At 46.9% G+C, this 71697-nt stretch overlaps 1 protein-coding gene across 1 annotated transcript; it reads left to right on the forward strand.

Annotated features, from left to right (window-relative positions):
• Positions 1-1566: 1566 nt before the first annotated feature.
• Positions 1567-49237, forward strand: KCNS3 (potassium voltage-gated channel modifier subfamily S member 3). Its single transcript, XM_072644558.1, has 3 exons — positions 1567-1780; positions 36076-36267; positions 47000-49237. The coding sequence occupies exon 3, from the start codon at positions 47059-47061 to the stop codon at positions 48532-48534; it is 1476 nt and encodes a 491-aa protein (XP_072500659.1). The 5' UTR covers positions 1567-1780; positions 36076-36267; positions 47000-47058; the 3' UTR covers positions 48535-49237.
• Positions 49238-71697: the final 22460 nt, after the last annotated feature.

Consider the following 71697-nt stretch of genomic DNA (forward strand, 5'->3'; position numbering starts at 1 on the left):
CTGAGTCCCAGGGACAGACTGCACTGCGCTAGGGGGTAGGGGCTGGGACCCGCATCCCGAACCTTGGCACACGCACACCTAAGAATGGCCAGAGTTTCAGGGGTGGAGGGGTGAGTGCCTACACCGATTGTGGGGTGCATCCTCCCTGGCCTGGAGCCAGGGCAGTGGGGGTGCGGTGGGGTACGGGTGGTGCTTTGGGAAGGAGTTCAGGATCTGGAACAGCAGGAAGAGACCCTAGGGAGCATCTAGTTCGAGAACCTGATTTGACAAAGGAGGAAACTGAAGCACAAGAAGTTAGGGAACTTGGACTTGCCCAAGTGGCACAGTCCGTTAGAGGGAGCAGTGGATAAAGAGAAAAGGTCCTGGAATTAAGAAAATCTGAGTTCAAATTCGACCTCAAATAAGTCACTGACCCCAGGGAAGGCATTTAATCCTGTCCGCCTCAGTTTCCTCGTCTGTAAAATGAGCTGGAGAAGGAAATGGCAAGCCACTTCAGTATCTCTGCCAAGAAAATCCCAAATAGGGTCACGAAGAAGATCCGAGACACGGTTGGGGTTTCTGGCCCCAAGTCATAGTTTCAGAAACGAGAATCTTCGCTTTTAGCATCAACCCAACCCCCTCATTTGACAGAGGAGGAAACTGAGACCCAGAAAGGGGAAGGGACTGACTCCCGGTCTCGCAATCAGAGTCAGGCTTGAGGCTGAAGTCCCACCAGATCTCCCAATGCCCGCAGGGTTTTCCCGCAGTGCCGAGGTGCCTCCCTCTCCCTGTTCCCCTCGCTTGTGTGACGGACATCCGTGGATGTCCGCCCGCACCGTGGACAGGCACCCCCAGGCACGCAGCTACAGCTCCACGGACGAGCACGTACACGCGCGCGCGAGCACACACACACACACACACACACACACACACACACCCTACCCGCAGACACTTTCACTGACACTTTCACACGCACGCACACCCTCTTGGCCACATCCAGATACACGCTCGCGCACACACAGACACAGTGACACTCCTCCACCCAGCTCACAAGCATACTCACATGCGTGCACACTCACGCTCACACAAACTGTCTCATATACACGCAGAGACACACAGACACCCCCAAACAATCCATCCACCCAAGCCAGACATGCTCTCTCTCTCTCTCCCTCCCTCTCTCCCTCCCTCCTTCATACACACATACTCTGATACACATACACATGCCCACGCCCACTACATACCCCCCCATACCAAATCAACCTATCCATCCAACATCCACATCCACCCCCCCACACACTGGCTCCAGGCCCCTTATCCCCGGTAGCGGGGCTCAGAGTTCAGAGCCACCCCCTGCTCCCCTTCTGCACCCCCCACTTCCCCATTCCGGGACCATTCGGAGGGGCGGGGCGGGGCTGGGAGGGGCTGGGGGGGAGATCCCGGGCCAGCCGGGAGGGGAGGGGCTGGAACTGCGGGGGCCAGAGGGCGGGGCCGGGGCGGACCTCGGCCGTCCGGGCCAATGGGAGGGTGGCTGGGCCCGACCCCGCCCCTCCCACCTCCTCCTGCGCAGCCCCCCCCCCCCCCCCTCCCCGTGCTGCCCCCCGAGACGGGCGCACGGACAGGCTGCTGGGCAGACTGACGGACTGGCGGCGGGCCGGCTGCGCTGCGCGGGGCTGGGCTCGGCCACGGCCGCCGCCGCATAGGGGAGAGGAACTTGCCGCGGGGCGGGTGGAGGGGCCGGGCTTCCCGCAGCCCCAGCCTAGCCCGGACACGTAGGGCGAGGACCCTCTCTCTGCACCAGGTATGTGTCTCCTCCTTCCAGGTATGTGTCCCTGCTGCCGCCAGACCCTCCTCTTCCCCTTTCCCTACTCCCTTCGCCCCCCCTCCCCTCTGCGCGACCCTCCAACTTTCCCCTCCTTTCCCGTGGCTGAGTTCGGAGCCAGAGCTTCCCATCCCAGGTCTCAGGAGGGACCCCCGCCCCAGTCGGGAGGTGGGCCGGCGGGCAGGCAGACTGGGCGCAGTCCCATTTGGCAGGTGAGCAAACTGAGCCTGGGGCCGGGAGCGACTTCCCCCGGGTCACCTGTCTGGGCAGAGAAGCCTGGATTCGGGCTACTGCGCCGCCCTGCCTCCCGTGCTGGCACCTGGCGAGGAGTCCTGCAACTCCTGGAGCAGGCTGGCCCCAGGGCCGGGCGCCCCCTTCCCAGAGTGCCTGTTGCTTGTTGGGGTAAGGGACTGAGGGGGCAGTTCTGGAGCGGTGCCTGGAAGCCCGGGGCTGCTGCTCCCATCAATTAGCCCAGAAGCCCAGGCAGCACTTGTCTGGGGGCAACCCAGAGCATGCCCAGCCTGGCCAGGGGATGCCCACCCAGCCCCAGGGTTGGTGGCCAAGAGATTGGCAGCTGTTCCAGGCCTCCCCTCCACAGCACCCAGCAGGCCGGCAGGAAATGAATGATTCATATTGTCTCTGCTATGTCCCAGCAGAGGGAGATTAGGGTTCCTTTGGTCCCTTCCCCTCTGTTGACAAATAGGGAAACTGAGGCCCAGATGGAGGAAGTCATTTACCCAAGGTCACAGAGGTTGTGAGAGGAAGCAGCAGCTTCTGAAGCTCAGTCTGGACTCTTGCTTTTCTCCCATCCTGGCCCAGTTCTGCTGAATTCTCTAAGTATTGAAATGCCTGCTAGGTGCCCACCAGTTCAACCTGAGGCCCTCCAGCAGCTCTGGAGCCTGATCAAAAAGAGACATGTGAGTGTGTGAGTGTGTGTGTGTGTGAGTGTGTGTGTGTGAGTGTGTGTGTGTCTGTATGTGTGTGTGTGTGTGTGTGTGCGCGTGTGTGTAGGGGAAGAACACAGGCCTAGTACATAGTACAAGCAAGTCAGACTTTTCAAGTGACAGTTCCTGCACTTGCTAGCAGCGATCTTAGGATGAATCTGCATCCCAGCCTGGGCTGCAGTGGGGCCAGGTGGCTGCAAGATCCCTTCCAGCTCCAAATCCTGGGGTCTCAGGGATGGAAAGAAGCAGATGGGGAGAATTCCAAGATGAGGATGATGAAGAGTCAGGAGAAAAGCAGGGAAGGAAGGTGCTGTAGGAAAATAGAACGCAGACAGCATGCTTGTTGGGTTTGGGGAGGCCAGGAAGGCTTCCTGGAGGAGACTGGGTTCCGAGTTGTCTCGGGTCTGGCTCTCCCTCCCTCACATTCCCAGGCTTCGATTTAGCTGCTGCAATGCCAGCCCTCTGGAGGACAGGGGCACAGAGCCTTCCAAAGTCAGAGGGAAGGCCACAGGTAGTTGGGGCGGGGGTGGGGAACTCTAGATCTTAGGCTCTTAGAAGGGCCGAGCTGCAAGGGAGCTTGGGATCATTTAGTCCAACCCTTCAATTTAGAAGTGAAGAAACAGAGCCTAGGAGGAGGCAGGTGACTTGCTGAAGATCACACAGCTAGGTCAGTGGTGGAGCTGGAAGGTCTTGGGGAAGTTCATTGAATTCTCATTCTCCTTTTTGGTAGAGGGCTTATCCCTCTGCTGGGATAGAGGGAAAAGGGCTTTTTAGGGGGTCCTGATTGAAAGTTGGGAGAGATCATGGGGTCCCAGAATGATGGAAGCTGGGAAGGTTCTTGGTGATCAACTATCTCTCCTTCCCTATTTTCCGTAGAAGGAAATGAGTTGTTTGTGTGTGTGTGTGTGTGTGTGTGTGTGTGTGTGTGTGTGTGTGTATGTGTGTGTGAGAGAGTGACAGAGAGACAGAGAGAGAGAAGTTCTGTGTGTCTGTGAGTTCAATATGTCTGTCTGTGTGCATGCGTGCATGTGTGTGTGCACGTATATGTGTGATCATGTGTGTGTGCAGGGGGAGGCTGCCCAGATGTAGCTGCTCTTAGGGGAAGCTGGGTCTCTGCCTGGGTCTGGTTCCCTTTCCCAGGCCCTGCCAGGTGTCCTTCACTGCCTTGCCAACAGTGCCAGACAAATCAGGAGAACCCTGGCTCTAGGCTCCAGGCTGTCTGGTCAGTGGCAGCTGGGGTTTAGCAGATCTCTGCTGCAGGGGCCACGGGCTGTGGCATGGGGAGGTTTTTGTGGCATTGCAGGGCTTTCTCCATCCCCTTTCCTCCTGTGCAGGAGCTGTCAACGCCCCCCAGGAGTCAGTGGTTGGGGGGAGACAGTGCTGTGCCACTGGGCATGAGCAGACACCTCTGTTCTCAGGAGCCAAGCCAGTGGTTGAGAAATTTTTCCCCCTTTCCTTCCACAAGGCAAACTCAGGCTATGGGAGAGCATAAAAACCAAGTGCTTTGTTTCATAGATGGGGAAACTGAGGTCCAAGGAGGCTTTGTCTAAGGATGTGCAGTTAGAAGGGAGCTTTGCAGAGAGGTTTGTTCACAGTGGGGAAACAGGGACCCAGAAAAGGGGGGGGCGTTACTTCCTCAAGGTCAAAGTTTCGCATCTTAGAGGGATTTTTAAAACAACTTCTGAGGCTTGTATTTGCTGAGAAAGGTAATTTAGTAGTTTAGAGAGGAGGAGGGCTCTGAGATGGGCCTCTTTTCCCTGCTGCCCTTGGAGGAGCCCAGCGGGGTAGATAGGACCTGTTCTGGTCCCCCTTTCTGGAGACCTGAAGGCCTGGGCAGAGGCAGATCCCACCTTGGGAAACCATGGACCTGTCCCTCTGTCTGGGACCATTTGCCTAAATGATTTGCATGTGAATTGAACTGGAGCCCAGTAACTTGGCCCCTGCTCTTCCCTCTCTCTACCCCTTGCAAATAGGGACTGTGAGCTGGTCTTGGACCAACCGAAAGAAGCAGCTGCCTGCTAGGTCGTTCCTCTGCCTAGACCCTCTGTGCCCGAGACAGGAGGATCCTTCCTCCTAGGCACCTCAGACCCAGGAATCAGGGTCACCTTTCCTTCTGGCTTGCTCCCTGGGGGCCCAGCTTCTCCCCCCAGGCAGGGCACTAGGGACTGAAGCTTCTAACCATTCCATTTAACCCGGAACTCAGACTTCCCCTACCACCTAACATTGCCCATCTCTAAAACCCATTCTATCCTCAAGTCTGTGACCAAAGGGGCAGGATTTGAACTCAAGTCCTCTGACTACCACCCCACTTCTTCACATTCCCCTTTTGTCTCCCAGGACCTATCAGGTGTATTAACATCTCCTGGTTCCCTCATCAGGGAGTTCCCTATATCAGTGAAAGAAAAGGCTCCCTTCCCCCCCAGCCAACCCCAAACAGAGTCTCTTTGGTAGAGAAGACATCAATTCTGAAAACAAAAGTCCAGGCACTGCCAGAGGGCATTGGAAAGGCCCTTGGGGAGGTCTGAGGGGAGGCCTCCTGGTCCTAACCTGGGGTGTGACAAGAGTACAGGCCCTAGGCTTGCAGATTTAGTGTTGGAAAGGACCTTGGGGGTGGCCAATGTCACCTGCTCATGTAATAGAAGAGGAAACAGGCCCGGGAGGTGGAGGAGGGAACTGGCCTGATCTGGGATTGGGCCCCCCATCCCTAGCTCTGAGACCTTCCCTCTGCCCTGGTGCAAGGGAACAGTTCAATTCATGAGGCCAGATGCACCACGGGGAGAGCCAGGAGCCGATCAAGGGTCAGTCACACATTGGGTTGGGGGTATGGCCTCTGCCAACAGCCTGATCATCTCTGCCCCAGAGATATGGGAGGAAGGGGCTCGAAGAAGAGGAACAAGAAGAGGAAGAGGATTAGGACCCCTGCTAGACACAGGGAATGTGGTCTAGAGACCAGTAGGAGCTGATCCAACCTTAGCTTGTGTGTTGTCTTAATGCAGACTTGGGTATAATTAGTTTAGATAAGATAGCATCGACGCCACCACCTTATCATCATTGACAAATTTTGAAAAAGTAAGTGCACTGAGCCCTGGGGATAAAAGAGAAAGCAAAAAGACTGTCCCTGCCCTGAGAGAGCTCCTAGTCCGTCTAATGGATGAGATGACATGCAGGCAAGTATGTGCATAGGATATTCATGTAAGGCTAGTGGGTTCTAGGCCCGGCTTGGCTCCTGATCTCCAATTCAAGCTGGAGTCTGCCCTTCTGCATGGACCTTGGATACTTCCTCGGTCAAATAAGGGGAGGAGCAGACAGGACCCCTGACAGCTCTTTCCAGCCTTGTGAGTGGTGATTCACAGACAGAATTGGGAGAGCTGCCTCCAGCTCAGCAAGGAGACCCTTCATTTTCTTGGTGACTGGCCAAGGATCTAAGGGCAGCACCAGGAGATGGAAAGCTGAGATGCAGGTGACAAAGCTCGGCTAAGCTTGGGATTGGCAGAGCCTCTAAGTGTGGGACCTCCCCTCCCTGAGAGTCAAGTCCCTGCAGCACCTGCCTCATGTGGGCTCATGGGAAGGCTGAATAAGATTCGTGCTTTAGAACGCGGTGTGACCTTAGGGGAGAACTGGGATATAAATGCCAGTTATCTCAATTATTGTTGCCATGATGGTGGTTATTAATATAACTTTTAGAACTTCCTGGGAGCCTTGGAGACCATCTAGTATGACCCTCTCTTTTTACAGAAGAGGAAACGGAGGCTCAAAGTGGGAGAAGACATTGCCCATGGATAGGAGCAGGATCAAAATTTAACCCAAGACTTTCATCTCTCGGTACCACCTTTTTCCCACTCCAGTCAGTGGGGAGGAAGGAATGACAGGGGATAGAAGGGTGTGTCTGTGTGCGATCTCCATTGTCCTCCCCCAGCTGCTCTCTTTTTGGGGTTCTATGTTTTAGCCTTAAATCGGGGGTGTCTGGCTAGGCTGGAAACCAGATCCCTTCCCATGTTTGAATAATTTCTTTTAGAATGGAATTGTACCCAATTTGGTGAGGAATAAATGAATGAGAAAGCATTTATTAAGCCACAAAGGTATGCCTTGCACAGTATTAGGTGCTGATACAAAAGATGAGACCACCCAGATCCTCCAAGAGCTGAAGTTCTAATGGGTGAGGCAGTCAGAGGGTGGTGGTGCTCATGCAGGGAAGCTTTAATCTGGAGACGCAGAGGGAAGGTCAGGGAATCTGCAGACCAGGCAGTTGGTATGCCCTTTCCCAAAGCACTAGTGCTATTGATTGGGGTCCTGTGACCAAGGAAAGAGGTGGAAATCAGGTGAGAGGCAGGGCTGCTGGTAGCTGGCTGCCTGGGATGGAAAGCACAGTCTTCTCCTAGCTGGGGACCTGGAAATGAAGCCGGCTAGGCGTTAGGTTCACGTTGACTCAGGGCTGCTCAGATCCAAGGTGGGAGAGGTGAGCGTGACTGGACAGAATCTGAGGAACCCTCCAGAAAATGTGCCATGCACCCACATTTAAAAAGGAGTTATGGACCTCTGGAGATTTTAGGCTCACAAAGTACTAGGTACATGTCATCTCGTTGGACCCTTACAATAGCTCTGCGTGATAGGGCATATTCCCCTTATTTTACTGTTGAGGATGTTGATGTTCAATGAGGTTGTGTCTTTCACAGGATCACTCAGCTAGTGAGTGTGGGGCAGTCAAGGTCTTCCTGATGCTGAGTCCTGGGCTCTGGTCATTAACCAGGCTCTTTGGGAAGGACAATCCTGGCCCTGGAGTCAGCAAGCCCTTGCTTCTAATCCTGCCTCAGACCCTTTGTGGAACTTTGGGCAAGTCATCCTCACCTCTGTGGGCCTGTTTCCTCATCACAGAACCAGGAGGTTAGGCCCAATTACCTCTGATGCCTCATCCAGCTCTTGGAATTCCTTTATAAAATACAATCTCAGCCATTTCTTTGCAGATTGGATAGGTTAATGGTCTTTGGAAAGTTGATGTAAAGGGGTGTGTGTGTGTGTGTATGTGTGTGTGTGTGTGTGTGTGTGTGTGTGTGTGTGTGTGCGTGTGCGTGCATACCCACAAGCCTTCCTGTTGTCAAAGGACAACAATTAGAATATTCTTTTCAGTGTGATTCTTTGCTACCTGGGTGGTAGAAGTTTCTTCCTTTATCCAGCCAGCCCTGCTCCCACCCTCAGCTGAGCACTTGATGGAGGAAACTTTGGGCTCCTCAGCGAGACCCCTGTGTAGGATGCTATCAGTCTGGAACAGTGGTTGGGGATAGATTCCTCTGTTTTTGTGCCCTGCTGAGATCCTGGTCCTCAGTCAGTGACCTCCTCTGGCCCTGCTCAGAGCCCACCCATACCTGATACAGGCAGCCAGAGGAAGTGCTGGACAGCTCCAGGGCTGAGCAGCACAGCACTTCGTAGGCACTTGATACATGTTAGGTGATGACCGACAGAAGGTAGGATGGCCTGTGAGTGCAAGCACAGGGCTGTAACAGAGTAGGGAGGAGAGAACTCCTTTGTCCTGGGGTGGGAGTGGGTTCTGTGACCTTTGAAAAGTGAGGAGTCTTTTCTAGAGAGAGTTTACCTGCAGGTCAGTGCAGGGGGAAATTGAGGCAGCCCAGGGAGGTGCCCAAACTCACATAGCTCTGGGACCCCTGCCCCTTCCCCTGGTTACCATCCCTCAGGTACATTATCTCCCTTTGATGCACCTAGCGCAATACTTGGCACACAGTAAGCACTTAATAAATGCTTTTCATTCATTCTTTCCATCTGATAAAGTGCTTTCTGCACAGTGAGGTCATTTAGTCCCATTTACAGACTGATAAGTTAAGTGGCCCCTCTGCTGGTCCAACAGCTCAAACTGCTTGAGCTAGGTCTAGAAGTAATGGACATTTCTTATGAATTAAGCACCACATAAAATGTTCTAATGTCCCATAATGTCCTGTCACTTAGTCAATCAGCACACATTTCTTTAGCTCTTCCTATGCTCAATGCTAGGGATATAAGCCAAAAGGCAGCCCTGCCCTCAAGAGGGCCTGGCACATTGTATTATTAAGCACATAGTAGGTGCTTAACACTTATTCCCTTCCCTGCCCTACGTGAAAGGCTCATGACTTTTTAGATGGAGAGCTTGATGGGACCTTAGAGATTGAGTCCAACCTCCTCATTTTTACAGTTAAAGAAACAGACTGCTCAGGGAACATCAGGGAACCCGGCCAGGATTCGAACCCAGGGCCTCGGATTCCTAATTCCCTTCTGCAGTATCACCCTGCCTCCTCGAGGAGTTAGCCTGAGTGATCTCTGAGTTACATTTGTGCTTGAAATCCTGATTCTGCAAGCTAGAATCCAGAAAGCCATCCCAAGTCCCCAGACCCCACTGGTCACAGGAAAGACAAGCTGTGGTGTCTGGGAAGTCCAGCTTGTAGCTTCCAAGGGCAGAGAGCACCGGTCCTAGCCATGCTTCATAGAGCAGTCCACCCTGAGGTGCTGGACAGGGATTCTCTGGTGGAGATTTGAGCATCTGAGAGGACTGCTCTGCTTTTAGACTCGATAGTGTCTTCTTAAGCCATAGCCATTAGTGTTTGTCCTCCTGTCTCATGGTGATATGGACGTGCCTCCAGGCTCCCCAAGCCTAGGCCAGGGGAGGACAAGCCCTGGCAGAGCCCACCAAGCTTGAGTGGCTGAGGGAGGAGACCTGGCGAAGAGGCTTGTCAACCTTTCAGCCAGAGGGAGGTGGCTTCTTCAGCGCAGCCTCTTAGGGAGACCCTGTCCTCAGCTGGGGAGGTATTAAATCAGAGGTCCTTGAAGGCTGGACCTGCAATCATGCTGGTCTTTTGGGTCTGGCCATCAGGGAGCTTTGCTCTGGGTTGGACTGCCAAACCCTAGCCCTAAGTATGGGGACTCAAAGTGTCTCCTGTGAGTTGCTTGAGGTAAAGGATTGACCAGAGGGATGGGAAAAGCTCAGTGTTTGAGGAATGTGGTTTGAAATCCTGGCAAGGTTGCCTCCACTCTCTACCTGTGAGGTCAATAACAACAGCGGCTCCTCAGGGCAGCGTTTTTCATGTTTGTTTGGTTTTCTTTGTAGGGGGAAGGGTGGAAGGTGGTTGTCGCTGGTTGTATTCGTCATATTTAAACCTAGCTTTAAAGATCTGTTTTTATAATGGCCTCCCCTCTTTGAAAGTTCATCTACTGGTGATTAACTTCTAGCTGGAGGGGGCTGACTTCAGTGGACTTGGGTACGAGCCCATCCCTGACCAGGAATGCCTTCTTCAATCTCCCTGACAAACAGTCCTCTAGTTTTGGCTTGGAGCTTCCAAGAAGGAGGAGGCCCCCTTTTCAGGAGTTCTTCACCTTGTTTGTATTATGGACCCCTTTGGCAGGCTGGTGGAGCCCAGGGTACTTTCTCAGAAGAAGGCTTCTAAATACACAAACTAAAATCATAGGAGTTTGAAGAAAGCCAATTATATTGAAGTAAACTCATCTGGATGGACATAGTCACACCAACAGACAAACCACAACAAGCCCACAAATACCAGGTTCAGAACTCCTGCACTCTCTCCTGGGCAATCTATCCTACTTTGGGATGGCCCAAATTGGTAGCAAGTTTCCTCTAGTTTTAAACATGAATGAAGCACTTTCTGGCCCAGAGAGTAGCTGAGTGTGCCTGAGAATGCCTTCCTTTGCCTTTCTTTGTATCTCCAGTGCTTAACACAGAGATGGGCATAGAGTAGGTGTTTAATAAATGTTTGTTGACTGACTGACTAACTTGGCAGGATTCATACTTAGGGCCTTTGACTTGAAATCTAGTGAACTTTTCTCTGGATCTTCTATTGAGATGGTGGCTTCCCTTTAATCAGAGGTTTTTATGCAGAGGATGGATGGCCACTCCAGAGGATACTGGGAAAGGTTATTGGCCAGAGGCTGAATGAGATGATGTCCAAGTCTGGGATCCTTGGAACATAGAATACAGAGTCAGAGATGAGAGGGAGGTAAGTGGTCACCCTAGTCCTACCCATTCTATTACAGTTGAGGAAACTGAGGCCCTCAGCATGAAAGTGGACATGATTATCCAACCCCCTAGGCTGCTGTGCTTTTCATTATGGTGCCTTGAAGGGTCTTTCCAACTCTGAGTCCAAGGTTCTCATGCAAAGATGAGAGAAACAAGCCTGTGCAGTTGTATTCAATTTGTTTGTGGCATCATGACATTCTCTTCCACCTAAGATACAGGACTGACTTAGAATAGGATCATCTGGTTCAACACTTTCATTTTACAGATGAGGAGACTGAGGCTCAGAGGAGGGGAAGGGCTCCTCTGAGGTCACTCATCAGTGAGTCCATGCCAGAAGGGCTGGTGTCTGCCTCTTTCCACTTTGCCATCCCTCGTCTTAGAAATGAAGAAGGCTTTTTGTCCAGAGATGATCTATGCCTCAGAGTCCTTGTATCATATCCCCTCACTGACAGAGGAGGGTCAATTCGAGGATCCCCCTCATTCCCTCCTAGTCCTTTTCCTTCTTTCTTTGGGCCTTCTTTTAGACCATTTGAGTGTGGTCACTTTTGTGAGAGGTCATTTGGTGGTATTTCTGGTTCTGCATCTTAGTCATTCAACAAACCTGTATTAAGGTCTTACTGGGTGCTCATACTATGCCAGGAGCTAGGGAAACAAAGAAAGGAAAAATATGTGTCCTATGTCTTAAGGGGCTCATGTTCTAATGGGGGAGATCACATGCCAACAGGCGAGTGGGAGGCCCTCTGGGGCAGGGGGAGGGGAGGTCTTTTTGGATCCCTGCTAGAGGCTCCTTCCCTTTCCTCTCCCTCCCCCTCCCAATGATTCTGTTTTATAGATACTTTTATGGGCACATATTGCTTCCATGAGTGGGACAGGCAGGCACGGCTATCCCTGCTGCATCTCCAGCACCTAGGACAGTGGTTGCCACATAGCAGGGGCTCAGTAGCAGTAAGCATTCATTAGGTACCTACTGTGTGCCAGTCACTGCCCTGGAGGAACTCCCAATCACTTTCTCTTTCTGGACCTCAGTTTCCTCAACTGCAATAGAATGGGTAGAACTAGGGTGACCACTTAGCTCCCTCTCATCTCTGACTGATAAAATTAGGGGATTATATTATATATATTATATATTATTATATAATGTAATATATATTATATTATATTATATCATATCATATCATATCATATCATATCATATTATATTTGATCTCAAACGTCCTTTGCAGACTGAAGCATCCTCTTTATTTGATCCTCCTTCAATGTCTCTGGGTTCTCACAGGAAGGAGGGGAGGAGGAATGGGAGCGAGGGTACTCCCTGACCCCTCCTCTTCTCTCCTTTCCCTTCCCATACTCTGAACTTTCTGTCAATGTCTCTTGTGGTCACATTAAGAAATGCCAAGGAAACTTTCTCTGGACTGCAGGATCCTGTCAGACCAAGGCCTTGGTTTGCTTTCCAAGAGCCCGACCATAAATCTGGCCGCTATTTACAGCAGAGGGGAAGCAGAGAGAAACAGCTTATTGGAGGATCCTGCTTTGGAAAAATGTCAGCAGATTCTGGGGCTCTGGAGGCTGTTGAGGGAAGGGATTATTAAGTAGGAAGAGGAAACCCCCAGTCTTATATCCCCTGAGCCCTGGAATCCCAGCAGGACTGACTGCCCAGCTGTGCCCCTCTCCAGTGGCCTGGCGTGCAGATATAAGCAGGGATGGGCTCATGCTTGGTCATCTGATTTCCCTCTCCCCTGCAGGACAAATCCCAAAGTCCCCCTGGAAGAGGGTAGAGCCTTCCTTCCTTCCTCCCTCCCTCCCTCCCTTCCTTCCTTCCTTCCTTCCTTCCTTCCTTCCTTCCTTCCTTCCTTCCTTCCTTCCTTCCTTCTTTACTTCCCTCCCTCCCTTCTTCCTTCTTTCCTTCATTTCTCTCACTCTCCTTCTCTCCCCTGTCCCTCCATCTCTTCCTCCCTTCTTTCCTTCCTTCCTTTCTTCCTTCTTTCCCAGGGTGAGCTCAGGCTGAGAATGCAGCAAGAGTTAGAAATTACAGAATGGTTTGGAAAGTCTGATTCCAAAGGGTCAGCTCTAGAGCTGGAAGCATCTCACAAGTCACCTGGTCCATCCTCCTCATTTTAAAGATGAGGAAAATGAGGCCCAGACAGGTTTGGGTTTTCACCAAAGTCACATGGGCACTAAGTTGAAAGGATTTGAACCTGGGACCTCTTGACTCCAGATTGTCCCATCTTCCCTCTCATATCAGCAGTGCTTGTCTTAGAGGTGAGCAGAATACTTTTTTTTCTTTTGGCCAGGGTATGACGACAAGGACCCCACCTTCCTTGGGAGCTCTGGAAGGTCTGTGAGTGAGGACACTGTGTGGAGCAGTGAGTAGACTGGACTTGGAGAAAGAAGCAGCCTCAGTTCTGACTTTAGTTCTGTCACTTCCCAGCTTTGTGACCCTGAGCATTTCCCTTAACTACTCTCTGCTTCCATTTTCTCATCTGTAAAATGGGCACAGTAATCACAACTCCCTCCCAGGGCTGTGGTGAGCTCTTGCACTTTGCAGACCTTCGGACACTTATAGAAACGTGAGCTGTGGTTATCATGACTTTGAGCAGAAAAGAGCCTGGGTCCAGTGTTTGGCTCATCCCTCTGTCCTGAGTGAGTATGCAGCATCCTCAGCCCCTGGACTTTGCCTTTCCTCTCCTGCTGTAGCACTTCTAACCTTCATCCAGGCCCATCTCAGGGAGGCTGATGAGGGGGGTTCACAACCTTTCATTTCTCCAGCCCTGTTGAGGAGTGGGCCCGGACTATTATCTCTTGTAGGGCAGAGAAAAGTGACTTCCCTGGGACCACCAATCTAGCAAAGGCTAGCTCTGGGATTCTAACCCAAGACCCCCAGCATCTCTGCCCCTCATCCTAGGCTATGTCCATAGGACCCAAGATGCTTTGGGAGCTGTTGCTCATCTTTTCCTTCGAAAGCAGTCTGTCTGGGGAAGAGAATGATGTCTGGAGCTGGGAGACCTTGGATACATAAGTCATCTCCTTGGACCTCAGTTTCCTCATCAGTAAAATGGGAATCCTTCTTGTGTTACCTGTCTCATCAGGTGATTGTGAAGAAAGAATGCGTTTACAAATTATTGGTATCTTTTTTTTTTTATTACCTTTATTTCCAACTCTATCTCCCCACCCCACCCCAGAACCAGCCTTTATAACAAAGAAATAAGAAAGAAAAAGGAAAAAAAGCTCATCAGCTGAAGTAAGCAGGGCGCCAACTGAATGTCGCAGTGAAGGGGATCCTCGGTCCCTCAGCCCTGCTGGTTTGGGTTGGACCAGATGCCTCAGGGGCCTCTCTCTGCCCTCAGATTCTGGGGCTTTTAGGAGTCTCAGAGAAGGAATGAGCAGCAGCTTGCACCGGGTCAGAGCTGGGGCTGATCCTACCCGTTCTGACCCTGAGTAGAACAGCAGGGCGCCTTTCTCCCACACCAGCCTGAATAAACATCCATGCAGAGCAGCTCCATCTTCCCTTTTATACTTTTAGTCCTAATTCATTCCGAGAAACCAGAAAGTATGTGGCTATTTTCCCGAACATTCAGAGTGTCTTTTGTGTCCTTGGTGGAAATTTTATAGCTCGTTTTCTAAGGGCCTGGAGACATTAAAAATCTTGCAATGCTCCATTCTCTTGGAGAGCGATAAGAGGAGAGGAAGGTTTATTTTAAGGATCTTGGGCAGAGCTGATAAGAGCAAAGACACAAGCAAGGGCTGGGAGTGGAGAGAATTCAACAAACAGAGGCAGGGAGTTTCCAAGCCATCAGGGATCTTAGACACCTCCCCGTCCACCCTCCTCATTTTACAGAGGAGAAAACTGAGTCTCAAGGCGGGGTGGGAGGAAGGGGCTTAGCCATGGTCAGACTGCTAGTGTAAGAGTCATGATTTGAAGCCGGGTCCTCTTCGTCCCCAAGCCGGGCTCTTGTAACCCACTTCCCCCTTTCATTCTCATTATGATGCCTCTCCTGAACCCCCTTTGTCCTCTGCTCACATTAGGTAGCTCATTCAACATTGTAGTTATTTGTGGCAGGGAAGCTCCCTGAGGGCAGGGATGGGGTCTTTACTTTGTCTCCTTCATAAGGCCCTTCCCATAGTGGATACTCAGGTATGTGAATCAATGGTTGGATGGATGGATGATTGAAGAAACCAATCAGATTGAGATCAGATACGATTAGCAAGGTGTTGACATTTACCAAGTAAGTCAATTGCTCCAAATTAATCCCCATTACTCCAAGGCTGTATAGAGCCACATCCATGCATGATCTTCTTTGAGCTGATTCTGTCATGTTTGCATTGTTTTTAAGCAGCAAGTTTGTGTAGAGGCTGTGGAGACCTCCTCCTTCCATCTTCTCATTTCTACCCTTCCCTGCTAGTCTGCTTTCCCTGCTAGACTTTCCCCTACAGTCCCCTTCTATGCTATCCCAGCTCACTAAGAAATAGCCTGGGGTCATGTCCAGAACTAAACCCAAATTTCCCAATTGAATTGAGGATCTACTACTTACTAGCTGTGGATCCTTGGACAAATCTCTTCCCCTCCCTGGGTCTCCCTTTCCTTCTCTACAAAATAAGGAGGTTGGACTGGATCACTGACACATCTCCCAGCTCAAAATTTTGTCATAGTTGAGTAATAAATAGGCAATCAGTTAGCAGATATTTAGTAGGCACCTACTGTGTGCCAGGCACTGTGCTAAGGATATAAAGAAAGGCAAAAACAGCCCCTGGGAGCTTGATGTATAATAGGGGAGATAATATGCAAATAAGATAGAGACAAAAGAAATGGGAAATAATCAACAGAGGAAAGGCACAGCGTTCAAAGAGGATTGGACAAGGCTCATACAGAAGTTGGGACATTAGCCATGACTTGAAGGGAGCCAGGGAAATGTGCAGGCAGAGCAGAGTTTTAGGATGAGAGGGACTTTTCAGCCAGTGAGGATAATGATGGTTGGGGTCCATAGGGAGAGAATTAAGCTTAGACGTAGATTTAGCTAAATGGAATAGTGAATATAGTGCTGGACCTGGAGTTAGGGGGATGTGAGTTCAAATCCCACATGAAATACTTACTTAGCTGGGTAACCTTGTGCAAGTTGCTTCATCTCTGTCTGCCTCAGGTTCCTCAACTGTCAAATGGGGATAATAATAGCATATACTTCCTGGGGTATTTGTTGCGCTCAAATGAGATGATGTGTAAAGTGCTTTCTCAACCTCACTACCATTACCATCTTCATCATCATCCTCTTCATCACCACCATCACCGTTTTCTTCATTATCACCACCATGATCATCATCTTCATCGTCACCTTCATCATCATTGTTAGAAGAGTAGCGTGTAGAAACTGTTCACAATCATCCAGATTATTTGCTTGGTTAAACTGAGGCTGAATTTAGACCTGAGTTTAAGTGTTTCTTCTGGTATATACTGACTGTGTGACCCTGACTGAGTCACTTAACCTCTAAGTGCTTAAGGCAACCCTCTAGGACTAGAAATTACAGTGTGCCGACTTGTGCTAGGGGTGGTGGTGTATCCTCACCTGGGAGTTCCTTAATAAAATCCCAAATTCCATTGCTGTTTACCCCAAATCTCTCTCTCTGTAACTCCAGCTTATTGGTCCCAGTGCTGCCTTTTTGAGGGAAAAAGCAAACATGCAAAGGTCTAAAACCTCTTCCCCATGAAAAATCACGGATGATTGAGGATGGTCTTCATAGCTCATGTCAAATTTTGCTTAAAAAGTATTGATATTTTTTTCTCTTTAGAGCACTTTCATTGCCAAATAAATCCTTCCCCCCTGCCTTCTTCGGGAAACTGTCCTTTGAAACCAAGGATAAAAAAGAGGGCCAAAGCAGTTCAGCAAAACTGGCCAACACATCACCTGGTCTGACTGTCTGTGCACAGTGACCCCACTGATCGTCCTCCACCTGTGCAGTGGGAGGTCCTGGGGAGTCTTCTTTCCTCTATTTTCTTCCACCAGCCCTCATATGGAATGATCTACAGGTTCTTCATCACCCTGGTTCCTTCCTTCCTTCCTTCCTTCCTTCCTTCCTTCCTTCCTTCCTTCCTTCCTCATGCATTTATTAAGTGCTACTATGTACCTGCCACTGTGCTAGTCCTGGTGATAGACAGACCAGAACTTGGACCCTCTGCTTCATCAACGTCCTTCTCCACGTGTGGTTGCCAGAACTGAGTGGGGCTCTCTGGATGTGCTCTGAGCAGCATGATGCAAGACAGCACCAAGACAGTGACCTGCTTCTATTCATGGAGCCCAAATAACCCCCTTTTCCCCTGTGAGTGTTGACTGTCACTGAGCTCTCTGTCCACTCAAGCACCAAGCTTCCCATCCCACCCCCCACCCCAGCCTAGAAAACCTGATATCTGACCTCATCTTCCCCTTCTTGTACTGGGACAGTTGATTTTTTGCTCCCAATTACAGACTTTCCATTTATCCCTAGGACATCTCATCTTATTTAGCATTAGCCTATGAATTCAGCCTGTCAGTGCAGGAGTCATTTGTCCCAGCCTTGCTCTTCCTCATACATGACTCCACCCCATGTGTGGTCTCTCTGCCATACCTGCAGGCTTCTCTCTCCTCACCTCCACATCCTGGCTTCCCTAGCGACCTTCAGGACTCCGGCCAGCTCCCACTTTCTGCAGGAAGCCTGGCCTGCTCTCCCCTTGTTTCTCCTTTTAAATCCAGTCTCCAGTTCCTATTCCAACAAAGACAAGGACGATGATGATAATGATACTGTAAGGTACCTTCCCTTTGAGATTATCTTCTGTCTATTCTAGAGATATTTTGTGTGTGCAAAGCTGTTGCATTGTATCGTCCTCATTTGACTGTGAGTCCCTCTAGGGCAGGGACAGGTGTTTTTTTTAACCTTACTTTATGTCCCCAGGACCTAGAACAGTGCCTGGTACACAATAGGTGCTTAATACATGCTTATTGATGATAATTATTAGTACTTTCATCTAAGTCACTCATAAAAAGTATCAGACAAGAAAGGAAGGATGGATCTCAGGGACATCTGGCCAGAGACATTCATTGAAGCTTGACATGAAGCCATTAATGGCCACACTTCAGGCAGGCTGGTCAAGCAACTCCAGCCGGTTCTAAGGTCATCTAATTGTACTGTCATTGAGCTCATCTTTCTCTACCATGCCCACCAGAATAGCACAAGGGGCTCTTGAAAGCTTTATTAAAAAACTAGGTAAACTTTACTGTTATTCACTAAACTATCAATTTAGTAATGGAGAGAGAATTGGAGAGAGGAGAGACAGAGACAGAGAAACAGAGAAAAACAGAGACAGAGACAGAGACAGAGGGATTAGTGTGGCATGGCCTGTCCTTGTTGAAGTGGGACTACTTTAATGTTTTCTTGCGGCTTATAACTCTTGTTATAAGGTGTCTTGTCTCCTTAGTCTCCTCAGCTTTAAGATGCATTTGGTCTCATGACCCCACAACACTGCCCTGAGTGTCCCCTGAGATAATGGCCCCCAAGGGCTTTGCAAACCTCCCAGAGCTATAGAATTGTCTGTTGTGATTAATCTTGTCACCATTGCTGCTGATGTTCTCTCTCTCAGACTGTCAACTCCACCGGGATGGAAGCTCAGCATCGTGTCTCCCCTGGCACAGTTGATCAGGGCACCATGGACCGCTGAGTTTAGTCCAGACCATTTAAGTAAATATACGAGGCAGAGAGCAGACAGCAAAGTGTTAAGGTCTTCAAGGACATGTAGGGAGACAGAGCAGTTTTGTATGTAATGGTGCTGGAATCAGAAAGACATGGCTTCAGATCTCTCCTCAGGCACCTGCTAGCTACGTGACCCTGGACAACTTGTTTAACATCATTCTGCCTTAAGTTTCTCAGTGTGTGTGTGTGTGTGTGTGTGTGTGTGTGTGTGTGTGTGTGTGTGTGTGTGTGTGTGTGTGTCTGTGTGTGTGTGTTTGTGTCTGTGTGTGTGTGCGTGTGCCTGCGTGAGTGTGTTTGTGTGTGTGTGCATGCATGTATGTGTGTGTGTATGTGGCTGTGTCTGTATGTGTGTGTGTGCGTGTGTGTTTGTGTCTGTATGTGTGTGTGTGCCTGCGTGAGTGTGTTTGTGTGTGCATGCGTGCGTGCGTGTGCCTGTGTGAGTGTGTTTGTGTGTGTGTGCATGCGTGTATGTGTGTGTGTTTGTGTCTGTATGCATGTGCGCGCATGTGTTTGTGTCTGTATGCATGTGCGCGCATGTGTTTGTGTCTGTATGTGTGTGCACATGTGTGTCTGTATGTGTGCGTGCGTGTGTGTCTCTGTGTGTGCACGTGTGTGTGTGTCTGTATGTGTGTGTTGGAGGGGAGCTGGACTTTATGGCTTCCAATATTCTTCCCCCTGACACCACATCTATGCTCTTGTGGAATGTTTACACTTTACTCCCTTAGCATGAGTGCAATTCTTCAATAAGTTTATGATTGAATTGCAGAATGACAGCTGTAGAGGGGCTGAAGGAGAAGTCTTTAGAAAAACAGCACACTCTGTAGAGTGTCAGATGAGACAAGAGGAGCTCTGTCACTTGAGAGATGAATCCTCTGCAGTTGAGGCAAGAGTTTTCTAATGGAGAAACACCCAGCTTTTGAGAGAGAATCACTGCTCTCTCCTGCCCACACTCATTGGCCATGATAGTTACTCAATGGAGTGACTCACCTGGTGGGACAGTGAGCTGCCCAGTAGGGACACTATGCCCTGGGAAGGGAGGGACTACAGGTCCCTGAAAGGTGCCAGCCTTCCCCTCCACATATAGCATGGGCTGTAAGGTGTCTGGGTTACATCCTCCCATGCTGCCTCCATGTTCCCATCATTCCTGTTTCACCAGCCAGTCCTTGTTCCTTGGCCAGGACCATGCTGAGCATAGCAAATTCCTCCTTTGCTTCATCTATCTTTTAAAAGAAAGTAAAAAGCCGTAAATCTCTGTTCAGAGAGCAGGGAACCATACATAGACACTGTCTCTTGATTGGGGCAGAAGAAGGACTTGGCCCGTGATTTCCCTGGTGGGCCAAGGTGAGCAAACTCTCTGCACCAACGCAGATCAGCATCACATGACTTGATGCTCTTTGTTTTCTAGAGCCCTTAGGGGTTAAGTGCCTTGCCCATGGTTACACCATCAGTAGATATAGATGATGAATATATGTGTGTTCGTTCTTCGTTGCCGAAGAAGCCCATGCCAAATGAGAAATGATCATGTGACTTGCACTTGACCTTGTTTTTGAGTGAGGGAGGGCTGATGAATATTTATATAAGAGTATAGACTATGGAAATCGGTGATCCTCAGGGCTAGGAAAGGAGCCCAGAAGAGATGGGTCAGCCAGGAGACCCGGAAGAAAAGGGGACTCAGTGGTATTAGGTGCTGAAGAAAATCCAAGGAGAATGAGGGTTGACTGGGGAAAATGTCATGGAATGAAGGAGTTAAGAGGTTGTTGGTGACCTTGAAGTCAACAGCTTCTGTGCAGAGTTGGGTTCTCTCTAGGAATAAGTCATTTTTATTGTGTGCAATTCTCCCGCTGCCAAGCAGATCTAGCTTGTCTCTTTCTTCACTTGCTAATGGGCAGGCCATCCCACTAGGGAGGGCAAACCGCTAATGAGGTCGTGGTCTCTGGTCTCAGTCCTAGATGGGGCTAATGGGTCATGGCCAAAATGGAAACCCTTACTTGTTTGGTTCGTCATTGCTCTGGAAGGTCCCATGAGTGTTCCCAGCTGTGTATGACAGAGTAGCTCCCAGCACACACTGTGACTGTGACTCAGCAGCAGTGGTGGCCGTGGAGTAATAAGACTTGGGGGAGAATTCTGGCTCTGGCTCTGTGACTTTGGGCAGGCTGCTTCACTTCCCCCATGAGTCCAAAGAGGAGGCAGACGCAATGACCTCTGAGGCTCTTCTCACTCTCACATCGTGATTCCGTTCATTTCTTCCCAGTCCCAGTCTCTACTGTGGGCCCCCAAGCCCTGCTGGGTCCACATGGCTCAGGTCTGGCCTGGCTAGGCTTGGCATTCAGGAAGATTACCTCTCTTCTCTCCATCATGTCTCACTGCTCCTCATTCGTCCCCCACACTGCAGGGGTTCCTCTGAGGAGGAAAAGGGCAACTGGGTCAGGTGAACAGGTGTGTGAAGTGAAACACAGGTGACTTGGGCTCATCCATTCCTGGCCCCAGCTCACGGCAGACATCAGCAATCAGACAGAATTTGAAGATGGCGCCTTATAGGGCTTATGGAGGGCAGTGCTTCTTGGCACTGTCCCCAGAAGCAAACTGAGGGCAGGTGTTGCCACCTGTAGGACATTATAGTTTCTATCCTGGGGCAGGCTGAGACTCTGCAGTTCATGGCATCATGGGCTGGCATTGCCTTTGCCATTTGCATCTCCGAGACCCTAGAGTCCTGGTCTCCATGGGTTGCTGGGACCCATCCTTGGGTGTGGAACTTTTCCAGACTTAGCTGGGCTAGCCTTTGGCTGACAATCTCATGCTGAAGGTCTTTGCAGCTACAGAGAATACAAGAAATATTTGGGCATGGAGAGAGAGAAAGTCTGGCTCTGTCAGCATCCCTGATCTAATAGAGCTCCCAGCCTAGGAGGGGCCAACCCAGACATGTTGGAACATTGAATGATCTGGGGATGTTTAATCGGGAAAAGAAGATTCAGGGCAACAGAACTATTTTAATGTATTTGAGGGCTGCCATGGTGAAGGTGGATGGGACCTGTCTTGGTTGGCAGCATGGGGTGGTGAATAATAAGCTGGCTTCATTCTGCCTCTTGGCATAAACTGGCTGTGTGACCCCAACCTCAGTGTTCTGGGCGCCTCTCAAAGACAGGGTGGTAGAGAAGTAGCTGACCTGTGTTGGGAGCTGGTGTTTTCTCATTTGGGAGTGCCCCACACTGAAGAAATGACAGGTGCAGACCCTAATCCTGTCCTGTTAGTAGCCAGGGGGCAGAACCATGGGTCACAGGGGCAGATGTAGAATCCATTTCATAATAAACTCCCTTCTGGCTGAGCCCACCCAATGGGGGCATGGTTGCCTGAGGAGGTTGTGGGCTCCCTCCCTGAACGTCTTCATGCAGAGGCTGGGTTGCCATTTATTGGAATGTTATAGTGGAAATTTTTTCATGCCTGGGTTGGGCTCAGTGCTGCTGATGCCCTTCCCGCTCTTAAATTCTGTGACTCTTTTAAATGCATTTAAGTGAGGCAGCCATGGTGCTGGCGAGGCTGCCTGGAGGTGGTGGCAAAGGGGCTGGGCTTTAAAGGATGGGGATTCAAGGGAAAAGGGAACAAACCCAGACACAGCTCGTTTTGGTAATCCCGGGGTCACCAGCATGCCACAGTGAGGACTTAGAGTAAGAACCACCAGCACCTTTAGGGCATTTTAAGGTTTGTAAAATGCTTTATGTATAGGATTCACTTTTATCCTCACAGCACCTACCTGGAAGGTAGGAGTTCTTATTATCCCCATTTTATAGTTGGGGAAACAGAGGCAAGGAGAAGTCGAGTGATTTGTCCACAGTCAGACAGCTAGTAAATGTTTAAGGCTGGATTTGAACTGAAGTCTTTCTCATGCCAAGGAATTAGAGGAGAATCTGGGAGGTGAGGGTTGAATTTGAGAACAAAACAAGTATTTTAAGGATGCTGCTTCTGGTACTTTCTGAGCCAATGGAACAATGGCTGGTACTCTATAGTGACATGGAATGTAGGGAGGGGAAGCCTCTGAGGGAAAGATAATGACAATCAGAGAGAATTATACTGGACAGGACGGTCGGAGGAGTCATCCTGAAAGAACTGATATCGGACCCGGACCTTGAAGAGGGCAGCAGGTCATTTGGTGAAGCAGGGGCTACAGAGAGATACTCTAGGGCCATGGGTCAGAGGTGGGAATCTAGCTCCCATCTTTCAAAGCTGGCTGTAATTTCAGTTTTACCAGAGACCTAAGGAGATGGAAGGGAGTGCTAGAAGCGAAGTCTGAAAAAGATCTAGAGTGTGGGTTGATCCTGTGGGCCAACGCCTCTCACAAAGTAGGCACTGAATGTCATGGAATAAGCCATTGGGAGCCACTGAGGTGATTAGTGTGGGGAGTGAAGCCATTATAGCCCTGCATGAGGAAGATGGCTGTCATTGTGAGGGGTATGGGATCTGCGGGCCGGTATCTAGATTGCATCAGGGTCACAAACTGAAAGCCAAACTCAATATCTTTAAGTCAATCTGCTTCATATGGATTGACAGTAATGGAGCCACTCTCCCATGGTGTGTCACTGCTCTGTTTGTCAAACAGAAAAGGCTGCTGTCTCCACCTCATCTCTCACACCCAACCTCTTCTCTCCACATATCCAGCCACTCCTCACTTCAGGTCCTAACTATTACCTTGTCAGGTGAGTCCTGGACTGCTGTGATCGGCCTCTCTGCCTCCTTTCTCTCCTCTCTCCAATCCACTCTTTAAAGAGTCACCAAACAGAGATTTTTAAAGCTCCGGTCTGACCATGTCATTCCCCTGCTCAGGAATCTCCAACAGCTCCCTATTACCCTGAACATTATAACCCTTCACAGCCTGATTCCCACCAACCTTTCTGACCTATTACCTATTATTCTCCTTGATGCCTCAAGAAGTTTAGAAACATAGTGATCCATCATCGTGTCTCAGGGTCCAGACACACAGAGCTCCATCATCCTATCTCAGAACCCAGACACACAGAGCTCCATCATCCTATCTCAGAATCCAGACGCACAGAGCTCCATCATCCTATCTTGGAATCCAGACACACAGCACTTCACCACCCTATCTTCTATCTGGTTACCACCCTCGCATCTGGAATGCTCACCCTCCTCTCTTTGGCTTGTTCAAATCTCTAGTGTCGTCCAAAGGTCAGTTTAAATGCCATCTTCTGCACAAAGTCTGTGCTGATTTCCAGAACGTTCAATGCCTCCTCTGCCCACCACCACCATGAAACAGCCTTACATTTAGATGATCTCTACCTGTAGATCCTCCCATATATATGTGCATCTATACTTACATGTAGACATTGTTTTCCCTGACAGACTGTAATCTTCTGGGAGACAGGGACTGTTTCCTCTTTGTCTTTGTAGTAGTACTGACTACACCCAATGGGCACTTAGTAAACAATTAAATGAGTATTTGTGGGCACTTTAAGAACTGTGAGACCCAGAATGCCCTTGGCAACCTCTTGTTCTACTTTAGGCCCCATTGCTGGGGAAAGACTAGACTTTGATCCTGGGTTCTTTGGTTCCCAAATCCAATACACTTTCCTAGGTACATCATTGTTTTCCTTGGTGAGAGATGGGTGGATACACAGGTCCAGGGATGCCTGTTTCCCTTTAACACAGCTTATATTTTAGTTTTCTGGTCTGTTTCTGATTGACATCCTGCCTATCTAGCCAAGGAGAGGGGATGCTGAACCTATCCTAGTCTTCTCTCTTCCCTCCTCTGGCAGAGGGGTCAGTGCCTTCCACAGTTTGGGGGAGGGGTGCAGCTCTGCTTTGGTCTTTGTACTGTTGGGGTCATAGCACAGGTTTTTCTGCTCCTCTTCCTTCATTGGAACTTCTCCCTTGCAATAAGAATGATCTTCCTATGTGGTCCGTTTGGTTGCTGTGGTCAGGAAGTAGAAAACCACCAAAGTGAGAGCATGAGCAAGGGAAGTATTGTGAGGAGGAGTACAGAACATTTGCTCCCTCTCCGTCATCCCAGACAATCCTTTTCAGAAACATTAGATATGTATAAATGGTATTAATATGCTTTGCCATAATGCTGAAATAGAAGACATCTGAGAACAATGAGCACACTATCTCCTGAGGCAGATGGCCATCACCATCACCGTCTAGGTATAGCTCAGTAGAATTCAGTCTTTCAATTAATTAGGCATTTATTAAGCATCTTACTGGATTCTGAGTCAGTAGACAGAGGTTCAAATTCCAGTTGTGTTTATAACTCCCCTGTCCCTTGACCTCTAGTGCCCCTGGTGCTGCTTTCTGGGCCAAACAGGACAAATCAAATCCCCTAATTCCTCTTCCAAGTGACTTGGAAGTGCTTCAGATACTTGAAGATATCTATCATTCTCTCTCTCTCTGTCTCTCTCTCTGTCTCTCTCTCTGTCTCTCTCTCTGTCTCTCTCTCTGTTTCTCCACACACACACACACACACACACACACACACACACACACACACACACACACACACACACACACACCCCTCTAACTTGTCTGCTCTCCAGGCTGAGCATCCCAAGGTCCTTTGACTGATTTTCATATGACATAGACTTCATCATCCTGGCTGTCTTCCTTTCTATACTCTTCAGCCTGTCCGTAAATAATGGCTCAAACCCAGAACTTCCTTAGATACTGGGACACAAACACTGTTCCTATGTCTAGAAAAAGGTCTACTCAGGGTTCAGGGCTGAGATTTCCAGGCAAGCGGCATGCTGCCCCCTTCTGGTTCTCTTCCTAATTGTTTTATTGCTTCTCAGATATTCGTGTTGGATCATTGTCCATATCACACTCTCTTACTGTAGGTGCCCCCAAAATTCTAGCTTGGGCTTTCTTCTTCTTCTTTTTCTACTTGTAATAATATCTTGGTGGCCTCATTAGTTCCCCTCAGTTCTATTACTATTTCTACATAGTTGATTCTCAGATATATCTATCCACTCCTGTTATCTCTCTCAAACTGCAGTTCTGTATCAACAACTGCTTACTAGACGTTTAAAACTGTGTGTCCTGTAGATGTCTCAAAACTGATACATCTGAAACTGGGCTTAATACCTTTCTATCCCAAATGCTCCCCTCTTTCCAACTTTGTATTCACTCTCATCCTCTCAGGGTCCAAGACTCAAAACCTTGATGTCATCCTTGACTCCCCCTTCATACCCACCTCTCATGTCCAATCTTTTACCAAATCTTGACACTTTTACTCACAATATTTCTTGTATTCCTTCCATTCTCTGTCATTGTCTGGTACAGACTTTGATGGACTCATACCTGGACTATTGTTCTAGTTGCTGGTTGTTTTCCGCATCTCAAGTCCCTCCTTGCTCTAGTCCATCCTATACTCAGCTGCCAGTGATTGTTCTAATGCAAAGGCTTGAGTGTGCCACCTCCCTATTCAATAAATTCTGTTAACTTCCTTTTACCTCCAGGATTAAATATGAAGCATAGAATTTAAAGCTCTCTACAAACTAGGCCTTCCTACCTTTCCAGTCTTCTCGCACCTTGCCTCCTTCCCTCGAGGGCTTCCGAGACCTTGTTGATACTTCATGTTATCCTGTGCCTTTTCACTGGCTGTGTCCCATCTTCGGGATGTTCCCCTTCCTCACCTTCTCTTTTTGGCCTCCCTCAGGTGTCAACTCAGATCTCCCCTCCTGTAAGAGGCCATTCCCAGTTCCCTTCCATCACAGCCACTCCTCAGCTGACATTACCTTCCATTTCTACCATCTATACTTTGTATTTGTGTGCATGTGGTCTCTGCCATTAGAATGTGAACTCCTTTAGGGCAGGGATCTTGTTTTTACCTCTCTGTATTCCTGGTGCTGAGCTCAGTGTCTAGCACATAGTAGGCCCTCAATAACATTTGTTAATTTGACTTGGTTAGCCCTGTGTTAAGTCCTAATCAATAATATGGATAAAGGCAACAATGTCATTCTTGTTGCATTTGTAGATGGCACCAATCGAAGAGGGGTCACTAATGCAGCAAGTGACAGAGTCAGAATCCAGAGGGACACTGACAGGCTAGAGTGTTTCATCAGATAACATTCAACAGGCATAAATGTAACATCTTGTTTGCAAATAACTGACAAGAGAAGCGTGGCCAGACAGCAGCTCCCCTGAAAATGACTGGGCCATGTTGGTAGATTGGGAGCCAATGAGAGGGGGACAGCAGGAAGAAATGGCAGCCCCAAAGGGAATGATTTGTAGGCAGAGGCCGAGGGCCCTGAAGGAGGGAGGTGCTGGGTCCTCTCTCCTTGTGGTCAAAGCCACCCGGAAGCTCCTTGTTAAGGAGGAGCAGATGCATATGGACAAGAATCCTGCAGGCAGAGAAAATCTGGATGAGCTGTGATCTGGATTTGTGGTGGGAGATCATAGTTCCTTCAGAAGAATCAATTTAGAATCCCAGAATCCCAGGATTCTGGAGCTGGGAAGGATGGAGAGATCGGAGGGACTTTAGAACGTTTAACATGGAATATCAGAGCCAAGAGGGCTCTTAGAACACAGAATAGGGAATATCATAGAGGGAAGAGGCTTTCACTGTCATTCATTTCAACCTTCTTATTTTATAATTGGCTAATCAAGACCTAAGGAAGTAAATGACTTTCCCAAAGTCACACAGGTAATGATTTACAAAAAAAGTGATTGTTTTAATAAACTACATACACATATATACACATAAACATATTTTTAATATTCTTACTATCTCTCCTCTCCCAATCCAAGGGACTGCACATTCCCCAACACTAGCAATCCATTCTTGCTGCTTTCACCAGAGACCCCTTAGAAAGGTGATCCTTGACTGAGGAATCTTGGCTTTCCTTGGGGGTGTCCTCTCAAATACAACCCCTTATTGCCTGTGGCCAGGATGCTCTATAACTGTTGCTAGTCTCTCCCTGGGTCCACTCCCACACCTCCCACTGCCTGCTGGACATGTCAGACTGGACATCTGTATCTGTCCCAGCAGCATCTCAGACGCAGCTTGGCCCAAATGGGAGCCATCATCTTTCTTAAACGAATTATTCCAAACTTAACAAACAAGAGGAAAGCTCAGGCATTTCCGTGCTCTTATAGAAAACAAACGGAGAATTATATGTGAAGTGGTCGATCTGTATGAGGTACTACTTGCTTTTTTAAAAGTCTGTTCTGAATCCATCCCTGTTTCATTCTGGACTTCCTCTTTAACTCCTCCTCGCACCTTTTAAAAGGTTTCTGTGGCTGTCTTCTTTTTTCTTCTGAATTTTTTGGCATCACCAATGTTTGCACGTTACCTCCCCCCAAACCCCAGTTCCCTTCCCCTCCAACTAAAAACAGACAAAATAAACCCTGGTAAAAATATGCAAAGTTAAGCAAAAGCAATCCACACAGCAGTCAGGTCTACAAACATGTCCTGGCCTCTGTCCAGGGGAGGGAAACATGCTTCCTCCTGGGTCTCCCAGAGGCTGGTGGGAGTCATTGTTTTGATCAGGGAACTCCGCTTCTGAAGTTTCTGTTGAGAATCCACCATCCTTCAAGGCCCCAAGGCTTGCAACCTTGGAGTGACCCAGGACTCATCATGGCTCTTCGTTCAGCATGTTTGATCAATTGCCAAATCTTGATGATTTTGCCCTCTGTAACGCATCTCATAATCATCCTCTTGCCTCTGCTCACCTAGCTAATGCCGAGGTCAGGCTCTTCTTGTCGCTGCCTGGACTATTGTGATGGTCTCCTAATTGGTCTCCTAGCTCTAGGCTCTCCCCCTCCTCCAATCAAATAACATTTATGAGTACCTGCCATGCGTCTGGTAGGAATTATGTAATGAGCCAGCTTCATGCCATCTTCCAAGAGCACAGATTAGACCACGCCATCCCCTCTCTCCACCACTTGTCCACAGGATCAGATGTAACATCCCCTCTTTGGCCTCTAACGCCCTTTGCGATCTGTCACTTTCTTACTTTAACCAACGTTTTCATACATTGCTTCTCAACACACATGCTGTGGAGCAGACCCACTGGCCTCCTTGCTAATCCTCCCAGGCTGCACTCCATTTCTTGCCTTAGGACCTTTGCATTGGCTGTTCCCCATGCCAGGAATGCCCTCCTTCCTCATCTCCGCCTCTGGGAATCTTTCAAGACTCAACTGGAGTGCTCTCTCACACAGGACGCCTTTCCTGGAAGCTGCTCATCTTCCTCAAACTGCCCCTTAGCATTCATTTTGTGTGTGTTCCTCCTATGCTTATTGAGGGAAAAGTCATCTGCCTGTCTGAGTGTAGCATCCATGAGGGCAGGGTCCTTCAGTTTTATCTTTGTATATCCAGTGGCTGGCACACAGTAGGTGTTTAATAAATGCTTGTTGGTGGAATGATTGAGGAACAAGTCCTATGGTGAAGCCTGTTTTTCACACAAGACTTCTCATCTCCTGATGCTCTGCCCAGATTTTGGGTGCTTGGGGCTCATGCCTGGAACACTCCTTTCCACTCTGGCTTCTTCAAGTTCCAGCTCCAACCTCCCCTTCCACAGGAAGCCTTTCCTGGTCCCCCTTAATTCTAGGGCCTTTCCTCTGCTGATCATCTCCAAGTTTTCCTATTTGGAGTTTGTTCCCATATCATTGTTTGCATATTGTCTCTCCCTGTTAGACTGAGCTGGCTCTTTGGGAGTGGGAATTGTCTCCTTCATCTTTCTTTCTATCCCCAGTGTTTAGCACAGAGCAGCCTGGCACACAGCAGGGACTTAATAAATGCTTATTGACTCGATATCAGAGCTGGTCTGTCAGTGTGTATTTCTTGGGCAGACCCTGCAGATGGATGTGTAGATGGATGGATGGCCCAGAACTGAGCAGCAGGAGGAAAGTAGACTAAGATTGCCTCTGGTAAATTGGAAAGTGCTTTTAATGATCCAGAGCTTCTCTCTGAAATGGAGATCCATCCTCCTAATACTGATGTCCTGCCAAAATCATTGTATGGCTGCCAGATCTGCACCATTCCTGGTGCTGTAGAACTAAAATCAAGGCTTGAACAAAGAACAGTGAGCAGGGGCTCTGGAGTCTTGGGAGCTCCAGTTCATCACCAGTGACAAACGATGCAGGAGAAATGGTGTAAAGGGGGTCAGTGGAGAGAAGTCTGATGGGGACAAAGACTGGTGACAGACTGCAAGAGAATGATGGTACCCCACTGGTATCCACACAGTGTCCTGAGGTCAATGGGCAGGCCCCCAGTGGGCTGGGTGAGCCCCCACAGAGGTTCTGTGGCAAAGCTTGTACAATGGTCACCCTGCCTATGAGAGCCTGGGTAGGCTTGGGCTACATCCTTGGTGGGAGATGCCATATTGATAAGATTGCTGCTTCACTAAGTCTTTAGTCACTAAGTCTTTAGTCACTTAGTCTCTGAGATAGATCTTGGAAAACACTTTTCCTATGTATAAAATTTTATTTAAATTATGGCTTCCAGTGATGATAGTCTGTTCTCCCCAAAATTCTGCCAACGTGCAATTCCATCAGTAATGTATATATTTCTCAATACAACCCCACTGGCGTTGACTTTGGCCATTTTTGTTTGTCTTGGCCAATCTCATGGATGTGTGGCGGTTCTTTAGATTTATATTCATTTTCAGCACTTTGTGTAAACAAAGACTAATATGTTTTTCAGGTGATTGCATAATTTGTGAATACTCTTTCGTAAATTGTCTATGTCTGTTGTCTTTAGAGAATAGGTGCTATGATTATATCAGTTTTTAAAAACATACTTTAACTGTCAAACTTTGGATATATTTGTTCCAGATATTTCTTCTCATCAGTTGTTTTTTTTTATCTTGGTTATATTGTTTTTTAATGGAAAATAATTTTTTATTTGTATGTAATTGAATCCATCTACTTTGTCCTTTTAAAACTTTTTTTCTATTTGTTCAAAAGATAAAATTTTATTTCCCTTTTGCAGTTGAGATAAATCTATTCCCTTTTCTTCTAACTTTATACGCTTCATTTTTTAAAAGTATGAATGTGACTCAGCAGGAATTTATTATGGAATTTGGAGAAGATATCATTCCTGGATGCCTTATCCTTTCTGATGCCTTATTGATGCAAAGAGGGGATCCTCTGGTCTCCTAGGGTGGGCCGGGGGACTCCCTGCTTTGAACATTCTTCTCAGGCTGGAAAGGCACCTGATGTGGCCTGGCCATGGACTGTGTGGTTGTCTGAGGGATAGCCCAGATGGAGAGGTTTATCCCTGGGGTGCTGGCCGTTAAGGGAAGCTATTTCAGAGATCTATCTCCTCAAATGAGAGCGTGCTGTAGTGCAGAGAAAGCTGACCTTGCAGTCAAGAAGCCCTGGGCTCCCATCCTACTTCTGATAATTCCTCACTTTTGACTCTGAGTTTGTTTTCTTATGTTGAAAATGGGAATATAATATCTAGATGTGCTTACTCCAAGGAGTTGTTGTGAACCTCCAATGGGACAGTAGAGTAAAGCTCTTCGTAAACTTTAGCGTCCTGTGAATGTCAGACGAATGCTAATAATAACTTTTTCTGCTCCCTGGCCGTGGGTTTCTCACTTTTAATCTTTTTATTGATATGTTTTGTTTTTCTATCACCTTCATTTCTGAAAATATTCCTTCCCTTTCCCCTCCCTAGTGAGACATCCCTTGTAGCAAAGATCTAAAAAGAGAAAAAGGCGGTTGAACAAAATCAACTGACGTCAGTCGTGTAAAAGTATATGCAGTATTCCATACCCATGGTCTCCCATCTCTGCTAGCTGAGGAGAGAGGGGCATTTTCTCAGTCCTTCCCCAATAGAATCAATGTTCATGAGAGATGACTTTGCCAATTTATTTCCCAGCACCTCCATCCCTCCCTCTCCAACATTTATTATAAAATCAGTCACCGAATCTCAGAACTGACAGGAACCCCAGAGGAATATGTACCTTAATGAGAATTCCTCTAAGCAAACCCACCACATGGCCAATGAGCTTACCTGGAAGGCCCTGGACTTGGAGTCAGGAGGATCTGAGTTCAGATCCTGCCTCAGACACTTCCTGGCCCTGAGCAAATCACGTAGCCTCTATTTGCCTCAGTTTCCTCCTCTGTAAATTATGGGGGTTGAACCTCAAAAGTCCTTTCTAGCTACATGATCCTGAAGTACTGGGATCTGCAGCTTCCTGAGGCAACCCACCCTCCTCACAACTAACCCCTACCCCTGGACTGTTGTCTGGCTAGCTCATATCTCCTTCATGTCTGCAAGGATTCAATCACAGGCCATATTAAACCTTCCTAAAATCTGGGTGAATCAGCATTCCTCTTATCCACCAATCCAGTTACTCCATCAAAAATTAGATAAGGTTATCCTAGAGTGATTTATTCTTGCCCAAGCCGTCCCTGGTTCTTTATGATTGTTTATTTTTTTTCACTTTTACAAACCATCTTTTATATATTATATTCTTGAAATTTTTCAGGGATGGGAAGTCAAGAAAATTGCTCTCTCCTTATTTTGAAAATCAGGACACTCACCTGTCTTTAGTCCTTGGGGGGCCCTTCTCCCATTCTTCCAAGGACTCTTAAAGGTCTCTGAGAAGATACTCAGTCGTCACAGCTACCCATTCATTCAGTTCCTTTGGTTGTGTTTCATCTGGGCAGTTGGGTTCTCTCTTACTGTCTTCTCACTCATTCTGGGTTTAAATTCCCTTAACTTAACACAAAATTAGAGTGCTCAAGTAGAAATCCATACAAACAAGAAAGGGGTGGGGGTGGGGATCCGCATCTCTTGAGCTTAACCAGTCACACACACACACACACACACACACAATTTGGTTTAGAATATATTTAATAGGAAACAAAGGAAGAGGAAAGGAAAAGAAAGGAAATGAAAAAGGAGAGTAAATTCAATAATTGAGGGGAGGTCGGAGAGAGAAAGAGTAAAGGCTTGGAAATTTTTTTAAAATATAAAACGAAAATTTAGAAGGACTGGACACTTCCCAGACCCCATCATTTTTACCCCCAGCAATCCACAGCTTCCCCTGGACAGTAAATAAGAAGGTCCAGAGCAGATCACTTCCCCTTCTTGGTTCTGCCACAGTTTTTGAAGGACACACTTATTAAGAGAAGTCAAGACGCTGCTGTGGATTTGGTGAGAGAGAGAGAGATTTGTCATGTCTGGACACTGAGGTCCTCCCTCACTGTGATGTAAAGCTCCCTTGTCAGGCCTGGAATCTGTTTCCCAAACCTCTCATCTATTTCTTCTTTCTGTCCAGGAGGTCTGTAGTTCACTTGATAACAACATCGTTTGGACTTCACCAAGATTCTCTTCCCTACACCCCACTCCCTCTCTGGCCTTCCAGATCTCCTCCCAGGGGCCGATGGTCTTACTACACAGCACTCCTTCATAAGGAATGACTCCTTCCTGTTTCTGCTTTCAATTTTAGAAATAAGAACTTTGGCTTCTATTACTGACACCTTTATTGTTTTCATTTTTTCTGCTCGAATTTTCGGTACTTTTGTCCAGGAAGAGATAGGCTGGAGGAGAACCACTTGTCATTGTGTTTTAATGTTCTCTAAGGCAAGTCAGCCTTTGTCAGGATTTTTATTTGGAGTCCAGAGGGGCTGGTTATAGCCACATTCCTGTGTCCCCTGTGTACACAGAGTGCCAAGCATGGAGTGGCAGCCGATAAACCTGTTTGGATTGATTGATTGGATGGTGGGTTAGAAGGTGGAGTGAGAACAGTTAATGGAAATCCAGAACTCAGAGTTCTAAATTGATTTCTGCTTGGTGTGTATTGACTGGGTGGTTATATAGTCAACCCCCAAAGTGTGTGGCTTGGCATTCAGAAAGAGCAGTATCTGAAGTGTATGTGTGTGCATATGCACTGTGTGAATGTGTGTGTGCATGCGCACATATGTAGGGAGTAAAGGGGGCTTAAGGAAAAGGGCCTGGATTAGGTTTCAGATCTGGGCTCTGCTGGTAACTTGATCTGTGCCTTTGGGTTAATGAAGTTCCTCTGGACCTCAGTTTCCTCATCTCTAAAAGGGCAGCGCAGTCCTAGAAGGTTGTCTGAGTTCCCTGGCTCGGAATCTTTGGATCCTACAGCCGTCTAGGACTCGGGCCCACATTCAAGCTCAGTTGTTCCATGGATGATAAGCTCTTTGAGGGCAGAGACTGTCTTTTCTTTGCCTTTAGCTGACACCTAGTAGACACTTCACAAATGTTCATTGATCGATGGTTCCATAAATTAAATGTGACTTTCTGTGACTTTTTTCACTGTCCTATGTCCCACAGGGCTATTGTCTTTGCTCTGAAGGGTCCTTCTAAGAGGCCAGAGAGGGCCTGGTTGCAGTGTGGAGTCCAGGGAGTGACTGGGGGTGGTGGGTTCCATTTTTACTCACAGTTTGATTTCTTTTTAGCTTTACATAATGTTTTTCCCATCATAAGTCTGAGAGGGAGGGAGGAAGAACCAGGGCCACAGGTCCCATGGAAATAGGCTCAGATAAGTTCACCCCCAGCGCTTCCAGGATGGGGCAGGGGCAGCTGACCCGGAGCTCCAGAATGGGGAGGGAGTCAGAAGGACTCTGGGAGTGGGCGCCTAAAGGGAGTCGAGGCACCTGGAACACCAGGTCTTAGCTCCAGTTTGAGAAGTAGTGAACTCTCCAGTGGGTGCAGCTCCTGAGAAGAGAGTGTTCCGCCGGCCCTGGCCCCTCAGTTGTTGTCATTTATAATTAATATAGCAATAGCTGAGTAGTTTGCAAAACTAAAAAAATAAAACATAAACCCCAGGCTGCTGGATAAATTACAGTATTTCCCACCAGCTGTGTGATATTTGAAGATGGGCAGGAAAGGTGGGGGGAGGGCGTGTGGGCAGGTGATGGCCCTAAATATGACATTGACAGGGGAGGGAAAGGACAGATTTGAATCCAGTTCAACCCAGCAAACCTTTGATAAAAATCCTGCTGTGTGCAAGGCCCTGTGCCGGGCACTAGGGAGGCAAAGGCAGAGGAATGGCCTAGTTCCTGCCCTCAGGAAGCTCATGGTCTAAGAGGAGCTGGCTGGCACAAGGCTAAAACCAAATCCCTTCAATTTCAGTTCAGCATATTGAGCGCTGGAAGGAGCCCTGAAGACCCAAAGCAGCCTCCCATGACTCAGAGAAGCAGGACCTGATCTCCTGGCATTGGCTGGCTGCTGAAATTCGATGGGCGGGGGATGGCCATTCTGTTGTAAATCTGTTGAGACAGCTGAAGCGTGGTCCAGCCTCTCAGATCAATAGTGGGAAGTTTCCTACTGGCTTTGATTGCTTCTGAGATGAAACATTTATGTATCAGTTTGAAACATTTTGCTCCTTTAATGATGAATTTGGCAACTATCAACAGAGGCACGTATTTCCTTAGGAAAAAAGATGGTATAGAGCCATGAATCTGTTGCTTATGGCTGCAGAAAAGCTCTGTGTCATAATAATTCTGTTTTCTTTTTATTCAATTCAGACTAAACAAATTCACAGATCTCACTGCCAGCCTAGAGTCCACTGGGCCTTTCCGTGGGTTCAGATGCAGGGAGAAGGGAAAGAGAGGGGCAGAGGCAGGGGCCTGGGCCTCACGAGGAGGCAAAGATGTGATAATGTAAGGACCTTCACCTACAGGATAAATATGCCCTACGATCCCTGGGAAAACTGAGAAAATGAAAGGGCTGCCCAAGGGTGTTAGAGCACTGTGCCTAGAGTGAGGAAGACCTGAATTCAAACCTGGCTGCAGATACGGACTAGCTGTGGGATCTTGGACAAGTCACCTCTGTCTGCCTCAGGCTCCTCATCTTCAAAATGGGGGTCATTAAAGCACCTACCTCCCAGCGCTGTTGTGAGGACCAAATGAGAGCACAATTGTAGAGCTTAGCACAATTCCTGGCACATTGTAAGGGGTTGTATAAATGTTAGTGAGGATGATGATGGAAGGCACAAATCCTCATTTGAAATGGATGAGAGAGTGAAAGGAACACTCACCAGTTGTCGTCAGGAGCTCTGTGTTCAAGTCCTGGCTCTGACCTTTACTAATCAATCAACTGATCATGTAGCATTTATTAATCACTTACTGCATGCCAGGCACTGGGGAGGCAGCTGGGTATTCAAAGACAACAGCAGAACCAGCCACATGACCCTGGGCAAGGTGTTTCTCAGAATTCTGTGAACTGTACTTACTTCATCTGTGTAATGGGAATAATTCTTGTATAATGAGTCAGAAGATGACAGCATTCTTATTTCTTGTCTGAGTTTTGGGCAAGCCAGTTTCAATTTGATTTAATAAGCGTTTATTAAGTGCTTACTCTGTGCTGGATGCAGTGCTAGATACTGGGGATGTGAAGACAGTCTGTAGGCCTATTCTCAGTCTTAGTCTTGGGGGAGTTCCAACTAGCCTGAGCTGCGATCCCTGTGGAGTCCCTTGTGTTTCCTCCCATCTTCTGAAGGGAAGGTTGTTCTACCAGGAGGAGAGATTGTCTTTCTCTTGTCTGAGTGCACGTGGACTCCAGGGCCTCCTTTAATTATTGAGAAGAATCAGGGCAGGCAGGGAAACAGAGAGAAGCAGCCAGGCTGTGGCTTCCTCCCTGGAGATTCAATGACCTTTTTCTCTGATTGTTCCCTCCTCAGGTGAGTGGGATTGCCCATCGTTTTCCTTGGCCTGTAGAGGCCCGGGATTGGCATCTTCTTTTCCATCTGCCCAGTGATCCCTCCCGTGCACCACTGGGTCCAGTGGGGTCAGGCGTACGGCACCGCTAAGTCAGCGATGGAAATTCTACTGGACAGGATGAGGGGAGTCTGTGTGACCTCTTCCGAGTGTGGGTAAGAACTCTGTGTCTGGTTCAGTTCTGGGGCAGTGGGGAAGGGGGAGTGGAGCAAAGGCCTTCAGTAGACTGGCTGCTGAGAATTCTGTAATGGTGAAGAATATTAGGTACTGGGGTAGAAGAAGGAGAGGCAGAGGAAAAGGAGGAGGAGGAGGACCCAATGGGCATAATAAAAAGCTCATGTTCCTATAGTGCTTTAAGGTTTAGAAAGCATTTTTGGTAGTGTCCAAGGCTGAGTTAGCAGGATAAGGAGATTTCAGGTAAAGTGGGTGGGGCATCCAGTACCCTGGAGTGCGCACCCAACACAGCTAAGGATGGAGATGAAACAACCTGTCCTTGCTCACACAGCAGGAAACTTGAGGGCAGGAACTGCTTGATTTTGTCTTTGCATCTAGCACAGTGCTTGGCAAACAGTAGGTGCTGACTAAATGCTAATTAGTTGGTTGATTGATTGCAGTGTTAGAGATGAGATTCAAATACCCCTTGAAAGGCAGATTGAGAAGCTGTATGGACCTTGATTCAGGAAAACCTGAATTCAAATCCTGCTTTAGACCCTTCCTATCTGTGTGACTGGGCAAGTTACATAAATTTGCTGACTTAAGTTCCTCATCTGTGAAATGAGGGGAAAATAGGTGGAACAGTGGATAGAGTATTGGACCTGGTGCTTCTCAGCAGGACCTGGGTTTGAATCCTGCCTCAGACCCTTCCTAGTGGTTACTTAGCCTTTAACAGCCTCAGTTTCCTCATCTTTTGGATTCTGTGTCTGTGATATCTCTCATCTTCTCTCTAGTCACACCAGAGTCACCCCATCCAGGCCTTCATTGACTCTGATTGGGACTATTGCAAGAGTATTCCTTGCTTTCCTGTCCACTGGGTCTGCCTTCTCCATCTTCTACCCAACTGTCAGAATAATCATCTTAAAGCACAGATCTGGCCACATCCCTCCCCTGCTCAAATCCTCAAATGAGATGATCTTTGTAAAGCATTTGGCACAGTGCCTGGCACATAGAAGACACTTAAATTCTTGCTCTCCTCTGCTAAAGAACTTTTAGTAACTCCATATTGCCTCTAGGATAACACACAAACTTTTCCACTGGGCATTTAAACTTCTTCATAGTTTGTATCCAGATTGTGAGAAATTAATATTATGCTATTATATTAATAACTAATCATTAATTTGTGATCGATCCTTTTCCTCCTATTTTTGTTAAGACCCCACTCTTGGAATTTTCATTCACCACAAGGTGATTTGACTTGACTGATGACACATTATTGCCCTTCCTGTGTTCGATAGCCATCCCCCATCCATTCCCAGCTGCTTCTGACTGTCCTGACTTTACCACCATGTCTTAGTTGACTTCTTGCTCTGGAACATCCCTCTCCCTCACAGCCCCCTTCTCCCATCGGCAAATTTTCCTGGAACCTCCACTTGGCCAGGGACCCTGGCTCACCACTCTTCATTCCTCTTTGCTTCTGACTTTCCAGACCTCCCCACCATTCATTTGTGAGTACCTTTTCCCCTCTCTTCTCTTTTATATGTTATCTTTCCCTGAGGGCAGGGATTGTCTTGTCTCTCTTTTATCATCAGCACTTAGCACAATGCCAGGCACATGGTGAGCACATACTAAATACATGTTGACTTGTTGACTTTGTTTCCCACAGAAGGCAAGGAATGCATAGGAGAAAATGTAATTCAAAGATGGTGAACACCTAGAAAGGGCCATGGTGATTACAAGGATCCACCAGTCATCATCAAACATGGGTTATGCCAGCTTACCTTCATTTTGTTTTCAGAAAGGATTATTAAACTAGCTGCTGAGAGAATGTTTCAATAGAACTTACTTGGATATTGGATTTTTTACCAAAAGCAAAAATATTCTTGTGAGAAGATGAACAGATAGGGATTAGAAGATAATAGAGTTAGAGTAATTCAGATCTGGCTGGTTGACCCAACTCAAAGAATAGTTGTGGATGACTCCATGTCAATGGGGAAGAGGTCTCCAGTGGAGTGCCCCAGGGTTCTGTGCTTTATCCTGTGTTATTTAACATGCGATGAATGACTTAGAGAAACAGACAGATTGAATGTCTTTTCACCAAAAGTGCCAGTGACACTGATCTGGGAAAGAGGAGCTAAGACACTAGATGACAGAATCAGGATGCAAAAGGATCTTGATCATTCAGGTGAACTGAATAAGATGGAACTCAATAGAAAGAAACATAGTCTTTCGTGTAGGCACAAACCTCAATTCCATCAGCATCAGATGGGGGAGACCTGGACAGAGACCAGTAGTTCTGAAAAATAATGAGTCAGCAGTATAATGTAGCAGGCAAGTAATACCATTTTGGGCTGTGGTAAATAGGGCCAGGGCTTTCAAGAGTAGGGAGAGGATGGTCCCCTCTCTTCTGCCCTCAGCAGGTCTCAGCTGGAGTATTGTGTTCAGTTCTGAGTACCATAGTTTAAGAAGGGCATTGATGAATTAGAGAGTGCCCAGAGGAAGGCAATCGGGATAGTAAAGACCCCTCATATGGGTCCTGGTCATATGAGGATTAGCTGAAGGAGCTGGAGTCCCCATGAGCCTAGAGAACTATTACTGTAGAGAACACCCCATTCTCCCCCATCCTCAGGCTCACAATCTAAAAGATATCCTGGATTTTTCACTCTCTTATCTCCCCATTCAATATGATGCCAAGGCTTGTCAATTTCACCTTACAAACATGTCTTGTCAGTTTCACTTCTGTAGCATCCCTTGTCAATTTCACCATTGCAGGATCTCTTGTCAATTTCACCATTACTGGGTCTCTTGTCAATTTCACCATTGCAGCATCTCCCCTGTACATCTCCTCGCCTCTGACACTGCTGCCACCATCATTCAGGCCCTAATTCTCTCATACCTGCACTATTATAATAGCTGCTGTCGAGATGGCCTCAAGACTCTCCCTGCAGTAGTTTACTTTCTATTTAGGCACCAAAGTGATTTTCCTAAGATATCAGTTTGACCATGTCACTCCCCTACTCAGTAAACTCCAGGGGCTCCCTGTTGCCTCTAGGAGAAAATACAAAGTGCTTTATTTGGCATTCAAAGCCTTTTATAACCCAACCCCCTGTGCTTTTCCAGGCTTCTTACAGGTTACTCCTATACAAGTATTCTGTGATCCAGTGACAAAGGCCTCCTGGCTGTTCCATGAAGACACCTCATATCTCAGCTCTGGGTATTTCCTCTGGCTGTCCTCCATACCTGGAACTCTCTCCCTCCTGGCTTTCCTGGCTTGCTTCAAGTCCCAACTACAATTTCTTCTTCAACAGGAAGTTTTCTCCAACTCCTCTTACTGCTAGTGCATTCTCTTTGCTGATTATTTCTTATTTACTCTGTATATTGTTTGCATATATGAACTGATCCAATCATTTTGGAGAGCAATTTGGAACTATGCCCAAAGGGCTAAAAATCTGTGCATACCCTCTGATTCAACAATACCACTGTTAGGTTTATAGCCCAAAGACGTACAAATAAAGATGAAAGGACCTATTTGTATGAAAATATTTTTATAGCAGCTCTCTTTGTGGTGGCTAAGAATGAGAAATTGAAGAGGTGTCTATCGGTTGGAGAATGGCTAAACAATCTGTGGTATATGATTATAAGAAATATTATTGTGCTATAAGAAATGACAAGGAAGATGATTTCAGAAAAACCTGGAAACACTTGAACTGATGCAAAATGAAATGAACAGAACCAGGAGAACATTCTATATAGCAGCAATGTTGTTCAATGAAGAACTGTGAATGACTTAGCTACTCTCAGCAATACAATGATCCAAGAAAATACCAAAGGACTAATGACAAAGCATACTATCTGCCCCCAGAGAAAGAACTTACATTGTTTGCATACAGACTACAGCATACTTTTCCCACCTTCTTTCTTTCATTCTTTCTTTCAAGTCTTTCTGTACAAAATAACTAATACAGAAATGTTTTACATGATTGCACATGTATAACCTATATCTTATTGCATACTATCCAAGTTGGGGGGAGGGAAGAGAAGGAAGGAGGGATATAATTTAGAACTCAAAACTTTATAAAGCAACAAACATTAAGTAAATTAATATGTAATTGGGGAGAGAAATAAACGATATTTTCAAAAAATGTTTAAAGATAAAGAAAATAGAGGTTCTCCACCATTCAGTATGGCAATATCCATTGTTTACAGCAAATGGAGAAATTTTGAATCCTCTGAATAAGTTCACTTAATTTGACAGCACACTTTCCAGCATGTACACAGAGGTGATGAGTTTGTGAAAAGAAATAACCTTTAAATCAGTTAGTATTTAATTACTTTTATTTTTAGTTTCATTTTCAGATCAAGTTCCCTTATTTGGGAAAAGCTAGCCCTAACAGCTAAGCCAAATTAACACAGATACTCTTATAAGACTAGGTTACTTATACATTATATGGATACAGAGATTGATGAACTACTTAAAGAAGTCTATTCATTGAATGGATGTATCTCAGTCAAAGTGAGAATGCTCTAAGACCTTACCCTGAAAGGGCCAGGGTCTCACATTACATCTAGGGCCATGTCCAGTCGTCCTGATGAGTATCAGGCCACTGGATCCAGATGGCTCAGGAGAAGAAAGTGAGGTTGGTCACCTTGCACAGCCCTCCCACACTCAAATCAAAGTCACCTGCAAGTCGTGTCATCATCTTGTTGTCATGATCCTCTTTGAGAATGAAGGACAAACACAACAAGTTGTTTATTTGTGGTCCACTCCATTAAATTGTGAGCTTCTTAAGGACAGGGATTGTCATTTGTCTTTCTTTGTATGCCAAGTGCTTAGTACAATGCCTGGCACATAGTAGGCACTTTATAATGTTTGTTGACTGACAGAGACATGCTGGCTGTCTTTGAATATGTGAAGGCCTGTTATGGCCTTCAAAGGATAGGACCCAGGAGCAGTGGGAGAAGGTACAAAGAAGTCTATAGTGCTTGGAGGTTATGGGAAACTCCCTGAGAATTAGAATCATCCTCATGTGAGCTGGACCCACTGGGAAGGTGAGGGGCCCCCCTTCCTTAGGGATCTGCAAGATGGAAATGAACAATCACTTTTTTTTAAGATTTCCCTTTTGAAAAATTTATTTATTTTTAGTTTTTAAGATTCACTTCCACCAGATTTTGAGTTCCAAATTTAATCTCCATCTCTCCCCTCCACCCACTCTAAGCAATTGTTATTCTGATTACCCTTTCCCACAATCTGCCATCCCTTCTATTATACCCCTCCTTTCCCTCTTCCCCATCTCCTCTTTTATCTTTTAGGGCAAGATAGATTTCTATACCCCATTGCCTGTATGTCTTATTTCCCAGGTGCATGTAAAAACAATTTTCAACATTTGTTTTTAAAACTTTGAGTTCCAACTTCTCTCCCTTCTTCCCTCCCCAGCCATCCCCAATGAGAAAGCATGCAATTTGATATAGGTTATACATGTGTAGTTATGCAAAACACTTCCGTAACAGTCATGATTTGAAAGACCAACTATATTTCCCTTCATCCTATCCTGCCCCTCATTTATTCTGTTTTCCCTTTTGACCCTGTCCCTCTTCAAAACTATTTACTTCTAATTACCCCCTCCTCCCATTTGCCCTTCCTTCTATCATCCCCCCCACTCCTGCTTATCCCCTTCCCTCCTACTTTCCTGTAGTGCAAAATAGATTTTCATACCAATTGAGTATGCATATTATTCCCTCCTTAAACCAAATGCAATGAGAGTAAGGTTCATTCTTTCCCTCTCACCTCTCCTCTCTTCCCTTCCATTGAAAAAAGTTTTCCTTGCCTCTTTTTTGTGAGAGATAAATTACCCCGTTCTATTTCTTTCTTTCTCCTTCTCTCAATATATTCTCTCTCATCCCTTAATTTTATTTTTTAGGTATCATCCCTTCCTATTCAGCTCACCCTGTACCCTCTGTCTATATGTATATAATCCCTCCAACTATCCTAATAATGAGATAAGTCTTAAGAGTTACAAATATTATCTTTCCACGTAGGAATGTAAACAGTTTAACTTAATAAGTCCCTTATGATTTCTCTTTCCTATTTACCTTTTCATGCTTCTCTTGATTCTTGTGTTTGAAGGCAAGAATTTCTATTCAGCTCTGGTCTTTTCATCAAGAATGGTTGAAAGTCCTCTATTTCATTGAATGACCTTGACATTCAATGACATTGAATTCATTTTTTCACCTGAAGGATTACACTCAGTTTTGATGGATAAGTGATTCTTGGTTTTAATCCCAGCTCTTTTGATCTCTGAAATATTATGTTCCAAGCCCTGGGATCTCTTAATGTAGAAGCTGCTAGATATTGTGTTATCCTGGTTGTATTTCTACAATACATGAATTGTTTCTTTCTGGCTGCTTTCATTATTTTCTCCTTGATCTGAGAGTTCTGGCATTTGGCTACAATATTCCTAGGAGTTTTCCTTTTGGGATTTCTTTCAGGAGGAAATTGGTGGATTCTTTCAATATCTATTTTGCCCTCTGGTTCTAGAATCTCCGGGCAGTTTTCCTTGATAATTTCTTGAAAGATGATACCTAGGCTCTTTTTTGATCATGGCTTTCAGGTAGTCCAATGATCTTAAAATTGTCTCTCCTGGATCTATTTTCTGGGTCAGTTGTTTTTCCAATGAGATATTTCACACTGTCTGCTATTTTTTCATTCCTTTGGCTTTGTCTTGTAATTTCTTGATTTTTTCATGAAGTCATTAGCTTCCATCTGCTCCATCCCAATCTTTAAGGAGTTATTTTCTTCGGTGAGCTTTTGGACCTGCTTTTCCATTTGGCCAGTTCTTCTCTTTAGGGTGTTCTTCTCCTCACTGGATTTTTGGATTTCTTTTGCCACTTGGGTTAGTCTATTTTTTTTAAAGTGTCATTTTCTTCAGCATTTTTGGGTCTTTAGCAAGCAGTTGACTAGTTTTCATGATTTTCAGGCATCGCTCTCATTTCTCTTCCCAGGTTTTGTTCTCCTTCTTTTACTTGATTTTCAAAATCCTTTTTGAGCTCTTCCAGGTCCTGAGACCAATTCATATTTTTCTTGGAGGCTTTGGATGTAGGAGCTTTGGCTTTGCTGTCTTCTGTTTATATGTTTTGATGTTCCTTGTCACCAAAGTAAGATTCTACAGTCTGATTCTTTTTTGTTTTTTGCTCATTTTCCAGCCAATTACTTGACTTTTGAACTTTTTTTCAAGGTAGTTCTCTGCTTCCAGTGGGGGTGGGGGGGAGTGTACTGTCAGCTGCTCAATCCCACTACAGTCAGTGGGCCTAGAGTTCTAGAAACAGCCACTGCCAGTCCCGCTGTTGCTGCTGTGGCTGCCATGGGCTGCTCCACCCCCACTGCCACCCTGAAGTGGGACCACTCTATTCTCTCTTACAGATCTGACAGGTTTTTTTTCCCACTGATCTTCCAATTTTTCCTTGGTGTTTTGGGGTTGTGAAGTCTGGAAACTACCACAGGTGCCAGAGATTCAGTACCCTCTCTCCTAGTCCTGCTCAAGTCCTATCTATGCCAGCGTGGCCCACACTAGACTGTGCTCTGCTCCCAGTGCAGACATTTCCCAGTGACCTTCCAGGCTGTCTTGGGCTGTAGATTTGCTTCACTCTGTCATTCTGTGGGTTCTGCAGCTCCAAAATTTGTTTAGAGTCATTTTGTTCAGGTATTTGGTTGGGCTTAGGGGGAGAGCTCTAGTAAGGCTCTGCTTCTACTCCCAACAGTCACTTGTTAATAGTGCGGATTTCTTTCAAATGGTCAATGAAGTCCCTTTCACCTCTCATATTATGTGAATCTGTAAAATGATGATAATAATATCTGTCCTGGGGATAAAATGGGAAAAAATATGGTGGCATATAAGTGGTCATTTATTATTTTTGTAGTTAATTTATATGGAATTTCCCTTCCAAGGAGGTCTGAAGCCATGGGATAATGTGACTAGAGTCTAGGGACCATCTCTGGCTGGGAGAAGATGATACCTAGCTAAAAATAGAAAGCAAAGAGGGAAAGGAAGTCTCCAGAAAAGGTCAACCAGCCCATTAGCTGGTACAACAAACAGTATGTACTCTGCAGCTTTCAGGACGCAGGCACCGTGGACAGCCCCTTTAGGCAGATGGCAGGTTGATAGAACCCTGTTTCTTCTTGGAAACAGGGGGTTTCCCCTCTAGATGGAAGAGCCCAAAATTAGGTTTTCAAGGCACATTCCTTCTTCTGCCCTTTGCAAGAGAGGAATCCCTGGGGTGATGGGTGGTTGTGGGGCTCCCAGGAACACAAAGGGAGGAGAGATTTTCTTCTGTGCTTTCTCAGACGCTGTCAGAGTGGGGATACCACCAATAACGTTGTCAGCTGCCATTTCAAGAATATGAAATGCTTTTGTCATCAATCGTTTTGGTTAGTTAGTAGGGTACAGGAGACCTGGAGATGTCTGCTCCAAACCCTGACTTTAGCATGTATTCTAGAGCAAGTCACTTTCATGCTCTTGGCCTCAGTTTTTCCATCTGTACAACGAGGCAGTTTGACCTGTCCAGAAGTTTATCCAAGAAGAGTAAGAAGGTGTGGAATCTCCTCAGATTCCAGACCTAGCAATGAGACCCTAGGCAAGTCATTTCCCTTCTGAGCCTGAGTTTCCTTATTTGTAAAGTGAGGATAATGATGCCCTATTGACCTCCTCATAGTAATGTTGTTAGGATTGGTAGCGGGACCATGAGAGGTTCAAGGGAGACATGAGGAAGCTGGTGACAAGAGGGTCAATTCAGGTTTGAAAGCTGTGACCCTGGGCAAGTCTCTTCATGATTGGGAGCTACAGCTTCCTCATCTGCAAAATGGGGATAACATGGCACCTGCCTCATGGGGTTAACATGGGGCTTGAATGGGATCATATAAAGAGCTTTGTAATTATTAACTGTGATTACAATTATGGTTGTTATTAAGGATGTGCTGACAAGATGAGGATTTGCAAAGGCAGTGGGACCAGGCAAGAGATGAATAACTTCTGTTCCTGTGTCTGAGTTCCTTCATCTGTTTGAGAGAGTAGAAATCAATTATCTCAAAATGCCTCCCAGCTCCTACCCCATGGACTGATGATTGAGTGAAATACGGGCTGGAAGTTGGAACTCTGCAGAGTTCCATGAGGCAGGCTGTGTCCCAGTGAGTGTTTATAGAGTGCATCTCAAGCTGGGATGATCCCGAGGGAAGGACAATATGGTTTTTCCTAACTAGCAGTCTAAATGGGAAGACAAGGCTCATGACATAATAAGGGAACAGATTAGTAGAATTGACTGGTACAGATGCTGAAGACCATGGGAACTCAGAAAGGGAACTGGGAATCCTTGGGCCAAATCCATCAAGATATACTTACTAATCACCTACTATCTGCCAGGCACTATACTAGGTGCTAGAGATGCAAATTCAAAAGTGAGACAGACCTTCCCCCAAGGAGCTTACATTCTGTTGGGCAAACCCACATGAGTAGTCATATAAGCAGTTATAACTGTTATATAGACAGAGTACTCATTTTGTTAGATATAGGGGATCATTTGGTGGGAGAAGATACTGACAACTTGGGAGGAATCATGGAAAGAATGGAAGGATTTATAGAGTGGGTGAAACTTGAGCTGACCAGGGCTTAGGAATGCAGAGAGGGGGGTAGCAAAGGTAACTCATAGCCCCTGGGAGAGAATGGAAGAAGGGAAAACTTGGTTGGTTTCATTTCAGTTTCATAGGTTGGATGGTATGACCTCTGGTTCTGTCTTTTAAGTGCATCTTGGGCATTTTATATTCTAAAGTGCTTTTAAATACTCACATCTCTATTCTATGCATGAAGGTCTCTCCAAGTTCCAAGGTTCTAGGTTCTGTGTTGTCAGTTTCAGACCAGCCATAACTCTCTCTTTCAAAGTCCCTCCCAGTTCTAACGTTCTGTGTTCTCTAGTCTAGCTTCTTTTCAACTTTGATAGTCTGTGAATCCAAGACTCAGGGAGTGGTTTGGATTATATTTTATGAGCATGGAAACCTCTCTGGATTTGTCTCTGTTGGAGTGAATGTCCTAACTCCATTATCCCAGATTTCACAGATGTGTGTGTATGTGTGTGTGTGTGTGTGGGGGGGTATCCCTCCCTCATCTACCGCTAATCTCTCTTTCTCATTAGAAATGGGCTTCATGACACAATTCCTCCCCTAGTGACCATCCTTCCAATGGTCCAAACTTGTCCTTTTCACTGGCTTGGTCATGGCCCTTTGTGGGCATGGCCTTCAAGAACCTCTGTCTTCACAAGAGACACCAGGAAAGGATTTCTTATAGATTTCTTGTGTCCAAGTGATACAAATTTTTTTAAATAAAGCCTTTGTCTACAGCTGTGGTACTTTTGGTAGATTTTGGAGATTTAAAAAAAATTAAAATCGTTAGACCTAATAATAGGAAAGTAGGTTTGGATAGAAGTAATATCCTGGTTTGCTTTTCTAAAAGGGACTTTGGAGGGGTGGGGTGGGCAGGGTTACTGGCTTGGGTTCCTGTGTTCTCAAACATATTCCCATGGCTTAATAGCAAGGCTGGTTTTAATTTCCTCCTAGCAGACAGGAGCGCCTGTGTTCCTGGTTTCATTTCCTGCTGGATTTTTAATTTATCACCTCATTCGGGGGCATTAAAAGTATTTTGTCAGGGCTTTAATGGGATGGAGCCACCTAACCTTGTCTTGCTCTCCTTCCAGATGCCACACCATCTCCTTTGTCAGTCTCATGAGCCAGCAGCCAGCCTGCAGCATTCGCCATGGTTTTTGGTGAGTTTTTCCACAGCCCTGGACAAGACGAGGAACTGGTTAACCTAAATGTTGGGGGCTTCAGGCAGTCTGTTGGCCAGAGCACCCTCCTACGCTTTCCTCACACCAGACTGGGGCGCTTACTCACTTGCCACTCAGAGGAGGCCATCCTGGAGCTCTGTGATGACTACAGTGTGGCGGAGAAGGAGTATTACTTTGACCGAAACCCCTCCTTGTTCCGCTATGTCTTGAACTTTTACTATACGGGCAAGCTTCACGTCATGGAGGAGCTGTGCGTCTTTTCCTTCAGCCAGGAAATTGAATACTGGGGCATTAACGAGCTCTTCATTGACTCCTGCTGCAGCAACCGGTACCAAGAACGGAAAGATGATAATCCCAGTAAGGACTGGGACCAGAAGAGCAATGATGTGAGCACAGACTCTTCCTTTGAAGAGTCCTCCATCTTTGAGAAGGAGCTGGAGAAGTTTGACACGATGCGCTTTGGCAACCTCAGGAAGAAGATTTGGATCAGGATGGAAAACCCTGCATCTTGCTTGTCAGCCAAGCTCATCGCTGTCTCCTCCTTGAGTGTTGTGTTGGCGTCCATTGTGGCGATGTGTGTCCACAGCATGGCAGAGTTCCAGAGAACAGAGGATGGGGTGGAAAACCCCATTTTGGAAGCAGTGGAAATCACATGTATCATCTGGTTTACTGGTGAATTAGCAATAAGACTGGTTGCTGCCCCTTGCCAAAAGAAGTTCTGGAAGAGCCCTCTGAACATCATTGACTTTGTCTCCATCATCCCCTTCTATGCCACATTGGCTGTGGATACCAAAGATGAGGACAGTGAAGATATTGAGAATGTGGGGAAGGTGGTTCAGATCCTGAGGCTCATGAGAATATTTCGCATCCTGAAGCTGGCCCGGCATTCAGTTGGGCTTCGGTCTCTTGGTGCCACATTGAGACACAGCTATCATGAGGTTGGGCTGCTCCTCCTCTTCCTGTCTGTGGGGATTTCCATCTTTTCTGTGCTTGTCTACTCTGTGGAAAAAGATGATCCTCAGTCGGGGCTTACCAGCATCCCTATCTGCTGGTGGTGGGCTACCATCAGCATGACCACCGTGGGCTATGGAGATACCCATCCTGTCACATTGCCTGGAAAGCTCCTTGGGAGCACCTGCATCATCTGTGGCATCCTGGTGGTGGCCCTTCCCATCACAATTATTTTCAACAAGTTTTCCAAGTATTATCAGAAACAGAAGGATGTTGATGTGGACCATGGCAGTGATGAGCCACCTGAGGGATGCAATGAGCTACCATACTTCAACATTAGGGACATTTATGCTAAACGAGTACATTCCTTTATTTCTAGCCTTTCTTCTGCAGGGATTGTAGTGAGCGAACAAGACTCCACAGATGCGTCCAGTATTGATGAGGCAGAGGAAGTTTATGACGCTGGATCCTTAGAGAATGACACAGTGAAGTGATGTACTCTGGAAACATCAGCTGCATATGGAAGATTCAGGAAGCTTGGTTTGAGTTATGGCTCTGCCACTTGCTAGCTCTGTGACCTTAGGCAAAAGTCACTGGCTCTCTATGAGCCTCACTTTCCCTCTTTCTAAGTGGGAGAGTTAGGTTTAGTCTTTGAGATCACTTCCAGCTTTGACATCCTGGGACCTCTGGGACTCTGGGGAGTGGCTTGCATGTTGGTCTTGTTGGGATCCTGCTACATTCTTCCAACATTTAGCCACTCTGACCTTCTAGCCTTTGGCACATTGGTTCAGATCACTAATTCTCAGGGTGAACCTTTCGGCCATGGTTAGACAATCGTTGCTCGGAATTCATAGCTCAGGCTTTATTTTTTTTCTCAAGGAGGCTGAAGAAGATGCCTGATTCAGCAATTTATTTTTTACATAGTGTCCACGATGCAGTTTGAGGCAAGAGAGGAAGCAGTTCTATAAGCGATGTTGATACCTGCAATCAGCATGTGGGTATTATCTTCCTTATGGGCTTGGAACTGACCACAGTCCTGATGGTAGAAAACTGCTGGTGTGTGGTACGGGATGCAGGTGATGAAAGATTCTACATGCATGTAAAAGCCATGAAGTGAGAACGGTGCATGTGCATTCAAGTTCACACGCTAAACATGGAGATTAGGAGCCTAATAAACGTCCTACATCAGTGCACAAATTCTCCTGGTGTCTTGTATTCTTGTACTGGAGAAGCAAAACCTGGTTTTTGCAGACCTTACTAATATCCAAATTCTTTAGTGGGAAAGGAAATAAAAGGCATTTGCTTTAAATAATCCTTTTTTTGAATGATTCTCATATTTCTTTCATCTTTCCTTCCTTCTTTCTCTCCTTCCTCATTTCTTTATGTTACAGAAAAGAAAATGTCCTAGAAATGGTGGGGGAATGGTCTAGTTCATTTCTGATGTTCCATAGACAATGTCAGGTGTGCCCAGATGGTAGCCAGGGTAGAAATGGGCTTGTTTGGGCACTGTGCTGGAGGAGATACAATTGGGGAAACTGAGAATACTCAGACTGGTTGTGGGGGAGGAATTCTGCAGAGTTCTCATGAAGAAAGGGGGCTTAGACTTGCTCTGCTGGGTCTCTGAGGGCAGAACAGGGAGCATTGTGGGGTAGTCCCACCTGGGCAGCTTTTAGCTCAGTCTGAGGAAGAGTTCCTCAATCCTTAGAGCTGTCCAACTCTTCCTAGGAGGGCAGAGTTTCCTGTTCCTGGAAGTCTTTAGTAGAGTCTGCATGAACACCTGGTATAGTAGCAACTGTTTTTTCTTATAAGTTATTGGTTGGATTTGGATTGGGTTGTCCCCAAGGATCTGTGGTATTTGTCATCTGTACTCTCCTTGAGAAGTCATCTATGCAGAAAGCACACATTTCACATTTGTTTCCACTGACTTCCTCCTTGGATGGCTCATTATTGTGTGGGAGTGACCCTGGCTACCCCAAGGCTTCCCCAGTATGAGTCCTAGGAAGGGAGGAGGGTCCTGCATCTGGGCAGGGAGCAGACTGTGTGTCCATTATCTGAGACCTGGCCTGCTGAGCTGAGAGGTGCATGCTCAGGACTGGATTGGCTGCAGGTTGCGGAGTTTTTCTGTCATTCTTAAAAACATTATTGGTGCCTTTTCTTTTTACACCTTCACTTCCAAATATATCCTTCCCCTCTCTATCCAGTGAGCCATTCATTGTATCAAAGAACACGAAAGAAAGGAGGGAAAGTAGCAGCTCAGTAAAACTAACCAACAGTCCCTGTTTTGAACAGTGTATGCAGTCTTCCACAGCCACAGCCCCCCACCTCATCCAGAAGGGAGGGAGATGAAGCTTTTCATTGGAATTATTCTCAATCATTGAAAAGATTCTGTTTGTTTCCCTGTGTTTTGTTTTCATGTTTTGTGCTTAAGATATCACAGTTATCCCTGAAAACCCATTATGACCATGTAGGGTTGTGGTTTGCCTGCCTGCCCTATAGGAAGGAATCCCAGCTCCTGGAAGTGCTGGCAGCCCTCCTTCCCCCCTTGATTGATTTTGGGTACAAAGCCAGTCAGTCAGTGTACAGATGTTCACAGAGGTGGGTGCACAAGTACCCATACCACCCTGGAGGAGGAATACAAAAACAGTGACCAGGCAGCACTAGGATTTGTTGTAGGTTGGGAGGAGAAATCATCCCTGTGGAAAAGGCCATACAAGCTACTCTAGAAAGGAGAGTGTGTTTGATATGCCACCCTGGGAGAGAAGCTGATATCCCCATCATAGTCTCACCAGGATCTCTTCCTACCCAGGGGACCACCAGCAGGTTACTCTTGGGGGGAAGCCAGCTCGGCATCATTGCAGAGTTTGTTCCAGTCATGCCTAGCTCTTTCTGTCCCCATTTGGGGTTTCCTTGACAAAGATACTGGAGTGGTGTGCCCTTTCCTCCTCCAGTTCATTTCACAGATGAGAAAACTGAAGCAAAGAGGGTGAAGCCACGCCATGCATTGAAGCTCCTTTGGCCAAGGATTCCCTTTAAGAGATGTGCTGCAGTGCGGGAAGCAGGCCCGCCAGAGTCTCTGATTTTTCCTTCTTGGCTCTCATGGTCAGGCAAACAGAAGCATGGATTCAATTTGATTAGATAAACTTTATTGATAGAAGCCTGCTAGAGAGTGCAAGGCCCGTGGTAAACTCTATAAAGACGTGAGTGGAACCTCCCCTGTTCTCCAGACCCTCATAGGCTGCTGGATTCCTTATCTGTTATTGTACCTTCAGAAGTGAGTGCCCCTAATAACAACAGTCATTCTTAGAGCACTCTTGTGTTTGTGTTGTGTGGGCTGGCTTGGCCCCATCAGATTTTGGGAACCCCTACGGTGGCTTGGTGGGGAGCTGATGGTTCATTTGCTGCCTTTGGCCACAAGAAAGGGGTGGGTTTGTAGAGACTGCGCCACAGATGGGAGCTTTGCATTAATGAACTAATAGGGCATCTGTTTTGCATCCTGCCTATTTTGGTGGCTGGGCACCGCAGCCCAGTGGATAAGGAGCTGGCCTTGGACTCAGGCCCACCTGGGTTCCAATCCCATTTCCATCCCAGATTGGCTGTGTGAGTCTTGCTAAGTAGCTTTGTCTCTCAGTGCCTCCACCCACTCCCCAAGACTGTTAGCTGCATAGGACTTGGGGATCAGAGCTGACGCCAATGGAGTCATGAGCCCAGATCCTCCCACTCCTGCCTCCTCCTTCTGAAAGACTGAGAGGTTTTCTGCAAATTAAAACATTAAGAACGATGGGATGCTTGAGGAGAATGATTACAGCAGTGATAGTAAACTGGTAAAGATGATCCAGGAGTTTTCTCACATAGCCCTTCGAGGTGGATTGTGAGGGTAGTTATTTCTATTTTCTAGGGGAATTAGACATAGAGAAGATGACTCGAGGGAGGGTGCCCAGCCATCCCAAGGCAAAGGGCTTACACCAAGATGTGTCTGCTCTTGGCAGGCTTGGCTATCTAAGGCAAAGGAGTCCTTCCTCCTGGGTGGCCCTCACCCTTGGAATGTGGACAGGTTTTCCCTTCAGACTGGCTCATGGGTGTGATCTTCCCTTGGTCTATGCCCGCATTCTCCACCAGCTGTCAGAGGCCCAAGGGGTGATGGGAGTGGAGGGGAGTGGGCCTGCCTCTTGACAGGAGCATCCTGTTCTTACCAAACCTTCTTCTGCAATTCAAATCTGCCTACTCATGATTCTTGAATGTATAGAGTAATGGACCTAAGTCACATGATTTTAATCTTTCTATGTTACTGTGCCAGGGGTAGAAAGTGGAATTTGGAATCAGGAAGACCCAAGTTTGAATCCTGCCTCATACACTTACTAGCTGTATGACCCTAATCAAGTCACTTACCATTTCGCAGCCTCAGTTTGCTTGTCTCTAAAATGGGACCATTAGAGACACTGAGGCCATCTCATCATTATTTTTGCTGTGTCCTACTCTTTGTGACCTCATTTAGGGTTTTCTTGGCCTAGATACTGAAGTGGCTTGTCATTTCTTCCTTCAGCTCATTTTGTAGATGAGGAAACTGAGGCAAACAGGGTGAAGTGACCTGCTCAGAGTCACACAGCTAGTAAATGTCTGAGGCCAGATTTGAATTCAGGTCTTCCTGACTCCGGGCCCAGCACTGAGCCACCTAGCTACCCCAGGTCCTCTCCCACAGCAACAAAAATCCCCTGCAGACCCTGTCATGAGTGGCAGTCTGGTCACTGGTTGATGATATCTCTAGTGCGGGGAGCTCCCTACCTCCTGAGAAGCCTCTTATGTTGACAACCAACTTTTACGGGCAGGAAGTTTTTTCTTATACTAAGCTAACAGTTGCTCATCTGAAATGTCTACTCTGTGCTCTTAGCTGGGGACATAAAAGAAGTCTCATCTCTTTTCCACATGACAGGTAGGGGGTGGCATAGTACCCAGAGTGCCAGGCCTGGAGTCAGGAGCTCATCTTCCTGACTTCAAATCTGAGGCTGTGGGACCCTGGGCAAGTCACTTCACCCTGTTTGCCTCGGTTTCCTTATCTGTAAAATGAGCTGGAGTGTCTCTGCCAAGAAAACCCCAAATGGGGTCATGAAGAGCTGGACATGACTGGAAAACAACTGAACAACAACAGATCTCTTCTCCACATGACAGCCCTTCTGTTGGTCAACAAGAGCTCATGAAGGTCGACTTTTCCAGTCAATGAGAACACAAACGCAAGACCTCTCCTGCCCTCTAGGAGCTCCCACCCTGACCAGAGAGGACAGCCCAAGGCAGGGAGCTGCGAAGGGGAAGGGACTGGCTCCCTCATGAAGCCCCCCTCCCCCTGCAGCACCCTCTTTCTTCGGAGGCTTTGGGAGCAGCTACATTGTCAGAGAGAGAAACCAAGGAGGGGTGGGTATTTCCAGTGTGGGGACTTCAGGGCCAGAGGGAGTCTTCAGGGCTAAGGGCTGGGCCCGAGGGAAGAGAGGAATGAGACCTGACCGGCCTGGGCACCCCCTTAAATAAAGGTTCAGAGGGTGTCCAGGGGCCCTAAAGTACCCACAGACTGCTGCTATGTCTCCTTCCCCTCCTCCCTCCCTATCTTATCTCCAGGCTGTAGCTCATCAGTTCTTTCAGATGATCTTTGTCTGGCACAGCCAAAGGGCCCCGCTCCTTTCACCTAAGCAAAGAAGGGGAGCGAGAAACATTTTGAGCATTTGTTTCCACTATAAGTTGGTTCTGTAATATTCTGGTATCATGCTTTCATAGACAACCCCACGAGGGAGGGAAGACAGGCAAAATCATCCCCATGTTTTAGATGGCAAAGCTGAGGCTCAGAGGGGAAGTCCACACATCATGAGAGGTGAGGTGTGGGGGACGCAAAAGGAAAAAATAGTTCCTGCTGCCAAGGAACTTATAATGTATTAGGGGAAGCAGTATATACACACAAGTCAACACAGACATACCCAAAGTAAATTTTGGTGGCACTGGTGCATTTGGGGCTGGGTGGCAGAGGGAACCCCAGGCTCCCACAGCTAGTAAGTGCCAAAGCATGACTCAAACTCAGTTCTCCTGTCTTCAGACTCACTTCTGCTTCCACCATGCCAAATATGTAGTAGACTAGACAGAGGGACTGTGTAGATCGCTGGTCTTCTGCCCCATGGCCCGGTATTGGGAGCCTCTAAAGAGCTCTTCTCCCAATCGCCATTCTCAGTGGAGTGTGTGCCTTTTGGTGCGGCCTCCAAAGACCATCTGCTTTGGTCTGGAAGGGCTGGGGGTCTCGGCCGTCACCTGAGTAATGGCTGCTGTGTGTCTGTGGTTGACTTCCCAAGATCTCATCTGAGCCTTGTCACAGGTCAGGTCTTATCATGGTAGTAGTGATAGTGATAACAGCTGGCCCTTATAGAGCCAGACACTGCACTGAGCCCTCTACACATATGTTCTCATTCAATCCTTATGACGATCCTGGGAGGTGGGTGTGATTATTATCCCCATTTTATAGTTGAGGAGATGGAGCCAAGCAGAGACTAAGTGACTTGCCTAAGGTATCTGAGGCTGGATTTGAATTCACTCTATCAGCTGAGCCACCTTACTGCCTGGATTATGGGGGGAGGGGGGCAGGAGTGAAGTTTTGTACCCAGGAGGCAATAGGAATGGTGAGAAGACCCCCAGGGTGGTGGATCCACAGGTCCTTTCCAGGAATGCCAACATTGATTGAGTGATTCCTCTCAGAAGTCAAGGAAGGGAGGGGGGACTGGGGAGGCCACAGTATGAAGATGACTGGGGTGGGGGGGATAGACTGGGGTGGGGGCAGGACTAGAGATGGTAGATTCCCCAATCAGAAGCTCAGGTTCCCAGAGCCCCTGGTTGGAAACTGGAGGGTGATGAGATCAATGGATCCTCATCTCCATTTCACAGACAAGGAAACAGGTTTGGAAAGATGGAGTGACTGCCTGAGGTCATGCAGTGAGTGAGTGCCAAAGGCATGGTTTGAACCCAGGGCTCCATGGACCCATTACACATTACTGCTCCTCCAGAAGTCATATCAGGTCCAGATCTCCAAAGTCATGAGGTTTCATCAGGGAAAGTTCTCCTCCCCCAATAACACCAATCCTTGCTCAGTAGTTGATGGTAAAGTGTCACTGGAGACACAAAGTTCAGAGTTCTAATCCCCAACTTTGTCTGGTCCCATTTTGTGGGCATTGAATGGCATTCTTTGTGGCTCCTGGGTTGATGATCCAGCTGCAGAAGAGGAAGCTGAGAAGTCCCTGGGGGTAGTTGGAGTGAAGGAGTCAATAACTAGGTGAGGTCTGGCCTTCTCAACATTGTCAATACCTTAAGAGCAGCCTCCTACATCCTTTTAACCTCACTGCCTTTCCTCACTGAGTCCCTCCTGCTGCTGCTTGTCACAGTTCCCTGGGAAAGTGAAAAGGTGAATTTTGAGTATATAGGGAAAAAGGACTAACCTCACAAAAATGTCCTGCCATGATGGCCCCTGACCTCCACCAGTAACCTTCTGGGCCATCTTGGCCCAGCTATTCCTTGCCCCTTAAACATGTAATTCATGTTCCTTCCTCCACACCTTTCCTCATCACCCTCCCTCCTGACTGGCATGTCCTTCCCCTCCACTCTGCTCACTTAAATTGTGATCACTCATTCATACTGCAAAAGGAAAAGCAACTTGGGATTTTGTCTGCTCCAATCTGCCCCCATCTCTCATGTCGATATGTAGTGTTCCTGAGTTTCTGAGACTAAAGACTTCATTCCTCAGGTGCTGCCCTGGTCATGAGCCTTTCCTCCAAACCCTTCTGCCTGGTCAGATCTTCCGAGGTTGTATCTTGCTGGCCCAACCTCAGAGAGCCCAAGAGGCCTTGACCATGGACATTCCTACAGCTTGTGTCATCCATCCTAGGGTTCACTGATGGGTCTCTGAATGAACCTGGCCCAATGCTGAGGCTGGGTGAGATGGTGGCTGTCCATCCTAAGGCTGGTGCTCCTCAACCTCCAAGGAGCAGGTTTGGCTGGGCTGGGCTTACCACTCTTCACACTGGATACAAGGAACCACAAACAGGAGGGACATGAATGTGCTACTGCATACAAAAAGGGGAAAGGAAGCTCATTAGCATGCAAGAAGACCATCCCTCATTTGCCTCTGTGTGTGTGCAACGGAGGAGCTACTGAGGGCTTTATCAATGGTGTCAGCAAATCGCCATTGCCCAGAAATCACTCCACAGCTAAGAAATCCTCCAGCACATGCAGCCCCAATAATGACTGCCACATCAGGCCAGCCCCCCTGAGGCAGCCTGTGTGGGACTGGTGGGGAAGTAGAGGAGATGTGGGAGGCACGGCAGGGTTTGGGGGAGACCTAAGAAGTCAGGGTTCTAGGGGTTCTTTCTGCTGGTCTTTCCTCCCCAGGGGAGGTCCTGTGCTGGTTTTCATGTCCCTGCCTAGATGGAGTGGACTTCTGGGACACAAGCAGGCTTATTTCCCTGTGGTGTGGATTCATATCTCACCTCTGCCTCATTAACCTGTATCGGATTAATCTTGAGGGCCTCTTTGTTTATTTGGCTCCAATTCAGAATTTCCTTTGGGAAATCTCAGAATACACACGTGCACGCACACACACATAACCACAGATATGTGTATATACGTTTATTAGTGTTGCCTCTTCTTGTACCTCCAGCATTTAGGACAGTGCTTGGCACATAGCAGGTACTTAATAAATGTTTACTGATCGATTACTATACACATATACTTACATATATGCATGAATATACATATATGTTTGCACACACACGTGTGTGTAGATATCATGGGGCTAGGTCTTCACACATAACTACATTCAACTCCCATGTAAGCACTCAAGGTAACAATGAATAACAGGTACAGGACAGCCCTTATTTTTCATATCCCCTCCTTTACTACCCCGATGCAAAACACTAAAGATTAAATATAAAATCCTGTTTGCTTTTTAAAGTCTTTCATAACCTGACCTCTACCAGCCTTTCTAATCTCCTTCCATCTTCCTCCCTCTCCACACAGGATGATGCAGCAGCCCCAGCCTCCTTGCTATTCCTTGGACACAACAGATATTCCACCTCCTTCTGGGTTTCTTCAGTAGCTGAACCACCTCCTCGTATTTGGAATTCTCTGCACACTTCTTGTAGTTTGGGGAGTTGTTAGTAGGTTAACCTTCAATCTTCAAGGGGAAAGTTGGCTACTTGCTGAGCAGTGGTGTAGCCAAAAACCTGCTGCTTCACACATCCAGTTTATGCCTCCCTTAGCTCTGTGTCTTGAGACTGGTTTCCTCCCAATGGCTCTGTGTCCTTCTCTTCCTCCTGGATACCTGGGGCTTCCTATCTTCACTCCCCTTTCTCTCATCCTTCTGCAGTGAGTACAGCTAGAGCCAGGAGACACCAACACCTCAGGGAATCTCCTTTAACAGCTAGGCTTGCTGACAACTTGCTGATGAAGTTGGGAAATCTATTATTACCCTGTCAAGCAAAGAGTTGTTCTCAAGAAAAAAACAATAAAAAATTCCCAACTGTTATATCATGAATGTGTGATCTGGTATTGCTGACAATAGGGTTTACAGCCCATAAATGTTATGGCAAGTGAGTGTTCCAGGCTCCCTCCCTTTCTGGACAGAGCCTCTATCCATGAAAGGTTGAGATTCTGAGAGCTGCACCCTGGGCTTTGATGGCTAAGTAGCATACATCCACTCATCCATCCACCTGACGGTCCATCTGTCCATCCACCCACCTGTCCATCCAATTGTCCGCCCATCCATCTATCTATCCATCCATCCATCCATCCATCCATTTGTCCATCCATCCATCCATCCATCCATCCATCCATCCATCCATCCCTCCATTCATCCATCCAACAGTACAAAAGTACAGAGTTTTGAACTTGGAAGGGATGGAGTGGCCATGCACAAAGAGAATCCCCACCATAACATACTGGAAGAGAGATTGCCCACACTCTGCTTGAAGTCCTCCATGGAGGGATCCCCCATGGTTCCTTGGGGTAGCCCTCATTATAAGAAACTGCCCTTCGTTGGGCCTGGAGCTGGAAAGGACTTTAAAGGCCGTCAGGTTCAAATGCCTCATTTTACAAATGGGCAAACTGAGTTACAGAGAAATAGAGCACTGCAGTTAGTAAGTGGCTGAGGCAGGATCTGAATCCAGGTCTTCCTGACTCCAAGCACAGCAGTCAAGTCACCATCCCACACTGTCTCCCATTTCTATAGAGTTTTGTCAGCATAAAGTAAGCACTTTCTATGTGCCAAACCCTGAGGATACAAATACTCTCCTTTTTTGAAGTAAACTGAGGTGCTAAGAAGCTAAATAGGCTGTGTGGTCACATAGCCAACAAACAGAGCAGGAAGCCGGCTCTTGTGATGGCTTGCCCAGTCTACCTCCCTTTGGATCCTGCTGAACAGGCTGTTACAGACCCACAGAGGCTGATACAGAGGGAAGAACCACTTCTGGTGGGGGAATCCAAGAGCCCTCTTAGGGAGAAGGAGCATGTGCCACAGGCCTTGAAGGATGGATCAAATTCCATCTTGGGATCAAATAACTATGCCTAGCTCAGGGTCTTCCAAGGTAGAGTAGATTGGTCAGTGTGAATATTCCAGGGCATCCAGATTTGAGGCTGCCAAGCACCGAGGTACCCTGTGGGTGGGGGCCCTAGGACTACACTGTGATTTTTTCCTGAAGCAAGAAGAGGAAGTCATGGCAAACCTGCTCCTCCGCCTCTGTCCCTGTGCCTTCCTCTCCTCTGAAACTTCAGGTGTTTATATCAGTGGCAGAATGGATGCTGGGAGGGCAGAGGCTCTCAGGATGCTGGTGCCTCCCAGCCTTTGGCCTGGTGCCTGACTTATGGTATGTGCTTAATAAATGCTTGTTGACTGGCTGACCAATTGAGCTGGGAACTTTCCCTTGTGGCTCATTTTCAAGCACATAGTCAAGTCCTGATCTACAAAGGTCTCCCTGGAGCTGCTTGGGAAGCAGCAGCCCTGCTCTGCCCAGGCACAGTGAGAAATCACAGTTACCCAGTGCTTTATGGTGATAACAGGTTTATGGTGCTCCACAAAATGTTTTAAGAGCCTCCATGTGCAAGATGAGACAGTGTGGGCGAGACTGAGCCGAGGAGAATCTGAGCTCCCAGCTCTGGCCAAGGATGAATTAGGAAGTGGGAAGCCTATGTGCCAGTGTTCCCAGGGAATCGGGGATAGATGTGACCAGCCTCTGGCTGGATGTGACCCTAGGTAAGTCACTTAACTTCTGGTGTTCCAAGCATTGCTCCAAGACAATGAGATGCTGAGACAGTACTGCATTGGTGGAGAGTCTCCTCATCTGAGAGTTCCCTATATTAATAAAATCCTAGGTTCAGTGCTTATCCCCTAATTCTTGAGTGACATCTTTCAGCACTTCAAGGATTGGTGGCTTCATTTGCAATTTCTCATTGACTACTGGATATTTCTGCATTTTTACTCAGTTGTAATATGTTGCTGCTGGATGATGCCAGTCATATGCCTCTTCCTTTCCCTTTGGATAATCCCCAGATTCGATCCTATGGTGACCACAGTCCTGGATGGATATAGATCATACCTGATCGCTAAAAGTAACCAATGAAAAAGATGGACCTTTGGTTCTGGAGTGACTTGGGGTCATTAAAAATCTTTGCAATTTCTTCCAAGGAAATCCAACCAGTTCTTCTAAATATAGTTAAAATTAGATTATGATAAATGAATATAAAGACTTCAGAGTACTGAGAGATCAGGAGAGGTAGAGCTCTGGGCTCTGTGCTTGGTGCTGGCCCTGTGCTGTTTCCCATCGTCAGCAGTGTCTTGCACATGGGCAGGGAGGGGATCCTCATCAAATGTGCCAATCACACCAAGATGGGAGAGAGAGCTAACGGAGTTCATTCCAGATTGAAAAAGATCAGAATAGCCTAGAACACTGGACACAATCTAAAAGGGGGAACTAAATAGAGATAAATGGAAAGTCTTTTACTTGAGCTACAAAAACTGACTTTGCAAGTTCTTGAGTTTGAGAAGCCAGTGGGACATTCAGTTCAAAGTATCCATTGAATGGTGGTGGTGAAGTGACAATATGTGTCCACAAAGTGGGACATCCCATTCAAGATGGCAGAACTTCCTGTGCTAGTTGGTGGTGTTAGTTATCAGATGACTTGTGCTTATCTGAGTTTTCATTTTGGGAAATCTCTAAGGGGGACATCAGGCCTCTCAAGTATCAGACTGGCTTCAAACTCTTTCTGCCCTGGTAGACAATAACATGATTTTAGAAGCTGGTCACTGACAACATCAAAATGAGTAAATGAAACTAACTTTCCTGTATGAATAACACAACCACAAACCCAAGAGAAGCTTCCATTCTAGGACTATGACCCATTCCTCTCTCCCCTTAGTAGGATTCCCCTCTCTGCCTGTAGGCTCAGCTATTCTCCCTTCTTTGGATGTTTTCCCTCATTCTCTCCAGCTTTTGGATTTCTGCCCATCCTTGAAAATACAACTCAAGAGCTACATCCTCCAAAAAACCTTCCCAAATGACCCCTCTCACCCAGGTGCCAGCCTTGCCCCTCAGATTTACAGTGGGAAGAGGAGGGCTCAGAAGACAGACCTGGAGTCAAATCGTATCTGTGTGACCTTGAGTGCCTTCCTTCTCCTCCCTGTATAAGGAGGGGCTGGACTAGCTGGCCTCTGAGGTCACATCCAGCTCCAGGGCCAGGATCCTGAGAAATCCCACAGAAATAAGATTTGGTGCCATTTTCCTGCACTTTTAATGCAAAGCTTCTATCGTAGTTGGGTCTGTGTTTCTAAGATTTCTAAGACTCATCTCTACGATGCCAGTGACCATGTTTTAGGGTAACATCCTCTCTCCCCTAGCACTGGATATGGAGCTCTGCACACAGTGGGGACTTTATAAATGTTTGTTGAATTAAATTGAAGCTACAACGCAGGAATGTGACTCCTCCCAGCATCACAAAGGGAGTTTGGGAAGGCAAATGAAGAAAATGAGAGGAAAGTCCTGCACAGTCAGAGGATGCTTCCCTGACATGAACAACTGTCCTGAATTTTATTTACTCAGAGCCCAGACTGTCACATTTCATGATCAGAGCCCTTTCCGGAGCAACATCCTTAGCCTGAAAAAAAGTTCATTGATGAAGAGAAAACAAGTCATTGTGCTGAAAGGTAAAGAATGCTGAATTGGCATGTGGGGGTCCGGACTCAAATCCTGCCCCTGCCTCTTATTTCCTGTTGGACTTTGGGTGAGTCATTCAGCCTCTCTTCATGTCAGTTTGTGAATCTTGGATATGATGCTCTCTCTGGTTCTTTCCAGCGCTGTTTCAATGAGTCTAATTAGATGACAGAAAATCAGCGCACAAAGCCTTTCACACTCTTCCTGTGAGGAAAGGAAGGAGATGTGGGGGAGAAGTTGACTCAGCCCTGGTTGGCTGGCCAGACCCTTCTCCTCCCCACCCCTCCCCAAAACCATAAATGGATGTGGGTCAATTTGGGAGTGTGTCCCAGGGAACCGCACATGTCTCAATGCCATTTAATAATTTTATAAATGACTGAGAGAAAGGCAGAGATGGTGCATCCATGAAATCTGCAGACAACCCAAAGATAGGACAGAGAGTTGTCTGAATGATAAGGTTAAGATTCAGGAAGGTTTTGACAGGCTGCCATGTTGGGTTGAATCTGGTACAATGACTTTTAATAGAGATTAATGCAAAGCCTTACACTTGAATTCAAGGCTGGGAATGTCTGGTTTGACAGCAATTTGTTGGACAAAGATCTAGGAGCATTAGTATCCTATAAGGTCGCTGTGTCGGTAATGTGACCTGGCAGCCATGAACAGGAATGGGGGTCTTAGATTTTATGAAGAAAGGTCTAGGCTAGGTCTAGGGAGGTGAGAGTCCCTCTGCCCTCTGCTCTGGTGGAGTCATATCTGGTGTCTTGTGTTCAGTTGTGTCCACTACGTCTTAAGAAGAAAGTTGCTCATCCGGAGAGCATCAGGAAAGGGAGCTGTTAGTCCATGTCATAGGAGGACAAGTTGAAAGTATGAGGTATGGATGATTTAGCCTGGAGGAGACATGGCAGCTGTCTTCACATATTTGAAGGGATGTCATTTGAGAGAAGTTAGTCCTTTTCTACTCAGAAAAGGGAACTAAACAGTGACCCAGCGTTGTAATGGAGGTTCAGACTGGATGCTTGGGATATCTCACAGAGAGAGCTCTCCAAGGGTGGGAAGTCACTTCCTCCTCACTGCTGTCTTCACTTTGTTTGTCCTTCATTCTCAAAGAGAATCAATGATATCAGCAAGGTGCTGTCATGACTTGTGAGTGAATTGGATTTAAGTGAGGGAAGGCTGGGCAAAGTCACCAGCCTCACTTTCTCCTCTGGAGCCATGTGGGTCCAGTGGCCAGATACATATCAGGATGACTGGAGATGGCCCCCATTGGATGTTTTCAGTCAAGAGTTGGCTGGTCACTGCTTAGGGATGCAATGGAGGAGATCCCTTTGGGTACCAGTGGGCCTCTCCCCACTCCAAAGTTCTATTTCTTCCCCCGCAAACATCACTTGAGTTTATTTCAGATGTAACAGCAATGTCCTATGGACACTGACAGGTTTAATCCTTAAGTGCAGCAAGTAAACTCAGCTACATAAGTGTTATTCCCTCCCACAACGAGAGAGCTTTCCTTCACCAGTGCCCCACAGCCTGGTCTCCTGGTATTTGTTTATGGACAATACATTCTTCACTATTTCAACTGGTGACCAAGGAAAAGTTTGAGAATCACTTTCCCCAGAGAAAACCTACTTAGGTTTTATTTGCATAGATTTTCTTTGTATGCCCTACATAAACTTTTAACTGTTATGGCACTAACGGATATTTTTCAATTAAGGAGATTATTCCTTTCCTAAAATACAAGAGGTAATGAAATTTGACTATAGACCACATGCCTCCATCCTAGACACTGGATTTCAGCCTCCTATTGGCCCCACTGAGATACAAGGAGCACTCTTCACTTTCTGTTCTCTTTCTCATTTTCCCTTCTTCCTCAGTGGGCAAACTTGCTCTCAATACCACCTCCAGGATGATTACTGTCTTTTGCCTTCTATCAGCATGAGGACCAGACTACAAGAGTGTGTCCCTACAAGAGGTTACCTATATACAGAAGCTTGTTTTTTCTTCCTCTTTAAATGACAGGTAATTGTGGTTTACAATGAGACAGCCACACTGCGATATAGGTTTTAGGGACTCATTCACTAGAATAATGATGGCTTACTATAAATTTTTCTTGTTGCCTGTTGGTTTCAAATATGCCTGACTCTTCATGACCCCATTTGGGGTTTTCTTGGCAAAGATACTGGAATGGTCTCCCATTTTCTTCTCCATAACATTTTATAAATGAGAGACTGAGACAAACAGGTTTAAGTGACTTGCTCAGGGTCACCCAGCCGGGAAATGTCTGAGGCTGGATTTGAGCTCAGGAAGATGAGTTTTCCTGACTCTAGGCTCAGTACTCTATCCACTGTGCCACCTAGTTGCCTGTAAATGTTGTAGAAATGGAAAAATTAGCCATATTCATATTATAATCTATATTGAACTACATAAAAGCTAATAAAAAGTTGAAATTCTCCAATCAAAATGTTTTTTTTTTGAATTCAAAAACAGTTTTCTTAGAAACAGTACTCTGAATTTTGTCTGCATGTGAAAATTAGGGTCTCTTCTACGGACATCTTAGCTTTAAGTTGCTGTGGACTGTGGGTGAGGAACTAGTCTGTAGAGATCCAGTGTGGTCAGGGACAGTGATCACTCACTCATTAAGGGCCCCCCTTGGGGTAGCATGAAACTATGGCAGCCAAAATGATCCAGGTGAGGAAAGTCCTGCTTTCAGACAGAGTCTCTTGAGAAGGAAGGCAGCTATGACATATATGTGAATCATATGTGATCAAGGACCTGTGTGGTTTGTTACCTCTTCAAATGCATAAAAGCTTTATCTAACAGGACAAAAATACAATTGAATTATATCCTTGAAAACAAAGGAGAGTTCAAAGCCTGCGTATTACATCTCCAAAAGTCTACATAATAACATCTGCATTATTAGCCATCAAAATGAGCAACTCTAAAAACTAAACTATGAATGAGCAGGGCCAGGAGCACACAGCAGGAAGTCACGGGCATGTCTAACTTCCACAGGTCTATTTCCTGTGACTCTTGGGCAGCACCAAAGTGAGGTGTTGGTTAACCAGTCAGTATTCGTAACCAGTTCAGTGGGCAAAGGCTTCCCTGCAGTGACATTTGCATGATTTAACACCGGCTGGGAGAACGATTTCCAGGAACAGAAACATGCTTCACACCTCCATGCCCTGATGTCTTCTAACAAAACAAGGCTGGCGCATGGTGTAGGCAAATCTGAGAAGTTTCCTGGGTGGTCATGGGTAAGCATAGAATCCTCCTGCTCCAGACTTCTGAGAGGAGACTAAAATTCTGTGATGACTTCCAGCTGGAGTAGTTTAGGGAAGGGGAGTGTGCCTCAAGGACATGTTCCTTTACAGGATGAAACTTGAGTTGGGTCTTAATGGGTTTTAAGTTAGTTTGCAATTGTCAGGCAGAGATGTTGCATGCAGAAAAGGAGGGGAGGGGGATGACATGCGAAGTATAAGGAATGCAGGGAGAAAGAGGCCAGCCGGTGTGGTAGGGTACCAGCTGCATCAGGGGAAGGAAAGAAGAACCAGTGGACTGCAGATGCAGGAGAGGAAGCGGGGAGGCAATTTGTTGGGGGTGTAAGATCAGTTCCATGTGGACAGTCTCGGACGGGTAAAGGTGAGGACTTCTAAACCTTAGAGTTCTCATGAGGCCCCCCAGGAAACAGCAGGGAATTGAGGAGTGAGATCTCGTGTATTTCCGCCTCTTCCCATGAGAACTTGATGGGAGAGAGCATCCCTGCCCTCGAGACTGGCCTGGATCTGGGCACATCTATTGTAATCTAACAGGCATGGTATTCAGGTGCAAACTATGCAGCAGGAGAGCTTAAGTAGGGTCAGGAAAGCCCAAAGGCGCTCTTAGCGCTGAGGGGCCCTTAGAGGACAGAAGGCCCCTCTTCCTTCTTTCCTCTCTTCGCTCTTCCCTCCCCCCTCTCTCCCCACTTCCACTTCTGCTTTCATTCTCTTACTGTAAGATCTTTGCCTCCTTGGGAGATTCCCCTCTCTCCTAAGGAAGAATTCCCCCTGCACATGTAACCAAGACCCTGAATAAAGCCTAACCCTTGTTCGACTCTGGAAAGTCTCTTCTCTCACATGTTTATCCGGTTTGGCCAGCCGAAGACCTGCGATAGGTAAGGTAAGACTCGGGTAGCCCTCAGGCCTCTAGGCCTGGCAGCAATTGTTTCATTTGATTCTTGCAACACTCCTAGGAGGCTGGCAAAAGGGATATCCTTATCCCCATTTTAAAGAAGAGGAAATAGAATCTCAGAATGGAGAAATGATTTGTGGAGGACAAGTAGTCAGGAGTTGATGGAAGCAAGACCTGAAGCCAGGTTTTATGAAATCAGAATCCCACCGTCCTTCCATTGGGCTACACTGCCAAGAGAGGCAGATGAGACTTCCAATTGCCTTCCTAGGCACAGGCTGTGCCCAAAGAGGGGAGAAAGAAACTCTACAGATGTGAGGCTTCCAGCCTCATGACAACCCTGCTAGGTCTGGGCACAGAGTCCCACCTTGGGAGCCAAGTCTGTTCCATGGAGATGCTGATGATGGGATAAGAAGAACTCAGGTTTCTATCGTACCTAAGATTTGCACAGGCTTCTTTGCTCATCATCTCGTCTTAGTCCCTCCAGGGGTCAGTCACACGGTGACAGAGGGAGGGCTGGAAAGGGACTTAGATACCATTTAGCCCCTCCCTTCTCCCCCAGCTTTACAGATGAGGAAACAGAGGCTCAGAGAAGTTTAGGTATCAAAGTCAAGATGCAATCACACTTTTCCTACCGAAGATGAGAAAGCTATTCCCTCGTCTGACTCTCTCACTCCTCTTGTGGCTGGTGATCTGGATGTGGGGCATCCGGGTGGCATTCATCCTTGTCAATGCACCACTCTGGTGCTCACCAAGTCTGTGCTGCATTGTGGGGGCGTGCTGTGCATCCCAAGTTCTTCTCTCCGAGGTGATGTGAGCACAAGCCCTGGGAAGTCAGATCTGTTTGCCAAAAGTATTTGAACCAGAATATTATACATTTTATATTTCCAGATGAAAAACCTACCCTAGAGCCACACTGTTTACTGAATAAAGTCAGAGTTAAACCCCATAACCTGGCATTCAAGACCTTCAATGGTCTGACCTCCAACTGCCTTTTTAGCTCAGGCTCCCACTGTATCCCTCATGATCCCAGTGTCCAGCCAAACTGGATCCCAGCCTTGCCACTGAATAGCTGTGTGTCCTTAGTGGGGGGTATCTAAATGACACTTTATTTTTCAAGACTTTTCATGTATAACAGATAGGCTCCTTGACTCTCTGCTCACTTGGAGCTTTTGGCATCTTGGCCTCATTCCCACCCCCACTCCCACCCCCACCTCCTGCCCAGAGGAGGACTTTGGGAACTTTGGGTCCAGAGAACTTTCCATTTTCCCTTCAGTATTTTTGCAGTACCCTGGATTACCCAACAGCAGTCTCTTCATCAGAAGCCAAGGATAGACCGGATGCAGATGCGAGGCTCCACAGATAGCCCGGATGTGGGGCTAAATCCAACATTCTACAAGTGTTTACTAGATTATGGTTGTATTCCAGGCACAATGCTGGACACAAAGACAAAAAAGAAACATCACTTACAGTTGAGTGGAAACAACATTCAGATAGAAGCTACTGGGTGGCCTGCTGGGTGAAGTACTGGACCTGGAGTCAGACAGACCCGAGTTCAAATCCGAACTCCGATACTTGAGGTGACCTTGGGCAAGTCTCTTCCCATCTCTCCAGCACCTACCTCCTAGGGTGGTCATGAGGATAAAAGGAGATAATAGTTGGAAAGCACTTGGCAAATCCTATAGTGCTAAGTTTTTGTTTCATCATTTCTCAATCGTGTCTGACGCTTTGTGATCCCATCTGGGGTTTTCTTGACAGAGATACTGGAGTTTTTCCTTCTCCAGCTCATTTTACAGATGAGGAAACTGGAGCAAACAGATGAAGTGACTTGCCCAGGGTCACACAGCTAGTAAGTATCTGAGGCTGGATTTGAACTCAGGTTTTCCTGACTCTAGGTATAGCACACTATGCGCTATGGCACAACCTAGTGGCCCCTAAAGTGCTATACAAAAGCTAGTTATTAGTATTATTAATAATAATCAAATACGTTCTCTGGGTTGGCTATTTTGACTCCCACTAACATTGGCAAGCTGCGTCTCCAGTGCATGGCTACCACATCCCCTCAGGGCTCTAGGGAGAGCCCTGAAACCTTGGGGGTGTCTTCTCTAATGCTATAGCTAGAGCCCCTTTTCTAATAGCAATGATTATCCAACTAGCCTTTAAATAGCTCTTTCAGCACACTTAAAAACAGTCTCTCATTGACCTTCCTTCCCACCAGGATCTTCAGGTGACAGGCTTCATGACTTTTTAGAAAGGGCCATTTTACTCATGATGGCTTAATAAGATCAGCTGACACTAAACGTCACCTCCAAGCTGCGGGCGCCCTCTCCCACATCCCTCAGCACATACACAGGCCGCGGGGAGGGGGGCAGGAGAGGGGAGGACACGCTCAGGGAGTCCATGGACAGCCTCGAACCTGCTTCCAGTCTGGCTAGGCTCTGGATGAAGGCCTTGCCACTGGGTGATCTGGGATGTGGAAGAAATGCCGCTGGGAAGACGAGGAGTCCTCTGAAGTCCCCAAGTACTCCTCTGGTTGGGGAGGGGGCTGGAGAGGGGTGGGAAAGGACACCAGCACCAAGAACGCCCCCAAAGACCCGCCTCTGTTCCTCCCCCCATTTATTCTTTCTGCAGGGTTTTTAGATGGAATTCTCGTCCTTATTTGAATTCCAGTCTCATTCTGAGCTAGCGCCAGCCAAATATTTTTAACCCAGTCACAGGGCCCCTCAGTCAATACAAAAAACACGTTTCCTGCGTCAACTTCTTCACACTCAGCTTAAAAAGACTAGCACTGATTGGCTGATTGTTTGGGACTATTCTCACCTGACTAATGTACAAGGGGGTATTTTTTTTTAATCATTTATGTAGATGGAGTGGGGGCTAATTTAGGTGTTTTGTTCAACTTTACTTTACAAAAGGAAATACAAAATAGAAACAAAGGAGATACAAAGTACCGTGACAGCAGAGGCTCCAGCAACTGTAAGAATTAGGGTAGGTCTCCTATAGGAGCAGGGATTGGAGCTGAGCTTAGAAAGGAACCAGGAATTCTATGAGGAAAAAAGGGAGGAAGGAAAGCACTCCAGGCAGGGGGCACAGCCTAGGTGAGGGCCCAGGGAAGGGAGATGAAGGTCATGTTCAGGAAATAGCAAGTAACCCACTTTGACAGAAATGCAGAGTATTTAAAGGGAAATGCAGGCTGGAAGGAGATGGGAAAGGGCTTTGGGTAGTTAGAGGAGTTCATGTTTTTATCCTAGAGGCAATAGGGAGTCATTGGAAATTCTTCTGATGTGTGTGTATGTATGTTAGAGAGAGACAGAGACAGACAGACAGACACACACACACACACACACGCACACACGCACACACACACAGGGAGAGGAGAGACAGACAGACAGTGTCAGACTTGTGCTTTACTGATATCCATCTGGTAGCTGGGTAGGTGACTAATTAGAGAGCAGGACGACCAATTAAGAGACTTGCAATGGTCCAGGTGAGGACATGGGGAGGTCCTGCATTAAATGAGGCTGGGATGAAAGACGTTAACAAAGAGGAAGACGTGAGAAGGAGGGCTGTGGTTCAGAGAGAAATTCTGAGATGTGGCCACGCACTGGCACTGAGGAGAACTCAAGCTGGCCAGTTTGGGTGACTCAGGAGGATGGCAGTGGCCATCACTGAAATGGGGAAGTTACAAAGAGAGCAAGGTTTGGGGCAGGGAGGGATCAATTCTGCTTTGGACAAATTCAGTTTGAGATGCCAGTTAGCCATCCACGTAGAAATGTCTGCTCTAAGAAGGGATATGGGACAGGAAAGCACTGAGGGTACAGAGAATTGGGGGTCATCTGCATAGGTCTGAGAAGGGGAATGGGGGAGATCAACAAGAGCCTATAGAGAGAAAGGAGAACGGGTCTCGGGAGCATCCATGCAGAGGGCTGGCATGTGAACAATCATACAGCAAAGGAGACTGAGACAGAGCGGTCAGAGGGGTAGGAGGAAAACCAGGGGAAAATGATCCGGTTCCATTCCCCATCCAGTGCATTCTCTACCATTCATGGAATCCGTCAGCAAACCAACAGCCTACTGTGCTGGCTATGATGCTAAGCACTGAGGACCTTTTCTGCCCTCAAGGAGCTCTATGTCTAACAGAGGAGACAACGTGCAATAAATCAAACAGCAACGTATTTCATTGAGATATGAGAGGAAATTAAATAATGAGAGATTAAGCAATTGATTTCTTCTCCGATTTCTCAGCTCTTCCCCTCTTACACAAACATAAATGCCCCATAGACTGGAACCAGTGGGAAATCAACGGAACCTCACACTTGATGATGTCGGCCAAGCAGATGTTGCTGCCTCAGTCTTTGGGGCATCATCTCTGACCTCCGACCGCTCTCTAGTCTGACCTAGAGTCTCCTTCACTTTTTGGCTCCTTCCTGCATTGGATCCCCTGGTGTCTGGGAAGCCCCTACCCTGCTCCTCCTTCTGGCAGCTGCCTCTACCTGAGAGACGTGTCCAGGCAGGCTCTTTACTGGGCTCTTTACTTTCCTCTCTCACCTGCCTGAGACTAGCTTCGTCTTCCAAACTCCACTTGCTAAGTATCCAGTAGAAGCCACTCCTTTTTCGGCTTTGAGACTTTCAGATCACCTCCCTAGAGTATCCCCAGTCCTTCTTCTTATCTGAATTAGGGCAACTGGAATTTCCTTCACTTCTTTACCATCTTAGGGCACAGCCTGACTGCCTCTACCTCCCGATGCCCAGCTGGCCAGCTTTATGGCTCAGGCAGGAGCTTTCCTGAGACTGGGGATAAACAAACTACCTGACTCTTCATTTGTCTTTAAAGATTTTGTCATGCCCTCAGAATAATTAGGACTGTTCACGTAAATGACCCAAACCTCCAGGAAAATCTAGAACAGGCGTGGGGATTTGTTCTGTGATGTTTAGATTCAGTCAAAGGGCCACACTTGAGTACCTAGAAGGCCTCATGTGGCCTCGAGGCCCCAGGTTTCCCAACCCTGGTCTAGAAACACTGGAGGGGCAGGGGAAGTGGGAGGTTTCCCCTTGTCCCCTTACACACTTATTTTTCTCAGGTTCTCATTATAATCTCAGAGGTGGCTGGGATGGGTATTTTTAGTCTAATTTTTCAATGAGGAAACAAACACATATAGATGAAGTGACTGGAACAGTGCCACACAGCTATTTAGGGCCAGAAGCAGCCTGGAAACACAGGTCTTCTTACTCGGAACCCAATGTGAAATCATGGTGGCCTCATATTTCACATCTGTCAAATGGGATGATCCTTGTCATAAAATAGAAATAGGGCTAAACCCCATGCCATACAAGGATTGGCTGAAGGACCGGACTCATGTTTAGTCTGGAAAAGAGGAGACTTAGAGGATGCATGATAGTTATCCGAGATGGGGAAAAAGGATTAGTCTTAATCTGCTTGGTCAACAGTGAGTGAAAGTTCCAGAGAGGTAGATTTCAGTTTAATAGAAGGAAGAAATGCCTGACCATGAGCACCCTGGTCCCAAATGGAAAGGGGGGCCTCAGGAGGAAGTAGATTCCTTGGTGGAGATGACTTTGTTGGGTCTGGCATAGAAGAGAATTTTGTTTAGAAATGGGTCCAAAGTGTCTTTCGGCTTCCAGACTCTGAAATGCTGTGAAGTGGAGTGATATGGAGACAGATGCCTCTCCTCAATGCTCCCCAAATTCATAGACTTGGTCCCCACAGCGTCTCCATTGCCCTGAAGGCTGGGGTATCATTTTCCTAATAGTACAGCCCCATTCGTGTGCTCCCACCGTGATGGTCAGCTGATATCAATCAGCCAGTCAGAATTAGCTTTTACTAAGGTGATATAATAAGAACAGTTGGAGCAAAATATTTAGGGTTAGAGTTAGGGTTCTTCTGAAAATCTGTGCCATGCTCTGTAACAAATACATACAAATTCAGGAGAATGTGGGCTCAAATTTAGAGAGTACAAAGGGACTCAGGAAATAAGGGTTAGATACAGGACCCTAACCATGAGACACTTCCTAGAAGTCACTTTGTTATTGATCACGATGTTGTCCAAAGGCAGGGCACAGTTTGTCTGTTAGCCTTCTCGTAGAGCCTCGGATCTACCTCTTCTTGGTGTATCTAGTCTGTCCCTGGCTCCTGATGCAGACACTACAATCACTGTCAGATGTTGGTCTCCTTGGGTTGCTGCTCTCCAAGCCTGGGCTTTCTTATTGTAAAATGGAGATGAGAATGGAACCCATGGTAAAGGGGGTTGTAATGAACTAATGTAT

Source organism: Notamacropus eugenii, chromosome 1, assembly GCF_028372415.1.
Source record: "Notamacropus eugenii isolate mMacEug1 chromosome 1, mMacEug1.pri_v2, whole genome shotgun sequence".
NCBI classification, from domain to species: domain Eukaryota; kingdom Metazoa; phylum Chordata; class Mammalia; order Diprotodontia; family Macropodidae; genus Notamacropus; species Notamacropus eugenii.

What these genes read in the sequence shown, in the direction of transcription:
- KCNS3 (XM_072644558.1), top strand. Translation starts at nt 47,059, where the DNA reads ATGGTTTTTGGTGAGTTTTTCCACAGCCCTGGACAAGACGAGGAACTG.